The following is a 72,089-nucleotide window of genomic DNA, read 5'->3' on the forward strand; positions in this document are numbered from 1 at the left end:
CTTGGGTGGGGGGTAGTTCCTTTGAGGCTTAGGGTATAATTTTTAGGTGTTGTGCGCTTGACTTGCCCCTTTGCTTATATGGTTCACTCTTGGTCTCTTTTCTTTATCAGTGTTGATGGTTGTTGTTTCATGCTTCTCTGTTGGTCTGCGCCGTTCATGTCGGCTTCTTGTTGATGATTATCTGTTGATGCTTTATATCGTTGGTTGTTTCACTTGATTATTGCTCTATTGCTTTGTGATGATTCTATGATTCAGATTCACTCATGCTACCTGATTCCCGTGATTTCCATTCCCTATAATAGTTTCTCTTTCTTTATTTTCATTTGTTCTATTTTCTTTTTCTTCTCTTTCTTTATCTTTGAAGTTACTAACCTTCTTTTGTGCATAGTTTTCTTCTTTTGTCCCTTTTCTTCGGAGCGTGTCCCAAGGCATTTGATTTGCGAAGTTTTGATCCACTTTAGCTCGCATTTAGCTATACGACATTGCTTGTAGAGATTGTATTTGTTTGAAAGGTTATATTGGCTCTTTTGTGAGTCTTGCATCAACCTTCATCCGGTAATATCTTTTCTTGCTTTCTCTCCTAGCAATGCCTTATTGGACTTATTTTGGTTTATTTGGATTGAACTTCTCCTTCCCCTTTCCCTTGGATTCTTTGTGGTTGATTGGATGTATTGCCTAATCATGCTTGGGGGGAGGATCGCTTATGTCATGTTGATTAGTCTATTAGTTTAATTTACAATGTCTTTGGGTATATGCGTTTCCTTTCTTTTGAAAAATGCAAAAAGATTTTTGTTTACTTCAAGGCTAGTTCAGCAAAAATGTGTTTTGTTTGTTCTTATTTTGTACATTATATCTTTTGGATTTGTTTACTCTTGAATGCCTTTCTTCCGAAGTGGTTAATGTGTGCACGGTTTGAAAGTGTCATTGGTTGACTCTAGGATATTACATGCTAAGGTAGCCGAGTTAAGAACTTTTAGGGCGCCATGAAGCCTTAGTTCACGGGTATGTGGTAAGATGGTGTTGCTCTCTATAGTGGATTTGGCACCCTTGGTTGGTATTTGCTTAGTTATAATCCCTTGTGAGATAACATTGTTTTAGCCTCCATCACTTTGTTGTGTGGCAATTGGATCCTTAGCTATGCATGTCTTGATCCTTGTTTTGATTTATAGCTCCCAAGATCGTGACCAAAGTACTCTAGGGGAGGAAAAGGGCACTTCTTTCTCATTTTTTTTTATCTTCTTTTTATTTTGTTACAAATTTGATTTTCTATTTTGCATAAACCTACTTGCTAACCAATTTGAGCCTTATGTTTCCCGCTCTTGTTTAAACCGCATTACAAACCTAGTGGCCTATGTTAACCAACCTTTATAGTTAGTGAAGCATTGGCATGTGAGGTTTGAGTTTTGAGAATGTTGATCATAAACAAGAAGCACTTTGTGATTTGGTTAGAGTTGAGCTTGTGATGAATGATGCAATTCATGAAAATCAAATGAAGTTTCAAGAAAAAGCCGACCATAATTTGAAAAAGGCAAGGACAATGAATAAAGTAAAAAAAAATTGAAAAAAAAAGAAAAAAAAAAAAAACAACAAAAATATTTTAGTTGGTTTCATTTTCTTCCTTAGTTTAAACATTGAGGACAATGCTTTGTTCAAGCTTGGGGGGAATATTGTGTGTTTGTGTTGAATAAGCTTGGGGGAATGGCATTAGTGGTATTTTTGCTTGATATTTAGTGAATTCTTGAGTTATTTTTGAGTGTCGGCCGCACTTTTTGCTTCACTTAGGAATTATCACCAAATTTTAATTTTTTACCCCGCCTTAACCCTTAGCCTTACGTTATAACCAATAAAAAGACCCTTAGACTCTAGTGGGTTAGGTCAAAAGAACGGTGGAGGGAGATAGAATTCAAACCTATGAAAAGAGTATGGATAGTTGAGACGTCGGGATCACCTTCTCAAAGTTTTTCATTTCTTTATATTTTTCTGATTCCTTCGTGGAATCTTGAGAAGCTAGCTTAAGGGTTGATTTGAAGCTAGTGGAGAGAACGTGGCCCGTTTGGTTGGGGCTAGGGTGGATTGAGTCCTAAGTAGTTCTCTATGCTTAGCATGTGTTATGTTTCAATCAACCATTGAAATCTTGGAACGTGCATACATTTGTCCATTTAGAAAGGTTTGCATTCATTAGTACTTGTCCTCATCTCTTGTCCATATATGAGCTTGTGTTTTGCTTTTTCTCTTTGTGTTTCTTTTCCTTTTCCTTTTGTTGCCTTGCCTTGGTTTTTGTCGAGAGTTTTGGGGTAAGCTCTTAGGAAACACTCACGAGACCTCACTCGTCCTCATAGGCAACTTTGGGGTTTTAAGGGCTTGTTGTAGCTAAAAACAACAGTGATTCCAACGACAGTGAGTTAGTGTACATTCTTTCCCATTTTTTCTTTTTAGTCTCTTTTGCTTTCAATATTTCCATCTTGTTCTCTTTTGCCTTAGCTTTGCTCGAGGACGAGCAAAGGTTTAGCTTGGGGGAATTTGATGAGTGATATTTATGTCACTCCTAGGGAGTAGTTTAGAGTCCTTTTATGCTTTCTTTCTCGTGTTTTTCCCTTTTATTCTCTTGTTTTCTTGCTAATAAGGTTTGTAGTCCATTTTTTGTGTTTTCTTGCATTTTAGGGGTATTTTCGTCTTTTCCACTTTACTCGCTTATCCCTCTTTTATTGTAGGTGTTGTTCGAGGCTCGGAACCTTGTTTAGAAGGATTTCCAAGTGTTTTGGATGCTCGAGAAACGGCCTCGTGTCGTTTGGTTGGCTAGAGTTCAAGGCAAGGAGCAAACTTCCACTCATGGCTAGCGCTCTCGTGCATCACTGATGAGTGACATTTATGGCACTCATTTGGTCCCTTTTTGGATGAATTTTATTTCATTTTAGGATTTTTTGACTTTTACCACAAAAAAAAGTCAAAAAAATGTTTTTTACCACCAAAACTTCTAAAACTTTTATTTTACCACCAAATAAAAAATTTAAAGTTGTTTTTTACCACCTGTCGTCAAAAACCTAACGGAATTTTTTAAATTATTCGATTTTCGTGTCAAACACATGCTCTTTAGGGGTTTTGGGGAGCACTTTGGCCCTTTGGGTCCAATTTGAGGTAAGAATTGACAAAAATTGATCGGAAATGCCTCGTTTTGCGTGTTTAAAAAACCTCGATTTGCGTGAACACGCAAAACGAGGCATTTCCGATAATTTTTTGTCAATTTTGACCTCAAATTGGACCCTAAGGGCCAAAGTGCCCCCCCTAAACCCATGAAAAACATATTTTGCGCACGAAATTCGAACGAAATTTTTTAAAGCCGTTAGATTTAACGGTTTTCTTGCCGTTTGGTGGTAAAAAACAATTTTTAGAAATTTTTTTGGTGGTAAAATAAAAGTTTTAGAAGTTTTGGTGGTAAAAAACAATTTTATGATTTTTTTTTGTGGTAAAAGTCAAAATATCCTTCACTTTATTACTCTTTTCTTTAGTTTTCCTTAGTTTTATTCTAGTTTTCTTCATTTTATGCTTTTTGTAGTTAGTTTCTCTATTTTATGCATTTTCTAGTTTACTTGCTATTTTTCCCTTTTACTTGCTTTTTACCCTTTGATTGTAGGTTGTGATTGATTGTCCAAGGATTCCCGAGCTTCCTCTCCATGGTCTTTCATTGATTTTCATGCCTAAAGCTTTTGCAAGAAGTTTCAAGTCAAAGGGGGGTCCAAGGAGCATGCTTCAAGGCCTTGTATATGCCTTTTTCATGGCTTATATCCTTCAAGAAATTCAAGAAAGTTCCTGCCTACCTTGTCCTCCATCACCATCATCTAGGATGTGTGCACCGCATGAGCTAGGACGAAGAAGAAGAGAAGGAAGCTGCAGGTTTGTGCGGGCGCACTCGAGGAGTGTGCAGCCGCACATCTGTCGAGTGCGGCCGCACACCAGGTGCGTGCGGGCGCACCTTTCTGGGTGTGTTCCCGTGCGCACTTCTCTCTCTCCTCCGAGCGCCCGCACCGGCGTGGGTCTATTTTTGGACGTCAATCCTAACTTCCTCTTTGTATTGATAGTTATTTCTTTCCTTTTATGGAGAGAGAATTAGATCTTCATGAGTGAGAATTAGATTAGATTAGATTAGATTTTAGAGAGAGAAAAACACTAGTTCTTAGCATTTTTAGAGAGAGAAAATGTGGGTTTGATGATTGATGATTGAAGATTGCTACATTTGATTTGATTTCTATCAAGTTTGTAAGGATTCTTTACTCTTTAATGCAATTTAATGTTTGATTTCATTAGTATTGTTGTTGATTTTGATTGAAGTTGTTGGTTTCAATTTGATTTCAATTGATGAATTTGGGAATGATGATTAGTTTAGCTTTGATTTTGATGTTCTTCATGGATTGTGAGTAGTTTATTTGCTAGGGTAGTGGTGAAGCATGTATTAATGATGAATTGAGATTAATTTGGGGGAAATTGATTGAGTTGATAATGTGATTAAATTGGTTGATTGATTTTGTGCATGTGTGTGCTTGATTAGGCTTGATCACCATTGTTATTCACACTAGATTGCATTGTGAGTTCACATTGATACGGACCATTGATTTGTGGCTTACATTTACTCGATTGAGATATCTTGTGATGTTTCCTAGCTAGTGTTTGGTGTAGTTGACGCTAATTAGACCTCTAGGAGAATAGCTTGGTGTACTCTCTTGGTTGCAATTTCGGTTTTCCCTCACATTGCTTGACTTGATTGGTTGATTCCCCAAGTTGATTGAACTTCATTGTTGATGCATGTGGATCCATTCCCCTAGTGCCTTAGCATTTGATTAGTACAAGCTTTTTGCATTGCCTAGCTTAGCTCTAGTTTCTACCATAAACCCCTACTAGACTTCGGAATAGCTTGACTTAGGCATTGTGCATTCGACCTCCATTCCTTTGGGTTCGACCTTGACTTACCACTACACTTTATAGGGGTTAGTTGAGTTACAAATTTTATTTGATTGGGTGGGGTGGTAGCCCAACGACCTACCGTTCTTCATCCCATCAATCACCATCATCACCTGCCATAGTGTTGAGAGCGCAAGAGTGAAGGATTTTGGGCTGCCATGTTCATCACCATCGTACGAGCATGATGCATGAGAGCGCACTCGAGAGCACCAGCAGCCATACCCCTTTGGCTCGAGGGATCGCTTGTTTCATCACTAGAGGGGTGCGTGCGTGCAAACCTTCCTGTGCGTGTGTGCAAACCCCTTGGTGCGCGCGCACGGGAGCTGCTGCGCGCACGCACCAATTCCTCCGTCCCTCTTTGTTTTATTTGTTATTTAAACCCCTTTTCTTTTCCTTTTAAGGGGTGTGACGTTTTTCTTTGTACTAGACTTATTTTTCCCCAATTGTAGAGAGAGAAACACTCTTAGTTTACCTTAGGTAGAGAGAGAAAGTGTGGATTTCTCCATTGATGAGCTTGGATTTTGAAGAAGGAATTTGATCAACCTTTGTACATCTTCAACTTCAATTAATGAGCAATTTCTTACTCTTTCTCTTTACCTTTGCATTTTGTTTTGCTTGGTTATTTTGATTTCTTTTTCTTTGCTTATTAATCATGTTGATGCTTATTGATTTGATGATTGATAATGTTTTCAACATGATTCGTGAGTAGTCTTCTAGCCAAGGGTGTGGGGATGGTGTAGTTGCTATTTGTTGATGCTTATGATATTGGGATTAAGTTGTTTGTGATTAAACCTTTGTATGCTTGATATTCTTTAATCTTCTTGCAAGTGCACATTGTTGGTTGATTAAAGGTGAATCTTTGCTAACATGAAACGGAAAGTTGACTTAGTTTAGGTTCATTAATATCGATTGTTCTTGATTGCACCTCCTAGTATATGGTTCTAGTGTGGAAACATAGAGGCTATGTTAAGAGAAACCGATTAACTCCGGAAGGAGATTGGAATGGATTTAGTTTCGATATTCATGTATGCTTAGTTCACTCTCCATTCGCTTTCATGTTATTGCATACTCAAATAGCATCTTCATCTACCCATTCCCCTTGGTGTTTAGTCATATTGATCTTTAATCCTTTTCATTCTTAGTTTGATCTCTTTTAGTTATTCTTACCTCTTGTCCCGAGATAGCTTGAGTCTTAAGTAGTGAATGCGGTGTTTGTGCATGTCTCCTTGTGATTCGACCCCTCTATTTGCCCTATACTCGTATTAGGTTGGTAGAGTGTTATAAATTGTATTTGATCTAGGTGTATTCGTCTAACGACGCGATTATTCCCTTGTCAAAAAGCATTCATTCTCACTTGCAGCCTTGGGTTTTGGATTCGCCTTAGGCTTTTAAGGAGCTTTGGTAACTTGCTAGCCCTTGCTCTTGGCACTAGCCTTTTGCCCCCTCTTCTTGAACCCCTTTCCCTTTTGGATCATAAAAACTTCCTTCTTAGGTTCCTTAGAGATTTGTTTCTCAGCACTAACCAGAATTGCATGGAATTGTCATAGCATTTGCAGTGGCAGTCATGTTAAAATTCATGATAAACTGGTTGAAAATTTCCGAATTGAGTGGAGAATGATGTATGTTGCCAAATCATCACTATATGGGTACCCCAGTTTCTCTATACTTTGAATTAGGCCGATCATTTTGAAAACATGATCATGAACTATGGTACCCTTCTCTATCCTACAATCCAGAATCTCACGATGGAGCTCATACCTTTCAACTCTAGCTTGTTTCTTAAACAAAGCTTTGAGTTCTTCCATGATTGAGTAGGCATCCTGGTCCTCAAAACGCTTTTGAAGACTAGGTTCCATGGTAGCAATCATTAAGCAAGTGATAGGCATAGCTCTATCATGAGCTTCCTTGTGCTTCTTGATCTCTTCCGCAGTAGGATTTTCCGGCAGAGGTCCAGGCAATAGGGTATCAATGACATCCTTCTTACCTTCAGATTTCAGAACAAGCTTTAGCATTCTTTCCCAGTTGGAAAAGGTTTCCCTGTCAACCTATCCTTCTAAGGAATGGTCATAAATTGTAAATGTTGCTGTCATTGTTATTACGGCTACCCATCTATGTCAAAGTAAGGCAAAGTTTAATAATTATGTTTAATTAAATTAAAGTACCATATGCGAATTAATAAGGTAACTTTAAAGCACTTTATTCAATAATTAAATGATCCCAATTGAATTTTAAGTGATTCCAAGACCCTTTATTAGTGCAATAATTGACCGGACTTTGGCCCTACCATCAACCATTACATTTTCAAGGTGAGTAAACTCTTTACTGATTACAACTCTTGTAACTCTTGGTTGGAAAATTAACCATCACATGTTTAATTTTTACCCTTAGCTTCAAGGTTCTAAACTTTATCTTTAGGTAACCTTGTTGAGTATAACCAATTAAAAGTGTAAAATTTGTTCTCTCCCCACTCCCCAATGATAAATATGACACACAGCTTTGGCATGACCCATCATAAATGTCAAAGGTTTCATCGTTTTTTTAATTGGAAAAGCTGCCTCAATATTATTGGGACCTAGATTTATTATGTTGTGATTATTTAGTGAACTCTAGTGCATCATCAATCAACATAAACAAAATCTAACATGCATAATCTACTAATGCAATAAAATAAACATGACGTAGTATGGCCCCTTAGTCATAAGAAAACTAGAAATAGAAAAATGCTCCCACTTGAATCATCACGGATCTTCATCCACCTTGCTCCTTTGAGCCTTCACTTCATGGGCTTCTTTGGGCTAACACCATTTAAATAACTATTCTTATTTACATTAAATAAAAAGTTATAAAAATACTTAACGGTACGCAGACTGTATATAGATTACAAAAATACATCGCGATGCGCAGATCGTATTTAAGAATCTATGGGTCACACTAGTCTATATATAGCAACATAATATCATATATTATAAAAGTGTCATATAATAAATCACTCAACATGCTTGTCTAAACTACAACATCGAATGTTCATAATAAAGTCAACGCATTTCCTAAAATATCTTATATTTTAATCATAATCAGATAATATCATATATTATTCATGACGGTTTATAAAATATCGTATATTTAATTTGGTCATGAGATAGAATCAAATCATATTTTAATCTGGAAAGATAAATCATATTTGATCTTCCATGATTATCCTAAGTAATTTAGGAGATTCTATCCTAATTATTAGCCAATCAAATAATTTTAAAATCAATTACATCCTAATCTAATTATGGGATAATCTCATTATTTAAATCAATTATTATCCTTTTGGAATATGCTCAAAATATCCTAGTCAATCTTATCCAAAATTAACCACTTTAATTTAGTATAATCACCAAAATAACAAACTAAATATGGATAATATAAAATGTAACAACTTTTGATAGATTTGATTTTATCCTAAAACAAAAGATTTTATCCAAAATTAAAAACAATTTTATCCCAAAATAATTTGTAATTATCTTGAAATAATTTTTCAAAAAGAGATTTTTTTTTTTTTTTTTTTTTTGAAAATGTCGCAACCAACATCGCCGCCCACTGTGGTTGGCTAACCGATGCTAGCCACGGTGGCTGGCTGACATGACAGCAGCCACTGCCGCAAGGCAGCAACTTCTGCCGGGGCTGTAGGCCACCGTGCGTGGCCAGGCGAGGCTAGCCACGGTGGCTGGCTGCTTAGCAGCAACCACTGCCGCGTAAGGCAGCAGCACCCCGTAGCAGTGGCAGCCATGGCAGCATCGTGCGACGCTTGCACGGCTGCTGCCTCGGCCACCTTGGACCGCCACCCTCCCCTTCCCCTCCCTCGTGGACTAGCACCTGGTCGACAGCCGCCGTGGCTGCGCCACCCAGCCGCGGTTGCCGACCTTAAATAAATTTTTTTTTTTAATTTTTGTGTTTTAATTTTAATTAAAACAACATTTGTCCTAATCAAATTAAATACGTCCATAAGATTAAAATTAAATCATATTCAACTTTAAAATTAGGGTTTAACATAAAATTAATCCCATTTTAATTCTAACTTTTAAAATTAAATCTATGATCATAAATAAAACGTTTTTATGCATAAACTAAAAAAATTAAAATTATGAAACATAAAACAAATCAAATTAAATCAAAATCAAGCACAAAAATCATATTTTAGGGCTTGGAATTTTCGGAAATTCGACAAATAGGGTTAGGGAGTTCGAAATTTTCGAACATTCTAGGGCATAATTCGGTCCTAGCATAATTAAATAACATTTAATCTATTCCAAAAGTTTAATCACATTAAATATAATAATTGATCCATAATTAAATTAATTTCTCCCTCTTAATTGATTATAAAATTAACGTGGACATTAAATAATCGTATTATTATGATCTAGCGCGTTCATGCAAGAGGCTAACTGATACCACTATAAGAGTTTATAGGTACTACGCAGCGGAAATAATATGAATCATATTCATAAAGCACCTGAACCCAAGAATCACATGCATAACACACAAGACACATAATCATACCTTTGAAGCGTGAATTCCATAGCTATTTGACAGGTAAATTAGGGAGAGAATAGAGCCCCAAGTGTTGCTCCTCTACTTAGTCTACGAGATTCGAACGAGCCGTCCACCAATATTAGATTGGTTGAGTGATTGAGGAAAACCGCGATCACCACCTTTTCGGTCAACCGACCACCGCACGAACCACCACCACCACGAGACACCACCGGCGCCTACGAGGAGAGAGCCGTGAGAGAGAGGAATATGAGAGGGGTTGGATTTCGTGTTTGCTAATTCGGGTTTGATCAAAAGATCAGTAAATTGCATACATGCAAAACTAGGCACCTAGTCTATGTATAATCCCATTATAATTAGACTAGTGCACGAAGCCCAAAACCCTCCTTATTCCTCCATATGGCCGGCCACCTAGAGTGATGAGGCCCATGATGGGTCTCGTCCTCTAAAGCTCAATCTAGTCCCTTTGTGTGACCTTATAGGATCCGTCCAATTGGGCTTTGGCCTATTTTACTAGTCCAAAGATTGTAAGTACCTCTAGCTATGGCAAAACGACAACCCAAATGTCCGGACTTAATTATCTCCATAATTTAATCCAATTATATATCTAGTAATTTCACACGACGAAGACATAACTCCTTCAGTATCGGCGTTACAAGAATGATTTGGAATCGCAGAACGTTCTGAATCATTCTCCGTCCCTATCGCTACTTTGACTTTTGTTTTCAAAACTTAAGTTTCTCCAAACTCAGTCAAAATGGGGGCTTCTGTAGACACCCATTTTTTTCTCCCCAAAACCAAACCCAGTGATGAATAACCTTTCACGTCGAACCATAATCGAATGAGGTAAAAGTGTGGAAAGTTAAGTGTTGCGGTTTAGTTTTATTAAATTCTCTTCTCTCTGTTTTTGAAAACAACCTTATTTTATTAAAAATAGCCAATCCGGTTTATTTTGGTCCTTTATAAGAGTCCAATAATAGTGTAGTTGGATGGAGCTCGCAAAGACCTTTCCAACGATATATTATAAGCCCAATTCCGATGAATATTGAGGAAGTTATGGCCAAAATACTAAAATGGGCCCAGTTTGTTATTTACAAACGGCCCTATGATCTAGAGGAGGGCCCAAAGTTAATTATTATTCCTAAAATTATTAAAATTAATTATAATTTTCTAGAAGTCTCTAGAAGGTTCTTTTAAATTCTAATAGAGTTAGGATTAATAATTATTTCAAGATGGATTTTTATTTGAAATAAAATATTATTATTTTATTAATATATTATTATTTTAATTATACGTTTTTAGCTTCCGCACGGATTCTGTAGATCAAATTTGGTTAAAGATCGGATTCCACGTGGAAAGCACGTGAAAGCCAGGCTGTCGCCAAATGACAAGTCTGTCGCCTCGCGACAGACCCTGTCGCCTCGCGACAGACCCTGTCGCCTCGCGACAAGATGAATTTCTGGCAACAGCGTGTAGTTTTATTCCTTATCAAATTCTATGATTTTCCGAACTATTTTTCTTATAAATAGGGTCCTCGACCTCCGTTTTTATTTATCAACTCTTATCAAGGCTTAATTGATATATTCTCTCTTTTTCTAAACCAACCCTTTTAAACACAATACCGCATACACAAGACTTAGAAACATCTAGCCAAGTTCGAAGTTGCCTTCGCCCTAGACGTGCAAGGTTTATAATTTTTTGAGGGTTTGGTCCCAAATCTAGTTTAAACTTTATTTAACTTGATTATTTGATGTAATTCTTTAATTTATTATTTTCATTGAAGTTTACTAACTTGTGTATTTTGTTATTAAATGAGGTACGAGGCTTCAAAGTAAGTAGATTAACCTACTATTTATTTGCAATGTAGAAAGCATGTTTATATTGTTTTAATTCTTAGTATCATGTTAGGATGTTCTTATTGCTTTCTAGTATCATGTTTAGGGTGCCTCTTATTATTTCTAATATCATGTTAGTACCATGTTAGGTTTAAAGCTTTGATCTTTATTGTTTAGTGACATGCTAGGATTTGTTATTAATCTTGTTAGTATCATGCCTAGGATCTTGCTATTATTATTAAGCTTTATGATCATGATTATGATTATTGTTATTATATTGCTCGATATGCTATATATTTTATTTGTTGTTATTGCTTGATCACGCCTTTTATGCATGTTTAAAGGGAATTTGTACTTGAAATCACCCTTAATAAGATAATTAATAATGTGGTTTAGGCTAATGTGATTTTAATTCAAGTGATCGCCAATAATAGTTTTATTTGTGCATTAATATACAACCAACATAGATAAACAGGTTTAGGGTTAATATAATGTTTGCATGTTAGTCTTACTTTTTGATAAACCAATCGGTAGGAAAAGGAAAGTTAAGAAGATAATGGCTAGTCAAGAAGAACTTAATGAAGTTAAGGGAGAGGTAGCTAACTTGGCTGAGATATTGAAAAATTTAACCTTGCAAATGAATGACCCTGTGAAACAACAGCAAATGGACCTCATCTAGGAAAGTTTGAGTAAACTATCTAATGATTATAAGTTCCAAGGCATTAGCTCACAAGGGGTCTTGGTGGATAAGGATCTTCTTCCACAGAAGTTCAATGCCAACGACATCCCGAAATTCAAACCTATGAACAACCCTTATTTTTATTTAAGAGCTTTTCAAAACCATAATGAATATTAAGGGAATAGACAAGAAAGCCTTTCATTCTATATTTCCTTTGTCTTTAGAAGCTGTGTGTCAACAATGGTACTTTTCTTTGGACAAAGAGAAGATCTCCAATTGGGAAGAAATAAAAAATGCTTTCATTGATAGATATAAATGTAACATTCAAGTTGAAACTGACCATAGACAACTTGAGATGCTAAGACAAAAAGAAACTGAAAGTTTCACTTCCTTTTTCAACAAGTGGAGGGAAACTTCCGCTAATATGATTGAAGTCCCTACTGAGAAGGAGTCTGTGAGGTTGTTTATCAAGAATTTACAAGAGAAGTATTCGAAGCATTTGAGATATCAACAGAACTTAAACACTTTCAAGGCAGTCTACGACATAGGCATAGACATCGAAGATGACCTTGCAAAGCAAAAAGCTACTAACAATGGTAACTACAGTGGCTGGAGAGGAAAGAAGAGCGACAATCCTTCTTCTTCCGAAAACGCCCACTCTAGTAAAAATGTTGGTACCTTTGATCATAACGATGTCTTAGCCATGGATAATCAAGGATCTAACAAGAAACCCAAAAGAAAGCTTACACCCATTGGAATGACCTATGATGTTGCTTTCGATCGTCTCTATGGTCAAGGATTAATCAAACCCATTGGTCCTACTGAAGATCCAACGCCAGAAAAACGATCTTCGACGTGGAATCCCAATTCTCATTGCAAGTATCATCAAGGAAATGGTCATACTACGGATTAATGTTACAGATTTCAAAATCTCATTCAAGATCTCATAGAAGCAAACAAGATCCCATTACCTTCAGCTAACCAGAAGACTGGGTGATGATAAAGCCATCGACACAAGGCGAACTTCAACGACAAGATTCCATGACCTCTTTTTTTCTATTTCTTTTTTTTTTATTCCTTTCCCCAATAAGTCTAGCATAGGCACCTTTCATTTTCCCCTAGATATTACTTTGTAGGACTTTCATTTACATTTTTTTCTTTTAATATAATGAACATTTTATTTTCTTGCATATGATCATTGCATTGCATTGCAAAAAAAAATAAATAAAAAATAAATAAAAAATAAAAAATAAAAAAATCCATGTCGAATTAAGCACAAGGTATACCCATGATTAGAGGCACCTCTTGTAGCCATATCATATCTCTTACCCTTCAAATATATAATCCCTTTCTTGATAAACCACTTTGAGCCTCGTCTAATGATAGACCTTTCATTTTTCAACCCACATCTACTTAACCTTGGGATGGGATGGTGTGTAACTTATGCAAGTTCTAAATATGAAAGCTTGAATGATCTCAAAATAAAAAAAAAAATACAAAAAAATAAATAAAAGTGTACAAAAGGGCAAGTGTTCCACTGTCTTTGATATGAAAATATCTTTGATAAGAACATGTCTCAGATTGCGTCTCTTATCGAGTGCTCGGTACCGTGCCTGAGAAACATGAATGCCAAGTGAGTGATAGACCGCATGATCGAGATTGCCCACACTTATAAAAAAAATGCGCATATGAAAAATGCAAAAGCAAAAAAAAAAAGAAGAGCAAAAAAATAAACAAAAAAAAAAGAAAGAAAGAGAGCTCAAAAATGAGAAACCTCAAGCATAAAATATAAAGATTCAAAAGCAAGGTTGCACACCTTGGGGGCTTATTTAGGGTCTTGAACCTTTATTCCCTTCTTCTCTAACCTTTAGCCTAACCACGTTACAACCCTTAAAAAAGACCTTTTTGAGGTATACATACACTTGTGCGAGGTTCGGCTAGAGCTACGTTTGGCCTGATTCCTAAAGGATACGTAGGCAACCTCACATTGAGGTGCGGCCATAATAAAAATGCATTCATTTTCACATTCACACACTTACACCGTGATCATATCAAGGGATTTCCAATGCTCATCCCTATTCCCTTAGAGCTAGACTTGGGGGCTTGATCCTTACATCATTAGCCTACCTAGCCTAAGAGTCATTATTATTTGACTCTTATCAAATAATACTTTTCCATACACTTAGCCTTTGCAGCCTATATTTAGTGTCACTTTCACACACATCACAGATACATGACCAAATAGACTTCCAATTAGGAACCCTTTGTCATGAAGTCTTAACATGATGTTGAAGCTTGCTTTGTCATATCAACATCACTCATCACTCATAATCATCGTTGTATCATGAAGTATGAAGTACTTAGCCTCCGTGCCTAAGTTACTTAAATACTTTCATAATCGAGTCAACTAAGATAGTTTAGGATGAATTAATCCTTGCACCTTGAGGGACAATATCGAACGCATATACTTGCCTAAGCTTATTCGACATGCACCATTAAACACTTCGATTCCTTTTTCCGCGTCTTTCTTTTTCGGGAGAAAGTCGGTACCCTCCACAAAAATGATGGAAATTTTTTGTTTTTGAGTCATGTACATATCGAATCGAGTGCACACACGAGTCACACGTAGTGAGTAATCATTAAGTCAAAGTTCACACCTTGAGTCATGTCAAAATACATGTGTCAAAGGCTTTGAGTCGAGTCATGTCAAGTCAATGGGCCAAGCAACACTAAGCCTTAGGTCAACCCTAAGATAACAAACAAATACTAATAATAAGCAAAGTCCTATAGTCCAAAATATAAAGGCGGGTACATTCCAGCAAGTAAGAACTCCAGCGCCAGACAACAAGACTGTCATCTGGCGACAAAATCTGTCGCCTGGCGACAGAATGATATCGCAGCGACAAGAATTTCTGGCATGCGCCAGTGCAGCGACAGAACGTGTGGCCCCCTAAATTAAATTATGCGGAACTTATACAACAACTTTGGGTTCCTTGGTACGCCAGTTAGCCCTATAAGCAATTTGACATGATTAAGTAGTCGGCTCGATTACAATCACAATAAGTGATTGACCAGAAAAAATTTAAAATCGTCTAACTTAGCTTAAAGAGCCTAATTATTGGCTCATCACAAGCACCAAAGCATTGGTTCAAAAGCACATCACTTATACGACAAATGTTCCAAGATTGGATTGTCATCCCCAACTGACAATATTTCCAAATGTGGATTGTCGGTATGTTCTTCCACGACAATTTTTCCAAGATTGGATTGTCACCTCTGGCAAAGTTTCCAAGTATGGATTATCGTGCTCCTTCCCTGTTTGGCAATTTTTCCAAGTTCGGATTGTCATGTATTCATCAAAACCTTGGCAATTTTACCGAGATTGGATTGTCATATCGCAAAATTTCCCAAAAGATTGTCGTAGGGTTCTCTTCATCATAAATTCCGGCAAAGGTTCATCAACGTGGATTGTCATTCATTCCTGTTTGGCAAATTTTCCCGAAGCGGATTGTCGATTGTCTCTTCTTTGCAAATGTTCCAAGACGAGGATTGTCAATAGTGGCAATATTTTCCTAAGAGGATTGTCGCATAGCATTGGCAAATTTCCAAGGTGGATTGCTTTCAAGAGTTATGTTCCATGACGTGGATTATCGATCGTAGCAAGGTTCTTATGACAGATTGTTACGGAACATTGGCAACTTTTCCCAAAAATTGGATTGTGGCAAATTTCCGATATACGGATTGTCGCTTCATCGTGGCAACATTTCCAAAGGATGGATTGTTACGAAACATTGACAACTTTCCCTAAATCGGATTGTCATACAAAAGATATGTTGACAACTGTTCCTAAAGAAAAGAGGATTGTTATCACCGGAAGCATCAATAGCAATATCAAGAATCAATAAAGTAAAGTAACCCTCAAGGTAAAGAAGAGATTGTCTATAGCGGTGACGTATTGCCGTGGCGACGTACTGCCACAACCCTGAAGATGACGACGTAATGTTACCTTCGAAGATGGCGTTCTCTACCTTGTGGAAGGTCGTCAAAACAACAAAATGGTTACCTCCAGAGACGTGTGCTCGACGGTGCAAGATACGCGTTTCTTAACTCTTTTATATGTGTTTAACTAATGATTTAGTTTGCAGGTATCGGCGTTATAAGAATGATTTGGAATCGCAGAACGTCCTGAATCGTTCTCCGTCGCTATCGCTACTTTGACTTTTGTTTTCGAAACATGAGTTTCTACAAACTCAGTCAAAGTGGGGGCTTCTGTAGACACCCGTTTGTGTCTCCCCAAAACCAAACCCGGTGATGAATGCCTTCCACGTCAAACCATAATCGAATGTGGTGAAAGTGTGGAAAAGTCAAGTGTTGCGGTTTAGTTTTATTTAAAATTCTCTTCTCTCTGTTTTCGAAAATAACTCTATTTATTTAAAAATAGCCAACCAGTTTAGTTTGGTCCATAATTAAGGTCTAATAATAGTGTAGTTGGATAGGGCTCGAAGAGGAGAGACCTTTCCAACGATATATTATCAGCCCAATTCCGATGAATATTGAGGAAGTTATGGCCAAAATACTAAACTGGACCCGGTTAATTATTTACATACGGCACAATGATCTAGAGGAGGGCCCAATGTTAATTATTATTCCTAAAATTATTAGGATTAATTATAACTTTCTAGAAGTTTCTAGAAGGTTCCTTTTAATTCTAATATTATTAGATTTAATAATTATTTGTTTTAAGGTGGACTTTTATTTGGAATAAAATATTATTATTATTGTTTTAATATCATTATTATTATTATTATTATTATTATTATTATCTTTGAAAAACACGTTTTTATCTTCTGTAAAAATTCCGCAAATCAAGTTGATTAAAGATCGGATTCCGCGTGGAAAAGCGCGTCTAAGTCAGACTGTCGCCAAACGACAAGGCTGTCGCCTCGCGACAGACCTTGTCGCATCGCGACAGAGTGAATTCCTGGCGACAGCGTGTAGTTTTATTCCTTATCAAATTCCATACTTTTCCGGATTATTTCCTTATAAATAGGGTCTCAAACCTCCGTTTTTATTCATCAACTCTCCATCAACTGTCATCAAGAATTACTTAATTCTTATTCTCTTTCTCTCTTTCTAAACCAACCTTTTTACAAACAATATACCGCATTCACAAGACTTAGAATCACTTAGCCAAGTTCGAAGTTGCCTTCGCCCTAGACGTGCAAGGTTTGATATTTTCTGATGGTTTGGACCAAATCTAGTCAAAACTTTATTTAATTTGACTTCAATTTAATTATTTAATTATTCTTTATTATTTTCATTGAAGTTTACTAACGCGTGTATTTTGTTATTCGAAAGAGGAACGAGGCTTCAAAGTAAGTAGATTAGCTTACTCTCTATTTCTTTCACAATGTAGAAAGCATGTTTATTATTGATTAATTCCTAGTATCATGTTAGGATGTTATTTAATGCTTTCTATTATCATGTTTAGGGTGCCTTTTATTATTTCTAATATCATGTTAGTATGTTAGTACCATGTTAGGTTTAAAGCTTTGATCTTTATTGCTTAGTGACATGCTAGGGTTTGTTATTAATCTTGTTAGTATCATGTCTAGGATCTTGCTATTATATTTAAGCTTTATTATGCCTTATCATGATTATTATTATTATGATTATGATTATTATTATGTTGTTTGATATTATATTTATTATTGTTATTGCTTGATCACGCCTTTTATGCTTGTTAAAGGGAATTTGTACTTGAAAACACGCTTAATAAGATAATTAATAATCTTGTTTAGGCTAATATGATTTTAATACGAGTGATCGCCAATAATAGATTTATTTGTGCATTAATATTCAACCAACATAGATTAAACAGGTTTAGGATTAATATAATGTTTGCATGTTAGTCGAAAAGCGCATATGATTGCGAGTAGAACAAAGTAGAGGCCTATTTTATAGGGTGTAGGCGTCGTTTGAAGCGCGCCTACGTTAAAGCATAGTGGTGAATATGCTTGGCACTCATAGGAAGTGGGAATTGACATAACGATTTGGGACACGATTAGGGACAAGGAAAGTAGGGAGCCGCCAACAAGTTTTTAAGGAACTTGTAAACCGTTCACGGATCATAAAAAGCAACCAAGAAAAGGGACAACGAAAGGCAACAACGATTGACCCGTGAAGGTTACACCCCATTCATAATCCATGAGATTACTAACTCCATATGGTTCGGAACCACGAAAGGAGGATCGGGGATGATGGTACGAAGTGAGTCATGGAGTCACATTCGCCCGTATTGGCCTCTACTCGATTCTTATATTGAAAAGCATTCCTGCGATCTCAAAGGCATACAAACAATAATTCAATTCGCTCCAAACTATTATTTAACTAAATTGGTTTAATATTAATACACACATAATTCTAACAATTTGGTGATCACTTCAATTTATAATAAGATTAAAAGGATCCTAACCCGGTTGTCCAAATTATCTTATTAGGCGTGATTTTCGATTACATATTTCCTTTAAACATGCAATATGGTGATCAAAATAAATAATAGAATCAATATTAATATAAAAACCAATTTAATCATAATTCCAACAACATAAAAATCGTTAGAAAAATAATAATAATAATAAAAAGGGCATGATCCTTACTTTGAATCTGTTTGTTTGCAACTTCAAAATAATAAACGAGTTAGTAACTTCAAGGAAATAAAAAAGCAATAACTAAATTAAATTAAATACGATAAGGTTGATTTTGGGGCCAAACCCTCAAACGATTCTACCTTTCACGCCTTGGCTTAAGGACAAAACCTCGAGTAAAATATGGACTCCTTTGAGTGCTTGAAGAAGGAATTTTGAAGTGAAAAGGGTAGGCTAGTGTTTAGGTTAATAGCATAGAAGAGAGAAAATAATAATAATCGAATTCTGGTTGCCCCGTACATCATAAATGAGGGGGTATTTATAGGGAAAATGTGCTGAGGGGGCACACGGAACCCTAAAATGATAAAACCCCTAAAAAAGTATCCCGTGACACGGTCAGACTGTACCGTCAGATGGTACACTTTTCCGTGACGCGGTACAGTTTTGGAGTGACGCGGGAAATTTTCAGAAAACGAAATGAAAAAAGCGTTAAGGGTTTACGCGGAAAGGACACGGAACATCCCGTGTCATGACAGACCTCCCGTGTCACGGGAAGTCTCACCGTCAGACGGGAAGGGTTCCCGTGACACGGTCAAACTGTACCGTGACACGGTCACTTCCAGTCCATTTTTCCGTCTAAATTCATTTTTAACCCTAATTTCTTTCGGCTTTTTAAGTGCCAATTGATAATTTCAGGCTTTTTTCTGACTTTTATTATCCGGGCTAAAATAAGAAAATAATAAAATAAAAATAAATAAAATGTTTGGGCCAAAAATAAATAATAAAACAATAAAATAAAAAGGTTTGGGCTTAAAATTAATTAACAAGCTTGGGCTAAAATTAAAACTATGCTTTTACCAAACATCAAGACTAATCCATAGACCTTTCAAAAATATGTATTTAATAAAATACGATTTTTTAAGCACTCTCGGGATTAAATACTAAACCCGACCAATAGTGGCGGTGAAAGGTTATTTATCATCGGGTTTGGTTTTGGGGAGACATTTTTAGGTGTCTACATAGGGCGGGTCCTTTCTTTTGTAGATTGGATTCGTACCCTCATCCCCGAACCCTATTTGGTTCAAGACCTTATGGAGTTGATGATCTCCTGGATCGCTAAGGGGTGTAACCTTCACCTCGTGATTGGTTTACAAGTTCCTAAAACTTGTTGGCAACTCTTTTGCTCTCTTTTCTTTCCCTTTGAACGCCACCATACTTTAGTGTATGATCACAGTGGGGTTCAAGCTTGGGGTTATAGTGCTTAAAATATTCCCTACACCTACTAGCTCAACGGGTAGAGCATTGTACAAATGCACAAAAGATGTGGGTTCGAATCCCACGTAGGTTCAATTTTATAGTGTTTCTCTCTTGTCTTTGTCTTTTTCTTCCTTCTTGTTCTTGTCACTCTCTGTTGGGTTTCGAAAAGTCTGACTTTCCGCGGAAAAAAAACCCGACCCAAGACCCGCTCACAATTAATATAACTAATAAGCATAATTAACAAGACAAGGAGAAAGACAATATTACCCTTGGCGCGTTTTTCACTCCCTTAATTTAATGAGATCTTCCTTCAAAAGCCACAAGTCCTGCAATCTCGTGAACCTCCCTCAGAAATCCACCCGCAACAACGACCCATGCTGCCCTTACTCGGAGTTTAGCCGAGCTAGACCAAAATTTGACTACTCGAGTTTTATATAAAGTTAAAGGTTGTCTCACTTTATTGAAGATGCCTTATTGAGTTCAACTTAAGTGAATTTCTCAAATCCCAAGGTTGGTATTTATAGAGAAATTTTTATGAGCATTTCTCTCTCCCATCAATGTGGGAGAGCTGGTGAAATTTCTTTTTCCATTTTATTTTTAAATCATAAATCAAGAAAAAAGCAATAATGCAATAAGTAATTAACAAGTGTCAAGCAAAGAGGGAGTGAGTAGGTAAGAACCACAAGGGGGGACCAATCCCTTGCTCCCCAAGCATCCCCAAACCGCCTCACCTCTTCTCTCGGGTCCAACCAGCTAGTGCCAACTGGCGCGCCTGGCCTTGGGAGCCAAGGCTGCCTTGCTAGCGCCTAGCGCCCTTGGCTGAGCCTGTTAGCTGGTCACTAGCAATCCCGGGCTACTACTAGCTTTCTAGCACATTGGCGCGCGCCAGCGATGCTAGCATGTGTGTGCTAGCTTGTTGCGCCTCGCACTAGCCAGCACTGCTAGCAGCCTTGGCCTGGTGCGGCACGCATGCTAGCTGCCATGCTAGCACTTGTACCCCTAGCACTCATTTTTGTCGTGGCATTTCAATGCTAGGGGTAGTTTGGTACTTGTTGATTAATTGATTGTAACCGTCTCATTGTCTTATTAATTTGACTCGACTTGCGACACTCAATCTCGACACTCCTACCTCGATATTCGACGTCTATGCTCATAATCCTTGAGTGACTCATTATTTCTTTTCGGATTAATTCGTCATGACGGATGGTCTGTTTTCTGGTGCTTGCCCCGAAGGGTTCAGCCAAGATTAAGCTGTAATATAAGTTATACATTAATATTAATTATCGAAAGCGGCCTCCAACTAGGCATTCCGATCACTTGACCTCACTGAATAATTAGCTTTCTAATAATTTCAAACCCTCTATCGCAATAATACACTTGTTAGAAGGACACCATTCCTATCACTATCCCTCCATTGTTCATTTCTAGGTCTTTCATTACCTCGATTTCTATCCTGCCCAGAATATTGCTTAAATTGATTTAAACACCCCATTCTTATGAGGTCATCGATATTGTCTTTGAGGTGAATGTCTTTTTCTATGGTAAGACCTTTGTCTTTGTGAAATTCACACCACTTCTTTAGGTATAAGTTATTTGTTGTCATCCTTGGTGGTCTCTACCACTTGTCATCATACTTGTTTACATTGAAGATGCGAGATCGGATGTGAGTCAGCGGAGTATATTGTTCGTATCTGCCTTGAAATCTTCCTTTACCCTACCTCCTCTAGCCAAAATACCTTTCATTATCTGTTCTCTACTGGTCTACTTTATCATATCTGACAAAGTTAAATTCTGTTTTGTTTGTTGCTTCTACCCGACTGAGCTCTGCTTGTCTGCCGTTTGGTAGAGGCAGACTTCCTAGGTAACATAACTCTGTCTGTCTCATCCCCTTTAATTAATTCATGGCCTTATCCAAGGCTTCTACCAGGGTGTTGGGTTCTTTCTGGCCATGTATTCCCCGAACGCTGACCCTGGGAGCAGACTACTCTGCATTGATAGCAACGCCACTTCCTGGCTCATTTTAATTTAGGAATTGATGTTGCCTCTTTGTTGAGCCGAGTGATGAAGACTCTGTGTGACTTAGTCTCTCCCTACTCTAACGACATCAGCTTTGTTGTCATTCTGGTGCGATCCACCAATATGACGAAATGATCTATGAATAGCCTCTTCAGGCCATTTTATACGAGTAGATTGGCCCTTTCTATAATGAACGATACCATTTTGCAGCCTATTCCGCCAAGGTTGGAGGAAATACTTTACACCAAACCGAGTCGGTTCTGGTGTATAAGACCTTGTGACTCTCAATGGCAGACAAATAGTTCTTAGGAGTCGTTGTGCTATTGTATTTGCATGAAGGCATTTTGATTTCTTCCATTGGCTCCTCCAAAATCTCCTTGTAGGAGGGCGAGTCCTCAGTGATCACCATGCACTTTTGCCTTCTTAGAGGGCGCTAGGCTCAAAGACTGGCTATGGTAGGGGATCTATTGGACTAGTTCCCAGCTGGATCTTCGCCTAATTCTTCAAAACTCCACTCTTTGTTCAAGTTTTTGTCCTTTAGCTCCTTCACCTTCTTCCTCAAGGCTGCTAACTCCTTCTACTTTGGGGTCAGACTCTGTGTGAGTGATCTGATTGGGATCTGCCAAGCAGATGTTTGCTGACGAGTGGAACTCGATCCTTTTCCAAATAACTTTAGCACAGCTGTCATGGCAGCCAGCTGATCCTTACTACATTGAGATAAGTTCTGCAATACCTCTAGTATTTGCACTATCTGGAATTTTCCTGTCGATGTTTGAGTAATCACCTCGTTGTTCTGGTTTGTGAACGACATTTCGAATCAAATTGTTTGGACTGGTTCGATTAGTTATGGGCTCCATTTGTGTTTTTGGTAATGCCAAAAGAGGTTTCAGCTTGATTTGGGTTATGGGTATTGATCGTGGTTGATTTAGCGGTTGTTTTGTGGATCGGGTTTATTTTGTGGTGTTTGGGTATTATCGGTCACTGGTGTTTTAGTCACCAAATCTAACTTTTCCCTCGTCATGGCGACTTTCCCAACTTCGAACAAGTTTCACTGGTTGAGCCAAGGTGTTGGAACTCCCCTCCTCCTTCTAGCGCCAATTGTTCTAGGTGTAGCTCCGGAGCCTAGCAAGGTGTCTATCATAGACGTCGGTTGGGATTAACCTGCACAATAACGGTGGTCATGCCATCAGGGGTGGCTTCGAGGAAACCCCCGTTCGATGGTTAAGTTATATGGTATTGAGTGGATAATAATGGATAAGTGATGAAATGTATGTGTCTAACTTCTTTCTTGTGCATTTGGTTTGGTTTTCTATTTGTAGTTGTTCTATTCTTTGTTGTTGCGGGCTAAGACCTACTGAGGTTAGTGTTGGTGCTGAGCCCCTAGGAGATGGCGCCTGACTCCTAGACGAAGCCTGCTAAGGTCAACCATAAGGCTGAGCCCTTGGGAGGTTCTCCTTGACCTTGGACCAGACTAGATTGAGTGCGCATCTCCTAAGTGGTGCTGGGAGTGCGGGGTAGCTTAGCGAGAGCTATCCTATAAAACTACGATGTTGTGTAAAATATATTAAAATGATAGTTAGATAAATAAGTTTTATGCTTCATTATTTATTGTGCTTATATGTTTAGAGTGTAAGCTAAAGAAATGTATATAAGTAGCTATCAATATCTAATGTATATTAGAAAGATTTAAAAGTAGTATGGAGTATATATACATTAAAATTACAAAAACTTTTGCATGCCCCGGTTTACAATAATTTTATTGTACATCGAACATTTTGCGAAAAGTGACCCTTTTTCTTACAAAAGTGACCCTTTTTTTTCACAAAAGTAACCCTTTTTATTTACAAAAGTGACCCTTTTTTTCACAAAAGTGATTTTTTTCCATAAAAGTAGCCCTTTTTTCTTCATAAAAGTGACCCTTTTTCTCACAAACGTAATCCTTTTTCTCACAAAAGTGACCCTTTTTTTTTTTACAAAAGTGACCCCTTTTTTTTCCTTAGCCTTCTCCATTATTTTGGCTTTGTTTGGTTCATTGTTAGTAAAAGGAAAATAAGAGAAAGGAAGGGAGGGAACTCCATTGAGATCAACGAGGAGCTCAATGTTACCATCGCCATTAAGATCGACGACGAGAGGCGGAAGAAGGCGATCGGCTTCGTATTTGATGGGGTAATCATCCAACAGATGAAACCAAGCCTCCCTAAACGACAAGTCTCCCTCATGCTATTACAGAGAAGAAGAATTGAGAAAGGCTAGAATTTTTTTTTTTTTTTTTTTTTTTTTTACAACAGCAGAAAGAAAGGAAAGCAACAAATAAATAAAAACAGCCTAAAGAACATCAAAAATTGCCGAGTTTGCAAAGCTGCTTGCATTGGCCCGGCATTGATTAGCTATTTGGTGGGGAAGATTAACTTTTGTTCTGTCAACTTTAAGAATGATGCAGTGCTGAAAAGTGCTACCAATCTTCATAATTTCTTTCATGGTCCAAAGATGTTGAATCTCCGAGGGCTTCTTATTCCTTAAAGTTGTGACTAAGAGAGCAGAATCAGTTAAAATTTTAATAGATCTATACCCATTTTCACTAGCCCACCTTAACGCAAAAAGACAGGCCCGAAACTCAGCCTGTAAAGCTGAAGAAGCAATTCCAGAATAGCCACCAGCCGCCCTTTCACCCACAATACGAAGCTCTATTGACCAACCAATCCCAAAACGCTTACTTTGTTTATGCCAAGAACCATAAACTCTAATAGTGGATAGAGCTATAGTGTCATTAAAAACTAAGGTATGATGCAGCATTCCAAGAGAAGCTTGTAAAAAGCCCGGAGGAGGATGAGAGGCATTGTTAGTAATGGAGGCAAAGTGTTGGCATCTAGTATCTTCCTTGGTGAAGTCAAGTAATAACTTAGATGCCTCTGTGAGGTTTCGAAAGAGACATATCAGATAGCCATTATCATTCTGAAAAACGCGCTTGTTCCTTGTCAACCATATAGCCTATAAAGTAATCACAAAAGTTTGAATACGATGGCTATGAATTCCATCCTGACTATAGAAGAGCAGGATATGACTTCGGATCCAATTCTGAAGAGAAGTGGGTCCGGTAGGTTTTATACAGTTTAGTATGTGGCAATTATCCCAAGCATACCGAGCTATAGAACACTCAAGGAAGAGGTGAAAACCATTCTCTTCCTTTTCTCCACAATAGTCACATAAAGATTCAGTGACAATTCCCCTAGATCGAAGGTTGGCTTTGACTGGAAACCGTTAACAACAAGTTTCCATAAGAAAATACGCCACTTTGGGGGGATCTCCAGATGCCATATAATTCTGAAGAAATCAAGATCTTCCTTTCTATGGGGGGGCTCAAACCGACCAGCCATGTTAGCAAGAAAGGCATAACCTGTTTTAACCGTATAAGAGCCTGCTTTATGCCAAGGCCAATATAAGAAATCTTCTTCTTCTTCCGAAGGGAGATCGATGGTTAAGATTTCCTGCGCGCTATACCACTCAAACCTTTCTCGAATAAGTCTCCCATTCCAGGAGCGAAGAGGAGAAATAAAGTCCTTGACTTTCCATAAAGTACTTAGTCTTAGGTTTTGGTTAGAGTTGACAACAGGAACTTTATTGTTAACCCAGGGGAAACTGGAGGCTAGGACATTGTCCCCGGATCCAATTTTCCACGCAAAACCTTTTCTCATCTTCACAGAAAGAGAGTGCATAGTCTTCCTAACCCAGGAAAAAGAAGTAGGAGGAGGCTTCCGCAAATCGGCAAACGGGCATATGATGCAATCAAACTTTGCATTATAGATTCGAGCAGCCAGCAATTGAGGTTTTATATGCATTTTAAGGATATTCTTAAACAAGAGGGCATCATTATAAGTGCTCGAAGCACGGATGCCAAGGCCTCCCATGCCTTTCGGAAGCTGAATTTGATGCCTGTTCACCCAGTGAATACCTTTCTCTCCAATTTTAGCCCACCAAAACCTGGTGAAAAGAGAATCGAGTTTGTTGGAGATGGAGATTAGGAGCTTGCAAGATTTAATTACATGAGCCACCATACCCAAAAGGACAGAGTTAATAAGGATGAGTTTGGCACTATCCGAAAGCTTGCAATGAGCCCAAGAAATTATTTTCTTTTTGACTAGTTCCACAAAAAATGGTCCTTTCTTTCCAGAAATGTCAATAGGGACTCCCAGATGCATACCCATATTGTCAATGATAGGAACTCGAAGGGTGGATTTGTACAAATTAGCCATTTCTGGGGAGATTGACGGGCTAAATTTAACGAAGGATTTAGCAAAATTAATCTGTTGACCAGAAGCTTTCCCAAATCTAGCCAAGATGTCTGCTATTGTTTCGCAAGAATCTTGAGAACATTTAAAGAAAAACATAGCATCATCCGCAAGAAATAAATGAGAGATAGAGGGAGCTCGTCGAGAAATTTTAATTCCACTAAGCAGTTAATGTCTTCAACTAGCAATAACATTCGAGATAGAACATCAATACAAAATAAAAATAAGTATGGGGATAGAGGATTACCTTGTCTTAGACCACAAGTGGGGGTGAATGATTCAGAAGTCCTGCCATTGATAAGAGCTCTGAAGGTTACCGTAGAAATACATTGAGAGATTCATTGGATCCAAACTGGAGGAAACCCGTATGCTTGAAGAACCTTAACCAAAAAGAGCCAATTAACCCTATCATAAGCCTTAGACATATCAACTTTCAGATCCGCAAAATGAGAAACCCGACTCCTAGAGTTGATGAAATGTAATAGTTCCTGAGACATGAAGGTGTTATCCTCCACGTGTCTTCCCGAAATGAAGGCATGCTGAAAGTCCGTAATCAATAGAGGAAGTATTGGCTTTAAGCGAGATACAAGACATTTGGCAATACACTTATAAATGGTATTGCAAAGACTTATTGGCCTAAATTGAGAAGCCAACTCCGGAGTATCCAATTTAGGAATCATGACCAAAAGAGTTGAGTTCAACTCTTGAAGAAGAAACCCCGTAGCGAAAAAGTGTTGGACACTCTTAGTCACTGTAAAACCCACTGATTCCCAGTTTGAATGAAAGAATTCCGAAATACAACCATCAGGTCCCGGAGATTTCGAGCCTTTTAAATCAAAAATTGACGTCCTAATTTCTTCAGCCGTAAAAGGTAAGCATAAGGCTTCACATTGAGAGGAAGAGAGAGAAGGGAAGTGAAGTTGACGAAGGACCAAATCAATATGTTCAGCTTGACCGAGATTAACAAAGGGTTCAAACACATCTTTTAAGGAGCTCACAATGAGATTAGAAACTTGTGAGTGGCCCTCTACCAATAAGTTATCCTCCGTTCGAAGAGTGATGATTTCATTCCTAGCCTTTCGTAGTTTAACTTTGTTGAAAAGCCGTTTAGAAGGGATATCTCCTTCCTTTAACCAATCGCACTTTGCCCATTGTCGCCAATATTGGAAGTCCAGTTTGCATTGCGGAATGACGGAATTAACACGATCAAGATAAGTGTAGGCATCATTGATAGAGGAAACATTCTTACCAAGAGTATCTAATTCATTGGATATCTCCCTCCAATTAATGCCCCATAATTTCTTATGATTAAGGCACCATTTTTTAAGAGCATTTCGAATATTCCTCAATTTCCGAACTAAACAAAAAGGGTAGGAACCACGTACATTATTCAATTTCCATTCTGTGTCGATGATGTTTTTCACTTCCGAGAAACCCAAACACCAAAGTTCAAGTTGATACGGCCGATTTGAGAGATTGATGGTTGGATCCGAGTCATAAAGGATGGTCGCATGGTCAGAAACTAGTATAGGCTCATGGACAATACGCCCATTAGGAAATTCCTCAAACCAATCCGGAGTGACATAACCCCTATCCAACCTTTCCAAAATCAAGTCCAAGTTAAGTCTATTATTAGTCAAAGTGAATCTAGGACCCGAAAAAGGAACATCAAAAACTTCATTAGAAAATCTCCAATCAATAAAATCATCCACTCCTCTAATTGAAGGATTTCCCCCCAATTTATCTTCTAAAAATTCTAGTGGTTAATGACGTGGGGAAAACTAGGTCGTTGGGCTAATTCTCCCTAAGCCAAACAAAATTTATAAACACTCAACAAACCTAAATACAAGTATAGAGGTAAGTCAAGGGTCGAACCCAAAGGAACGGTAATGCCTAAGTGCTTCCAATTATATGCCTAAGCTAGGTCGAAGACAAGAGATAAAAGGTGACTCTAACAACTACTAAAACGAAGAAACCAAACAAATATAAGAGCTAGGGATTAGGATCCGCAAATAATAGCAATGAACATAGCAAATTGGAATGGAAAGTCGACTAAGTCAAGCAATGTGAGGGAAAATCAATCATGCAACCAAAAGAGCATGTCAAGCTATTCTCCTACAGGTCTAACTAGCGTCAACTACGATAAACTCTAGCTAGGAAACATATCAAGACACCTCAATCGTGTAAATGCAAGCCACAAATCAATGGTCCGTATCAATGTGAACTTACAATGCAATCTAGTGCAATAATCAAAGTTAGCTACTCTCTAATTAATCACACACATGCACATGATCAATCAACCAAGTTTAATCACATCATCAACTCCATCAATTATCCCCAATTTACATCAATTCATTACATCATAAGCTTCACCAAATCCCTAACCAAACAACTACTAAAACATTATCATCAATTCTACCAATACAAACATGAATATCCAAAATCAATCATCAAATCATAAAATTCCAATCAAATCAATCAATCAAAACAATGAATATTAAACAAAGCAATAAATGAGATAGAGTTTAGAAATTCTCTTTGATAATAGAGTAGATCTCCAATACAATTGTCACATTTGAATCTTCAATCTCTCAATTACCATTGAAATTCCTCACTTTCTCTCTCTAAAATCTACTCCTAAAATTAACCCCAAAAACTAGAGAGAGAAGCTCTCAACTAAGCTAGGAAAAATGATCTAATTCTACTTCTACTTCTCATTCTCCTTTTTTCTCTCTCTACCCAAAAATGGGTATTTATAAATACAAGGATTAAAGAAATAGAAAATAAAAAAGGAAAAGAAAAGGAAAAGAAAAGGAAAGAAAAGAAAATAAAATAAAATAAGAAAAGAAAATGGAAAGGAAAATTAAAGGAATTAAAAGGAAAGTAAAATTAATGAAATAAAAAGGAAAGGAAAATCGGTTTTTGCTGTTCCAATTCATCAAAGGGAATTATCCCATGCTTCTCTTCTCACGCAGCATATCACAGCCGTTCATCAAGATCAATCAACGGCCCAAGATTAAAGCTTCCAAGCCACGCACAAAACAGACCAAGCTACGTGCGGCCGCAAGGGCTGCGAGTGCGGCCGCACCTGCTGAGGTTCGAATTGAAGGCGGTGCTGCAGCGGCGATTTGTTGCTAGGGGTAATGTGCGGTGCTGCTCGGAGTTGCTTCGAGGGAGTTGCGTGAGGTGGCTGGTGGCGCAATTGCAGATTGCAGCAATTAGAGTTGTTGCGGGGTGAGGGAGGTGTTTGTTGTGCCTATGGTTAATTAAGGGAGGAAAGGTGGTTTGCGTGGTGGCAATTTTGGTGCGAATTGGAGGTGTAATTGCGGTGGGTGTTGCGCTTGTGGTTGTTGCGGTTGCTGGAGTTAATTGCGGTTGTTGGTGGTGTTTGTGTGGGGTGATGGTGGCTGGAGTTGGTGGCTGATTTGGGGGTTCGATTGGTGGCGATTGTGTGGTGGTGTTGCGGGATAACAAGGGGCTGCTGCTGGTGGAAATTGCGTGAGGGAGTTGTGGTGGCTGTGTGGAGTGTGGCTGGAAAACAGGGGAAGGCAGGGGAAGTCTGCTGCTGCGTGAAGTGCGAGAACAGGGGAAGCTAGGAAGAAGTTCCTGGCAGCTTTCAACATCATTACCATCATCACCATGATGGTGATGAAGGTTCAACTATGCAGTAGCTAGAACCAATTTGGACTTGAACCAACACCTACAAAACACACATAAAACCGAGAAATAAAACAAAGTGAAATAAAACTAAAACCGACAAATAAAAGTAAAAGAAATAAAATGAAAATGAAAATAATAAAGGAAGGAAAAATAATAAAATGAAAATAAAATAAAGTAAAGGAAATGAAATGAAAATAAAATCAAATAAACTAAAATAAAATAAAACTAAATCTATAAAATCTAAAATAGAGAGAAAACAACTAAAATAACGAAAAATAAAAGAAATGAAGGAGAAAATACTAGAAAACCATAGAAAGGTAGAAAAGAGAGAAAAAGCATAAAACCGAACATTTATTGAGCAAGAAAGCTATGAAAAGAGGATAAAAAGGACCTAAATGATCATCAAATGTGTGCCATTTATGACACACATCAAATACCCCCAAGCTTACCTTTTGCTCGTCCTCGAGCAAAACAAAACCAAGGGAGTGAAAATGACGAGCTTATTAAAACAAACTAGAGAGAAAAGGAGACAAGAATATACACTAACTCACTGTCGTAGGAATCACGGTTGCTTTTAGCTACAACAAGCCCTTTAAACCCCAAAGTCGCCTATGAGGACGAGTGAGGTCTCGTAAGGGTATCCTAAGAGTTTGACCCATAACTCTCATAGTAATACAAACAAGGCAAAGCATGAAAAAGAAAACAAAATACAAGAAAAGCAAACAAATGTTCATGAAGGGACTTTTACAAATGTACAAGCACAAGTGGATGCAAATCTTTCTAAACAAGTAAAGGAGTGCACGTTCCAAGATACCCAAGGTTGATTGAAACATAAATATGCTAAGCATAGGAACTAGCTTTCACAATTCACTTTCATCCCAAACGATCTTACCGCGTTCTTCTTAATAGCTTCAAACCGACCTCTAATGAGCATCCCATGATTCCACGAAGGAACCGGAAAAAGAAAATTTTTAGGCTACTCGACATCTTGACTTTTGCATTCCCTCTCCCTATTCCTAAAACTCACATTCCTCTCCACCGATGAATGACTCAACCACTTAGGTCAAAAGGTCTTTCCCCAAGGTTGTAACGTTAAGGCAAATGGGTGAAGGTAGGCTAAAATTTAAAATTTGGTGGTTTTCCTAATAGTGAAGCAAAGATTGCGCATTTCTTTACATCAAAACCAAGTTATTACCAAACAAAAACAACACCCCCAAGCTTATTCAAAGCTATAAACCACAAACATATACACAAAAAGCGTGAGAACGCTTCCCCCCAAGCTTAAATGGAGCATTGTCCTCAATGCTCAAAAAGGGAGAAAACTCACAACAAAATATTTTGAATTTTTTTCATTTTTCACTTTTTTTTTCTTTTTTTTTTTAATAATAATGCTTTGTCCTTGCCTCTTTTAACATTGGACGGCTTTTTCGATTTTGCACTTATTTGTCCATGCCTTTTATAATATAGGACGGCTTTTACTCATACTCATTTTCCATTATCACAAAGAAGATATAACACAATCTTGCTTTCATAAGAACCAAACATTCCAACTTCTCCACCACAAACTCTATCAAGAATGATCAATTGCTTCACAAAAACCAAGAAAAGAAAGAAAATGAAACAAAAGGCCAAAGATCTAAAGATGTGGCTTGAAAAGAAGGTATAAGGCTCAAATGGTTGCAAAAAGGTAAACGTAAACCCAAAAATAAAGAATGAAACACACTATCCTAAAAACGTAAAATACCACCCCGAAAAAGGTGCCTTTTTCCTCCCTAAATGGTTCGGTCTCGGATTCAAGATCTATGAGTCAAGTTTCAAGATTAGGTTTGCAAGAAGTCAAGGATCCATGCCGCTCATGCAAATATAGGTAGAAGGCTTGAAAAGCATAGAACTCACATGGTTGTAGCAAAAACTCACTATTGGTGTCAAATCAACTATAGGAAGCAACTGCCAAACATGCCAAAATCAAGTAGAATCTGGCTTCAAGTTCCCACTAGTTCTAACCAACTACCTTAGCATGCTTTATCCTAGAATCAACCAAGCGTACTCTCAAACCATGCACACCACTACCATTTAGGAAGAAAATCATTTAACTATACAAGTCCAAATGTTATTGTCCAAAGCAAGAACAAAACAAAACACATTGAAAATTTGCCTTGATAGAAACAAAAATCTTTTTGGAGTTTTTCAAAATATAAGAAACATGGAAAAGCATATACAAAGGTGCATAACATATGAGGATCAACATTCCACCAAACATGATAGAATACCCTCCCCCAAGCTTGAATGAGACAATACACTCAAACATAAATCATATAATCCATGGGAGGGGAAAACAAGGAGATTAATCCAACAAACCAACATATGTCCAACAAGTCATCATCCACTAGAGAAAGAGCAAGGAAAGATATTACCGGATATTAGGTGGGTGTAAATACCCGCAAATGACCCAACTTAAACCTTTCAAAGCTAATTTCTCAAGAATTGAACCTTGTTTCCATATGCTCGCAAAAAAGAGGTCAACCTTCCTTGATTCTTGATCCAAATCAAAGCACCAAAGTATATCAAATCATGTACCTAGCAAAAGGCACACAAAAATTTCCATGAGAGAAAATCTATTCTAAAAAGAAAAGGAAAATCTAATCTAAAACACGGGTTACTTCCCGAGAAAGGCTTGCTTAAGGTCCAAGCTTGACCGCTCCAGTAAAATAATATTGCAACGATCGCAAGAGTTTCTCAAATGCACTACTACACATTTCATATGAGAGCAAGTATGCACATGACAAAAATAAGGCATGCAACAAGCATAGTGCACACCTATGGAGTTGAGAAGAAGTATGCTAAGAAGAAGAAGGAGAGAAGGGAAAAACAAGAATATAAGAAAAAGGAAGAGAAATTAAAGAAAAAGAAGAAGGCATACTCTTCCCAACAAAATATTTTTGGTTGAAAATCCCACCATCATCCTCAAAAGTCATCAAATGAGGCACTTGAGGGACTAAAGGCTTTTCAAGAGGAGGGGATATGAGAAAAGAAGGTAATGACATGGGATAAGAGGGAACAAGATCAAGCGTTCTTGAAAATGAAGTGTAAGGTGAAGGAATAGGAATTGGTTGCTCACTTACACCACTATCCATTGAAACACAAGCTCTCTCATCCAATGAACTCACATCCAAAGGGCTCTCCTCCAATTCATCATCATTCAAATCAAGCTCATTCTCAATCACATCCTCCTCACAAACTTCACACCCTAAGAGAGCTCTCAAAAGCTTCAAATCATGATCAAGGTTCAAAGGAATCTCATCAAAGGGTTGAGGGTCAAACTTGGGAGGTAGCTCATGAGAAGTACAATCTCCCTCTAAAAAGGCCTCATCCATCTCAATGGTGGAAAGTGTAGAAGAGAAAGGGTCATCAAAGGTGAAAGAGGAGGGTAATAGTTGAAAATTTGAGATAGGAGTTGGAGATTCAACCTCACCAAACACTTCACTCTCATTTTCATAATCATCTAAAGTAGGTTCTACCTCCTCAACCTTATCACATGGAACCTCTTCTTCATCAAAATCATCTAAGCTCAACGCCTCACCCTCAAAGAAACCATGGTCATCATACAAAGGAGATGGGGTCGAAGAAGGTTGGTCTTCAAAATTGAGGAATGGGGGAATGAAATTGCAATCAAGGGAGGTGGGTGGGGAAATGGACTCTTCAATTGGTTTTTCAACACTCAAAACCTCTTGGTTCTCATCACCCTAAAACATCCAATCTCCCATGGAGACTACTTCATCCTTCTCATCCTCACTCTCTCTCCTCACAACTTATCCCCGCTTCAAAAATTGCAATGTCCCATCCTTCTTAACTTGAATTAATGTTTCCTCAAAATTAAGAGAAGTCAACCATTTTAGTTTCTCTTCAACTCCATGTAAAGGGTCAATGGGACAAAATTCAAATTGGGAAGGAGGTTCAAAATGCAAACTCTCTTTTGGAACATCCATCTCTACACCCTTTTCCACACTCATAGGCTCTCTAATGTCCTCCTCACACACCTTAGGCCTTTCAAAACAATCATCATCGTCATCTTCCACATCTACCAAAGTAGTAGAAACTTCATTTACATTCAAAATTGATGACAATTGATTCTCCATCTCCTCATTCTTTCTAAAAACAACCTCATTTCTCTCTTTCAACTTTTTCAACAATTCCATTTGGCTTCTTACAATCTCCAAATATCTCATCTCATTTGGTTCTAAATTAGAATTCATCTCCAATTTTCTCAAAGAACCACCAATTTGATTATAAGAAGACTCAATGTTAGGCTCCAAGGTTTTCAAAGGTGAAGAGAGTTGAGGAGCATAATGAGGAAAAGAATTATGAGCAAGCATGTGATGAGGATCAACACTAGAGATATGAGTGGCATCATTAATATGGGGGATGGGGGCACAAGAAGGCATGCAAGATTCATTATTCATGGAACATGGACCATAACAATCATCAATAGAAGCATTTGAACAACCATGACCACGATTATAACTATCTCTAGCAAACCATACATAAAAATCCCAAGCATCATCAATTGACAATGCCCGAAATCTACCATTAAACATGCTTTCAACAATGTCTCTAGTTTGCTTAGTCAAATTATGATAACAAATCTCACAAGCCTCCCAAAGATCATAACCATGGTAACTAATGAAGTCCTCTAATCTATTAAAGTACACCCAAAATGACTCATTCTCAAATTGAGGAAACGAGGTATTTTCCATTTTTATACAAAACAAGCAAAAATCAAATAAAAGAAAAGTATACACAAAGACCTAGACTCAAGCAATCAAAAACACTCAAACATAGACACTGTTCCCCGGCAACGGCGCCATTTTGACATGGGGAAAACTAGGTCGTTGGGCTAATTCTCCCTAAGCCAAACAAAATTTATAAACACTCAACAAACCTAAATACAAGTATAAAGGTAAGTCAAGGGTCGAACCCAAAGGAACGGTAATGCCTAAGTGCTTCCAATTATATGCCTAAGCTAGGTCGAAGACAAGAGATAAAAGGTGACTCTAACAACTACTAAAACGAAGAAACCAAATAAATATAAGAGCTAGGGATTAGGATCCGCAAATAATAGCAATGAACATAGCAAATTGGAATGGAAAGTCGACTAAGTCAAGCAATGTGAGGGAAAATCAATCATGCAACCAAAAGAGCATGTCAAGCTATTCTCCTACAGGTCTAACTAGCGTCAACTACGATAAACTCTAGCTAGGAAACATATCAAGACACCTCAATCGTGTAAATGCAAGCCACAAATCAATGGTCCGTATCAATGTGAACTTACAATGCAATCTAGTGCAATAATCAAAGTTAGCTACTCTCTAATTAATCACACACATGCACATGATCAATCAACCAAGTTTAATCACATCATCAACTCCATCAATTATCCCCAATTTACATCAATTCATTACATCATAAGCTTCACCAAATCCCTAACCAAACAACTACTAAAACATTATCATCAATTCTACCAATACAAACATGAATATCCAAAATCAATCACCAAATCATAAAATTCCAATCAAATCAATCAATCAAAACAATGAATATTAAACAAAGCAATAAATGAGATAGAGTTTAGAAATGCTCTTTGATAATAGAGTAGATCTCCAATACAATTGTCACATTTGAATCTTCAATCTCTCAATTACCATTGAAATTCCTCACTTTCTCTCTCTAAAATCTACTCCTAAAATTAACCCCAAAAACTAGAGAGAGAAGCTCTCAACTAAGCTAGGAAAAATGATCTAATTCTACTTCTACTTCTCATTCTCCTTTTTTCTCTCTCTACCCAAAAATGGGTATTTATAAATACAAGGATTAAAGAAATAGAAAATAAAAAAGGAAAAGAAAAGGAAAAGAAAAGGAAAGAAAATAAAATAAAATAAAATAAGAAAAGAAAATGGAAAGGAAAATTAAAGGAATTAAAAGGAAAGTAAAATTAATGAAATAAAAAGGAAAGGAAAATCGGTTTTTGCTGTTCCAATTCATCAAAGGGAATTATCCCATGCTTCTCTTCTCACGCAGCATATCACAGCCGTTCATCAAGATCAATCAACGGCCCAAGATTAAAGCTTCCAAGCCACGCACAAAACAGACCAAGCTACGTGCGGCCGCAAGGGCTGCGAGTGCGGCCGCACCTGCTGAGGTTCGAATTGAAGGCGGTGCTGCAGCGGCGATTTGTTGCTAGGGGTAATGTGCGGTGCTGCTCGGAGTTGCTTCGAGGGAGTTGCGTGAGGTGGCTGGTGGCGCAATTGCAGATTGCAGCAATTAGAGTTGTTGCGGGGTGAGGGAGGTGTTTGTTGTGCCTATGGTTAATTAAGGGAGGAAAGGTGGTTTGCGTGGTGGCAATTTTGGTGCGAATTGGAGGTGTAATTTGCGGTGGGTGTTGCGCTTGTGGTTGTTGCGGTTGCTGGAGTTAATTGCGGTTGTTGGTGGTGTTTGTGTGGGGTGATGGTGGCTGGAGTTGGTGGCTGATTTGGGGGTTCGATTGGTGGCGATTGTGTGGTGGTGTTGCGGGATAACAAGGGGCTGCTGCTGGTGGAAATTGCGTGAGGGAGTTGTGGTGGATGTGTGGAGTGTGGCTGGAAAACAGGGGAAGGTAGGGGAAGTATGCTGCTACGTGAAGTGCGGGAACAGGGGAAGCTAGGAAGAAGTTCTTGGCAGCTTTCAACACCATCACCATCATCACCATGATGGTGATGAAGGTTCAACTATGTAGTAGCTAGAACCAATTTGGACTTGAACCAACACCTACAAAACACACATAAAACCGAGAAATAAAACAAAGTGAAATAAAACTAAAACCGACAAATAAAAGTGAAAGAAATAAAATGAAAATGAAAATAATAAAGGAAGGAAAAATAATAAAATGAAAATAAAATAAAGTAAAGGAAATGAAATGAAAATAAAATCAAATAAACTAAAATAAAATAAAACTAAATCTATAAAATCTAAAATAGAGAGAAAACAACTAAAATAACGAAAATAAAAGAAATGAAGGAGAAAATACTAGAAAACCATAGAAAGGTAGAAAAGAGAGAAAAAACATAAAACCGAACATTTATTGAGCAAGAAAGCTATGAAAAGAGGATAAAAAGGACCTAAATGCTCATCAAATGTGTGCCATTTATGACACACATCAGTTAAAATCACCAATTAAAAGACATTTTGGGTAATTTTGGATAACAAAAGAAATCTCATGCCAAACTAGAATCCTATCCTCAAGAGACGGAGCACCATAAACAAAAGCTACATGCTTGATTTCATCGTTAGGATCAACAATCTTACATAGGATGACATTTTTAGAGGAGAAAATACAAGCCACCAAAGAACTAGACCAAACAAAAACCATAAGACCACCCCTAGTACCTAAAGCACCAACTCCAAAAGAGGTAGTAGGAGAAAATAAATCAAGTATAGGTCTAGCTACATCTACATCCACTTTAGTTTCCGATAGAAATAAAAACATGGGTTTTTTAGTAGTAACAAGCCACACGAGATAAGGACGAGTAGGGGCGTGTGGATCGTTGAGTCCCCTACAATTCCAAGAAATACACTTCATAAAGACATCGAGTGCTGAACCGATGCAGGAACCTCATCATTCGGAACTAACTCAGGGCAAACTAACTATTAATTGGGTTCCCAATCCATTCCCACAGCAGCATTCATCTTATTAGCAGTAAAGGGGCAATTCTCAATTTCTTCATAGAACTTGATCCAGTTGAGTCCAAAGAAGAGGAAGGGGATGGTGATTTGCGCTTCCTTGCTCGTTCCATGATGTCGGCATCCACCTGCAAACCCCATTGACGAGCCATATCTTCATCAGAGATTGCTTTTGATTTGAAGACACGCTGCCCAGAAACATTCTTGCGCCATAAAGCAAAAGCCCCTTTATCCGACCACCTGTTTAGGGTTTTCAGGCGATTCTTTTCACCCCACCTGAGGTCCGAGAAGCTTCCCCTGATATTAATGCCTCCCTCAGATTGAATATTGCAGCCAATTGCAATTGATTTCTCAGAATCAGAGCTGATAACATGAATTTCTTGCTGGTTTTATCGCAGAGAATTAAAGAGATCGTCGACCCTAATAGCAGCCACCGGTGACACCGGCGTATTTGGAGGGTCAAATTCAGTCAGAGGTAAGTTTGAAAGCCCACCACCAAAAGTTGAAGGAGAATAAGGAAGAAAGGGAGGTTGCGAAGCTCGTTGCCATGGATGAACACGAGAACCCGAAAGCCGCAAAGAACGAGCTAATTGTTTCCCTGCTTGAATAAAACAGTTAGCAACATTTGTAATTTCATTACCAGAAGGTGAATTAAGAGTGACAGTAGGTTCCGGCATCAAATTTAAAAGTTGTAAAGAAGGTTGAGGCAAGCTCGACGGCGGTGGCGCCGCAATGGTGAGGCTAGGCAGAGAAGCCTTGCCCTCAGCCCCTCTTCGTCGGTAAAAGAGAGTTGGCCTTGATGATGATTCTCCAACTTCGAATTTCAAAGTTTTAGGAGACATAATAGATGCCCTGTTCACCAGATTAGCAGAAGAAAGGCTAGAATTGTAGTTCAATTTAATTGAAAAAAGTAATTAGAATTGAAATTATAGTTCGAATTCAAATTGAAAAGAGTAATTAGAATTGAGAAAGGCTAGCGTTTCCTCATCTCTGTGCTGCTGTGCACATCTTCCTCGAGTGAACAGTGCCTCCTTAGCCTTCTCCAATATTTTGGCTTTGTTTGGTTCATTGATTTACAATAACTTTATGTACATCGGATGTTTTTGAATATTTGTGTTAAAATTAATGTCAAAGTCTAGTTTTTTTTTTTTTTTTTTAAACCCACTTAATCCTAAAATCTAGCAAGTAAAAGGAAAGGGCCAAAAAAATATAAATAAAATTAAAAATTACATTTAAGAAATTTGGAGGGAAATTTTTTAATGAGATTAATGACATCATCACATTATGTTTTAGTAATAGTTAATACATAAAGATTTCATGATAGAATTTGATTTTTAAACGCTTATAAAAATTGATGATCAACATTAGTACTACCTCCATTACATATTATTTGCAACGATTAGACATTTTTCCTCTCTACTTTATGTCAAATTGTTGCAAATAATATGTAACGGAGGTAGTATATGAATATTGTAAAAAAGTAAAAATAACAAAAAATTAACAAATAAGAATATGACTTTCTAGACAGAAAGGCTCTGCCTTCTGTCTAAATTTTCTATGCCCGTTTCCACCGCTCTTCTTTTTCCTCTTTCTTCTTGATTTTTTTTCTTCTCATGGAAATAAATCTACTATATTTCTTGTCTCCTCCGCCATGGTAGCTGATGATACAATTGTCAGCATGGAAGCTAAGCTGGAAGGAAGCAGTACAAGAGAGGATGAAGTGGCAGCTGAGAATGGAAGAATGACAGTTGGAGAAGGAAGCTTCACAGAAAGAGAGGGGAAGAATAATACAGAGAATATTAGCTGAGGAAGAAAAGCTGTAATTTGTTTTTAGCTAGTTGTTATTTTGTAATCGTTATGCTATTTTGTCTCTAGTAAGATAGCTAGTCAGCAGCTATTTTCAAGGCTATTTAAGCCAATCCTTGTAATGAACTAAGTATGCTTTTATGAATGAAAATCCCCTATTCTCTGCATTCTATCTCTATCATTCTCTCTATTGTTGTTCATACAAATAATTCCAACGAGTTGCCCTGCTTTCCTTCTGGCTAGCTTCCTGGGTTAATTGATTCAGTCCTCCATTTTGCTTAGCAAAATCAGGTCTGAGCTTGAGTTACTATCATTGGTATTAGAGCAGTTGTTCCTTGACCTTACCCTCACCATGCCTATCACTCGATCCTCATCAGATTCCTCTCAGCTTGGGAATACTGAGATGAAGAAACTGGAGCACACCATGAAAACCTTACTGCTGGAGCAGGGCAAGAAGCTTAATAATGCTTGCAAAACCAACAGTTTGAACATTGACAAAAACTGTAAGTCGATTTCTGAGCTCAATGACCTCTTATTAGGGTTGCCTATGCAAATAACTAAGATGGTATCTGATTCTTCTAATAAATCTACTGAGGCATTAGTTATCCAGGATCAAGAAAGTGAACCCCTTCCCTCCCCCTAAACATACTCACTACTCCATTAGGTTAACCAAGGTGGAATTTCCTAAGTTTAATGGTACTGATTTGAAGTCTTGGGTTTTTAAATGCAATCAATTTCTGAACTTAATAATGTTAGAGACCCTGATAGACTTAAGCTAGCTGTTATTCACCTGGAAGATAAGGCTTTGCTTTGGCACCAAACCTATATGCAAAGAAGAAATCAAGTCATGCCTAAGTGGGATGATTATATTAAGGATATCACTGCCAGATTTGGGGATTTACATGATGATCCTATGGCAGATCTTAAGGCACTTGAGCAGACTGGAAGTGTACAAGAGTACCATGACTCTTTTGATGCTCTAGCTAGTAGACTAGAGCTTTCTGAGGCGCATTTACTGAGTTGCTACTTAGCAAGTCTGGAAGAAGACATTCAGCTGAGTGTGAGGATGTTTGACCCTAAATCCTTACAACAAGCTCTATGTCTTGCTAAGTTGCAAGAGGCAGCAGCTAAGGCAAGAAAACCTAAACCCCTACCCAAACAGCCACCCTTACTACCCACACCACCAAATTTCAAACCTCTACCTCACATCCCACCATACAGATCAAACAGACCACCCCAAAACACAGCCCAAAACACTAACCAGATCAACTATATACCAAACAGCAACAGAAGAACTCTTACTCCTGCTGAGTTCAATGAAAAGAGATCCAAAAACCAGTGGTTTTGGTGTGATGAGAGATATGAGCCGGGGCACAAATGCAAGGGTAAGAAACCCCAACTGCACCACATAAAGGTGGAAGAAATTGATGATGAAGAAGAAGAGACAGAGGTGGAGCAGGAAGAACCTGAGTGTGCTCACATTTCCATGCAAGCTATGGATGGTATGGTCTCATTCCAAACCGTGAGAGTAGAAGGGAATCATGGGAAGAAGAAATTGCAATTGCTTCTTGATAGTGAAAGCACTCATAACTTCATTGATGCTGCAAAAGCTCTAAAACTATACTGCAAGGTGGAGACTATCATACCCTTGTGGGTCAAGTTAGCTGATGGTAATCAAATTAAGTGTGAGCATATTATTAAGGGATTCAAATGGAAGATGCAGGGTTCAGAGTTCACTGCAGATGTATCTTTGTTGCCTTTACATTGAAGTGATCTAGTCTTGGGAATACAATGGTTTAGCCAACTAGGTCCTATTCTATGGGATTTTAGTTCCTTGACTATGGAATTCAAGCAGAGAGGCAAAAAAATCAAGCTCAGAGGGTCACACCCTAGGAAGTGGAAGCAGGTTCAAGCTGATAAATTACAGAAGCTTATGTCACAAGAAGGGACACTTTCAATGATGCAGATCTTGCCTGCAGACCATACTTACTCACCAGCAAGTAATTCCAACACTAATTAGCATCTTACCTTGCTGACCTTATTGGAGCAATTTCACATGGTGTTTGCACCTATCCAAGGCTTACCCCCAGCTAGAGAGAATTTTGATCATGTCATATCCTTGAAGGAAGGCTTAGATGCTGTCAATTTGAGAGCTTACAAGTATCCTGTTCTACAGAAAAATATCATTGAAGAAATGGTACAAGAGCTCCTTGATCAAGGGGTAATTAGGCACAGTAATAGTCCCTTTGCTGCACCAATTGTACTAGTCAAGAAAAAAGATGGGGGTGGAGAATGTGTGTGGACTACAGGTGCCTAAACAGTGCAACTGTCAAAGATAGATTTCTGATTCCTCTCATTGAAGAATTACTTGATGAGCTGCAGGGCACTAAGTTCTTTTCTAAAATTGATCTCAAGTCTGGATATCACCAGATTAGGATGCACTCAGATGATATACACAAGACAGCATTTAAAACTCACTCAGGACATTTTGAATACCTAGTCATGCCCTTTGGCTTGACTAATGTTCCTTCTACATTCCAAGCTCTAATGAACTCTCTCTTTAAGCCATTTCTAAGGAAATGTGTCTTAGTTTTTTTTTTATGATATTCTAGTCTACAGCCCTACTTGGGAGGAACACCTTAAGGATCTGACTGCTGTTTTGGAGATAATGAGAGATAATCATTTGCATGCCAATCTTAAAAAATGCTCCTTTGGCTTGACAGAAATTCATTATCTAGGGCATATAATATCTCATAATGGGGTGGCTACAGATCCTAATAAGGTTCAAGCAATGGTCTCATGGCCAAGACCTAAAACTCTAAAGCAGCTGAGAGGGTTCCTTGGTCTTACTGGGTACTACAAGATGTTCATAAAGGATTATGGAAAAATCTGCAAACCACTCACTGAGCTTTTGAAAAAAGACAATTTTGGGTGGAATGAAGAAGCTGAAGAATCATTTATACAGTTGAAAAAAGTCATCACAACCCCACCAGTTCTAGCTATGTCTGACTTCTCTAAACCCTTCATTATTGAAACTGATGCATCAGGGAAGGGCATAGGTGCTGTTCTGTTACAGCAGGGACATCCAATATGTTTCTTAAGCAAGGCCTTGAGTGACATGAATATGCAGCTCTCTGCCTATGAGAGAGAGTTATTAGCTATTGTTATGGAAGTAAGAAAGTGGCAACACTACTTAGTGTCATAGCCATTCATCATAAGAACTGACCAGCAAAGTCTCAAGTATCTACTTGAGCACAAGCTAGCAACACCATTCCAATAGAAATGGTTGTCCAAGCTAGCAGGTTTCACATATTCTGTGGAATACAAGTCCGGGGTAGAAAATAAAGCAGCTAATGCTTTATCTAGGCTGCCAGGATACCAACTGAACACTATGGTTGCTTTTAGCATTCAATCTGATTTGTTAGAACAAATTCAGCAAGCTTGGGAAGGTGATGCCAATTTACAGAAAATAATAGCAGACCTGCAGCAGAATGCAAACTCACACAATCACTTCACTTGGGATAATCAGTATCCTAGGAAGAAGAAAAGTTAGTGATTGGAAACTCATCAGCTTTGAGAGAAAAATTATTCAAGTGGTTACATGACTCATCCCAAGGAGGACACTTAGGAATTGAAGCCACATATCAGAGAATGAAGAGTTTATTCTACTGGAAGGGAATGAAAAAGGATATCAAGGCTTATGTGAGGCAATGTGAAATATGTCAAAAATGCAAATATGATCCTCAGGCATACCTAGGGTTGTTGCAGCCTCTACCTATTCCAGAATCTATTTGGGAGGAAGTCACTATGGACTTTATTGAGGGCTTACCCAACTCATTTGGGAAGGAAGTCATAACGGTGGTCATAGACAGGCTCAGGAAATATGCACACTTCATTGCCCTATCACATCCTTTTTCTGCAATGACAGTAGCACCAGCTTATCTGGACAATGTTTTCAAGCTCCATGGCTTCCCTAAGACTATTGTATCTGACAGAGATAAAGTCTTTATCAGCCAATTCTGGACTGAATTTTTGAAGTTGCAAGGTGTCCAGCATAAGCTATCAACTGCCTACCATCCCCAGACAAATGGGCAATCTGAGGTCTTAAACAGGTGCCTAGAGACCTATTTGAGATGCATGAGTTTTGAGAGACCACAAGACTGGTCAAAATGATTGGCTCTAGCTGAATTTTGGTATAATACCAACTATCACACAGCAAGAAAAAGGACCCCTTTTGAGATTATGTACAATACCCCACCCCCAATTCATAGACCCTACCTAGCTGGGTCTTGTGTGATTGACACTGTTGACCGAAGCTTACAGCAAAGAGATGCTGCAATTCAGATGCTCAAGGACAATTTATATAGAGCTCATAATAGAATGAAACATATGGCTGATAGGCATAGGACAGAAAGATCCTTTGAAGTTGGAGATTGGGTATATCTGAAATTGCAACCTTACAGGCAAACTTCAGTTCAGGCTAGAGGAAATGAGAAGCTCTCACCTAGGTATTATGGTCCTCACATGATACTCAGAAAAATAGGGAAGGTTGCTTACACCCTAAAGTTACCAGCTACCTCAAAAATACACCCTACCTTTCATGTATCCTTACTCAAAAAACACCAAGGCCCTGTTCCAAGTGACTCTGACTCTAACCTAATCCCTCCCTACCCACTAGAGCAACCTGAAACTAGAACCCCTATAGTTGTCCTTAACAAGAGAAGTGTGAAGAAAAGAAACCATGCTGTAGTGCAATGGCTTGTGCAATGGGATCAACTACCTGCAGAGGAAGCAACAAGGGAAGATGCTGAGAAAATGGAAGAGCTCTATCCAAATTTTGATCCTTGGGGTCAAGGATCTCTTAATGGGGGAGGTATTGATACAATTGCCAGCATGGAAGCTGAGCTGGAAGGAAGTAGTACAAGAGAGGATGAAGTGACAGCTGAGAATGGAAGAATGACAGCTGGAGGAGGAAGCTTCACAGAAAGAGAGGGGAAGAATAATACAGAGAATATTAGCTAAGGATGAAAAGTTGTAATTTGTCTTTTAGCTAGTTGTTATTTTGTAACCGGTTATGCTATTTTGTCTCTAGTAAGCTGAGCTAGTCAGCAGCTATTTTCAAGGCTATTTAAGCCAATCCTTGTAATGAACTAAGTATGCTTTTATGAATGAAAATCCCCTATTCTCTGCATTCTATCTCTATCATTCTCTCTATTGTTGTTCATATAATTAATTCCAACGAGTTGCCCTGCTTTCCTTCTGGCTAGCTTCCTGGGTTAATTGATTCAGTCCTCCATTTTGCTTAGCAAAATCAGGTCTAAGCTTGAGTTGCTATCAGCTGATGGTCTCTTCCCTACCTCGCCTCTCCTTGTTCTTTCTCCTTTTCCCTTAAAAGGGTTTAGCCAAAAGTTTTCTTTAGATCTTTTGCATTAAATTTATGAAATTTAATAATCGTGCTGCTTTTCTCATCATCACCACGGTGTTTCCGTCATGCCGACACATCTTGATGTTCGCCGCCCTCGATTTGTCCAATTTTAAGTCAGGCCCAACACTTGCCACTTATTACATGCATCTACTTCTAGTACCTTGAAGCTTGGTTCTCACCTTGCCGCCGAACTTGGTTGTGGTTGCCTCGATCGGCAGCGGTCAATTTTGGTGGTTTAGATAAAGAGGTGAGCTTCTTCAGGAAGCCTTGTATTTAGCTTACTTGAGAAGCCTTTTTTAAAAAAATAAAAAATATCACTATAGTTTGTGCTTTTCCTTTTTCTTCTAATTTATTAGTCTTTCTTGTGAAAGAGAGACTTCTAGATCTTAATAATTCTTCCTATGATAAGAGGATTATTGTTTACCATACTCTATCCAATAAAAAAAATATAAAAAAAAATAAAAAAATAAAAAAGTGTTATGAAATATCGTGTGGATGACCATTATCCTCCTTTGTATCATTCCGGAACAATCTAGATAGGGTTTATATTCTTATCCAATCAAGCCCTAACTATGTTGTATGTATATATATACCTTATCATATGGAATGAAATGCACAGATTTATTTTCTCTCAATCTCTCTCATATTTCTTATTATTTTATAACACGTTATCAGCACCATTCTCTAACCAATCGCAAAAATTTACAAGATCAATCTTTGGAGACGTGATTAATTGCTACTGCTTGATAAAGTGAAGAAATAAGATAATCGATTGTCATCGGGGTTAAATATCAATCCTCACCGAGAATTAATATAGGGGTATAACCATGTAAGTCTTTAATTTTGTTGATAACTTGATATGCCAATTTGCTACCGACAAACCATGACTGATGCATAATCTTTTGTTTTATTGAATTGATTAAATAGCTTGTTGTACATATAATTTCATGATTATTATGCTTGAATATTTCTACTGTATTAATTGATCCTTATTCTCAACATATTGAGATTAATTAATTATATGTGACTAGAGTAGTTAATTCTCATATATTTTGATTTAACCTCTATTAATTAAGGAATTTAGTATACGATTGTTAATGATTAATGGTTATCATTGATACTCTTTTATAATAAATCATTATATAAGCTTTATTAGATTATGGTTGATATTACTGTACAAAAATTTAATGATTCTGTTTTTTTTTTTATACTTCAAAAACGTAATTTGATAACTTTATACATAATAATAAAGTTAGCCTCTTGTTTACTAGAGATAAGAACAAATAAAGTCAACTATATATTTAATTTGTTATGCAACAATATTATAGAATTATATTGTTAAGATTAAGTAAAAGGCTTCTTTTTGTGTGAGGCAATCAGGCAATACTCCTACATGTTAGTTCAACCCCAAGCCCAAATATAATGACTAGGAAATCAATTCTAATTTGCATCCTTAATATTGACCAATTGTTTATTTTTACGATGACAAACATAAAGTTAATTTCTTAACCAGTCAAAGTGGTTAGACTTTCTATTTTCTTGGTTTGTTGGATAGTAGTTAGGAATAGATAAATATAGCTTGTATTTACCTCTAATATGTAGCACTGACTTTGTATATTATCTTTACAATTCGTTATTTTCCTTATACGCAACGAAAAAGATAATTATATTAAAAGGCTAATGCCATAAAAGCAATTACATCAAGAATAATTAATTTATACAAAGAAAATTGATTTGAGAAGGCATAATTACAATCGAAATATTGCATACTATCACCCCATTAATTATTTGCATCAACCAAGTACTGCACATTCTTAGAACTAAGATCCCAAAAGTATAATACATTCATAACACTCTTGTAAGCCTATTTAAGGCCACATACTTAGTCTTAGAATAATTCGAGTCTTCTCTACTCTTATACTATATATGTTCATCTACAACTTATATTACTAATAATCGATCTTTATTGGTTTGATTGAGGGATGAAATTGGCATGATACCTAATAGTCTAATGCTAGTAATATGCGTATCTTTATGATGTATGACTATAAATCCATGATATTTACACATCAATGGATAAGGATAGAACAAACTCTATGAGAATAATTGATATTAACTTACAACAATCTTGATTACATTCCATTATGTTGTATGGGTGTGAAGTTATATAGCAGCTTTGACTAATCTTAACCTTTCCTCGTATCAATCGGCCTTAGCATAATTTGCATTGGGTTATCATGTTAATAATGAAATGTACAACAAAATAATGTTAGTTTATATATGAAATTTCGTGTAGAAAAGTAATTGAGTGCCAAGTTTGGTGTATATATTCTGAATCACCCATTTAGGATCAACCCATATTTTTAGTTAATCCCACATTATTCTCAATTATTTAGGATCAATGTTGAGATGTTGATTAATGTGCGATAGAATTCGATTATATATATGATACTCTATGCCTACATTAAGTTGAATTATATGAATGATGATGTGTAGATTGAACATGAAATACTCATATATATGAATTTGAAATTCCCATCCTTAAATCTATGAAGGGTCATAATGATAATAATTGAAGAAATATGAAGGTACTTATTTGACTTAGAACTTTCTAATAGTTTCTAAAGTATAAGAATGAATTTATGTACAAAAGATTTTGAATAGTAATCTAGATACCAAACTTTGGGTGAGAATAAGTGATACTAGATTAACTCACTCCCAGAAGTGAAAAATAATTTAATTTGCATGATATTTTATTGATCATATATAATGGAAAAGTTCATAAGAAATGTAAACATGCATGAGTACATAATATTCAGTTGAGTAAGAAATAATTTTATGAATTTTATGAAATTGAGCATGACACACTTTTGAGAATTTTCAATATAACGATTCTTATAATTGGTTGCTTTGTTTGATACATGCATTGTTAAAAAAAATTTATGGCTTAAAAGGAGAATGAATTTAAAGATTGTTGGACTATTTTTATACCCCCATATGCAAGGATTAGGGGGAGATAGCGTTTATTACATTGTTTTTATGTAATCCTTGCACATGAATAATGAAATATGTTGATGGTCAGTTTTGTACATACATTAATAGAGGTGACCACATGATGATAATCATATATTTTGAAATGATATCATCTTGAAGATGGATATAAATGTCATTGATCATATACTAATTATAAATGCTCTAATAAAAAAAAATTATTGTCCTAGAAGGATAACATCGGTTACCAATGAACCTAAAGCACGTCTGAAGCGTTGTAGTCCAATAGAGTTAAAATATAACAACCATCGGAAAAGGAATGGAGCAACTTTTGATAATGACAAATTTGAGGAAATGATAAATCCCATTACATTTCTAAAAGAAATCACTTTTAGTAAAATTTATATGTTTCATGATTATATAAAAGACTCTAGAAGAGTATGAAATATTCAACAAGATTAAATGTATCAAGATAATAGTCAAAACTCCGATCCAGCAGAGTATGAGTAAATTATTGGATAAAATATTTGTTGATTGTCTTGCCAATTGTATAAAGAAACACATGTTGATGTTCAAATATCACATCAAATTCATGGCCATGCATAACGTAAGATTAATAATAAAGTGATCACTAGTGTTGGAAAACTTACCATAGTTTAATTTAGAGAAGTGATTGGATGTGATAATTAAATTAGGCCATCAAGTTGAATAATTACCCGTTATGGAAACCTGAAGTTTCATTTGATAATGTGCTGACGCTCTCTCAATGTTAAATACATGAAATAAATTAAATAGCAAGACATAACATTGAGATTGAGCTATATTTGAATTGTGATTTTTTAACAATTTGTGTTAAAAGAAAAGTTCAAGAGATAATACATTAGTTTTTCTAAGTAATTGGTGGCCAGAAGTTCACTAGAATTATTTATATGTTGACAAATATTAGGTGACCAGAAGCTCACCACGTACAAGTTATATGTGATAATTTTAAGTAACTAGTATCATACTATCAATGTTTCTAGTGATCCCGAAGATCATCACCTAGTGAAATTACAAGAAAGTTTATATCTGTATAACAATTCTCTTGATTGGGGCTATTGTATGCATGTCAGCACATAAGAAATAGAAAAGAAGGAAATTCAACTGCACAACATATGTCTCCCATTGATATTGAATTATTGATCTCCTGAAGAGAACAAATTGTGAAAGATTTAATAATAAATACATATGTATTATGCAATGTATAGTTAATGAAGAAATAATTTTAAATTGCTCTCTAGAAGATATAAAAGCTTGTTTTAATATAATTATTCTGAGAGATAAATTTCGTTGATTATGATCCTCCAATGAAATGAATTTTATTGTAAATTTGTATACTAAGTTGGTGAAGAACTGTGATGCCCCTATATATGAGATATTTTACCAACTTAGGGGGAGAATTGGAGTAAGTTGGCAAAAATTAATTAAACTGATGATCCCTATATAAATAATGGTAATTTGAAATGTTTTCTAGCCAACTTTCGTCCATATGTTATCAAGATATGTTGCACATTTATGATTTGATTTGTATTCAATTATAACTCATGTTGCATAGCGTTGAAGATACATTTTGGTCATATTATGTGTATACATTGAGATAAAATCTTGCCAATTGTACTTGAATCACTACACCTGAAGTGTAGGTTGTATATGATCAGTTCCAAAATAAAGATATGTTTGATAGATATGATATTTGGCAAGATAGTGCAGTTAACACTAATAGTGTAATAGTATATAAATACCATAGTGAATGAAATACCCTAAAAGTGGTATAGATATCTGAATTATTATAATAAATGGCCTATGATGTAAGAAAAATTATGATGGTACCAATGAAAAATGTATTCAGATATCATTGTCAAAATAGCATGCAAATTAAAATTGTGCCTTGAGGAATAATATGATGATACCGGTATATGATGGAACCGATAAATAATGCATGTGCATGATATAATGGACTAGTGAATAAGGAATCTAGAATATATGTCCATTTTAATGTCGACATAATGATAATAATAAAAGTTTATCATGGACCAGAAGTCCAAAGAAATATGGATTTTTAAAATCCACACTGTACAGTGTCTTGCATTATTTCGAGTCTTATTCATATTCATATGCATGTGTGAGTCTTAGGTTATTGGATTATTCATTACATATGTTCGAAGTTGTAAATGCATTACTCATTGTATAATTTGTTAATTATGTTATCATATTTTTATATCTCATATTGCATGCTTTAATTAATTTCTATATAATAATTGTGGTGTATGTCAATGTTCATTCAAAGTATAGTAAGACATATTTACAACTCTGATGGAATATTAGAAAGAAATACTTATGTTCCAATGGGCTTATACTTGTGATGAAAATATTGATGGCGTCGATTGAATAGCATGTTATGAATCATGTAAGAAGAGTTCCTGAAGAACTTATGTACGACGTATTTAAATATTCAGCCCTGCAAAGTTTATATCTTGAATATTGCAATTCAATTATTATCAAACTCTTGATAAGTCAATGTGACTTCTGACATCTCAACCTGAAGATTGAGCATATGAAAGTTAGTGAGAATTACTAATTGTATTTGCAAAAGAACTATCATGTCAATTACGAATATTCTAAAGAATATCAACGAGATACTTATGTGTGAAACTATTTTATTATGGTCTAGAAGAACCATGATAAATGTATATAATTACGTGTGTTATATTAATTCATATGAAATTGAAGAATGGCATTAATGATATCAAGTTTTGTCATCAAATTATTATTAATGAAGTTTGATCAAATAATGATCATCTATTTCTATCATTAACGACTTCCAGAAGAAGTCATAATCGTGTTAGTTTAATTTTTAAATCAAATACTAAACAGATCGAGATTTGAAATAATGATATTAGAGATAAACACATGTATGGTGAAATGAAGACACTTCACATGTTCACGAGAAGACTTGAAGAATTGAAGATGCAACTTCAGCTTAAGAGAATTGAAGATCAACTAATGATATTTTACTTACTACATATGAGAAGATATGCAAACATATTGGATACATTATTGCGGCACTAGAAGATCTCAAGTTATGTATTCATCAGGGGGAGAAAATACGCGCTGCACTCTTTTTCCCTTGACCATGGTTTTGTCCCACATTGGGTTTTCCTAGTAAGGTTTTTAATGAGGCAGTATATCGAGTGTATTACGAAGAATGTTGTACTCTTTTTCCTTCATTAGGTTTTTATCCCACAGGGTTTTTCCTAATAAGGTTTTAACGAGGCACAGTCTTCGATAATGGACATCCAAGGGGGAGTGTTATGAAATATCGTGTGGATGACTATTATCCTCCTTTGTATCAATCCGGAACAACCTAGATAGGGTTTATATTCTTATCCAATCAAGCCCTAACTATATTGTATGTATATATATACCTTATCATATGGAATGAAATACACAGATTTATTTTCTCTCAATCTCTCTCGTATTTCTTCTTATATTATAACAAAAAGAAGTAAAAATTGTCAATTATTTAGAAATGGAACCTGAATAACTAACAATAATCCGAAGTTTTTTTTTTTTGGGTCATTACATGAAAATAGTTACTTCGTACCAATAATAAATCCTCTAAGCTAACATCCAAATCAATATATAAAGGAATGCCTTTAGACACAACAAGGTAGGCCCATAATATACAACAAAAAGGCTATCAAATCACAAATAAAATATCCGAATGTAAGGTCTTCATTTCAAGACCATCAAACAGTGAAACAACCCTTATAAACATCATACTGCACACCGTGAATGGTAATTATCTACGTCATCTGTAGCTTACTTGTGGTGATTTTACGAAGAAGTTAAGCAGCAACTGGACAGGTCTCATCAGATGTACCTTCTTTTTACGCCAGAACCAGATTGCTGCATTATATTGCTCATTGCGTATCGTTTTAGTGGCAGCCCTCCAATCATACTTTTCCATTTCTTCACGAGCAGCTTTCCCAATGGTCTCTCGCAGTTCTCGATCATGCAATAGAGGCTTCAGTTTACTAAGGCAATCATCAAGGTCCCCAGGACTAAAGAGAAAACCAGTTTTACCCTCTTGATCTTCAGGTATTATGTCAGGGATCCCTCCTGCACGAGCACCCACGACAGGAATTCCAGATGACATGGCCTCCAATACAACAAGACCAAGAGTCTCGGATTCTGAGGGCATCACAAAAACATCACCACTGGCGTATGCTTGAGAGAGTTCTTCACCCTGCAACATTCCAGTGAATACAGCAGGCATACCAGCAAACATCTTTTCCAGCTCCTCCCTGAAAGAAAATTATTAACATCATTACAGTTGATAAAACAGACATTTCTTTTTTTTTTTTTTTTTTGAACAGCGATAAAACAGACATATCAGCTAACTACAAAAGTGCCTTTTACTGTCTGTTAAGGAAATGACTAAACCAGAAAGCATGGCTCACCACAGTGGCATTGCAGTTCAAATTACATCAGATATGGATATGCTTCAACATAATGAAGCATAAAGTATCAATTATATAATCACACAAGTCATTTATTGTTGGTTGCGTGGTCATCCTAAAGCATCTGGCTTGAGCACATGGACCCGCTGGGGGGGGGGGGGTGATAGGAAAGGGTGCACCTGGAGATCTTTCTACATATATCCTTCCAAAACCTAGCAGCTTTTGCTATATTGAACTAATGCATGACCTTATCTACTAAAAGGCACAAAGAAGATCTCGATGAGACTTACCTATAAGGACCATCGCCAATAAAAGCAATCCTTGCTTCTGGAAGTTCATCCATTACCCTGCTCAATTACACAAGTCAGATATTTAGGTCTAACAAATTAAGAATACAAGATATATATGGTGCAATAGGAAACAGAAATATTAGAATCAAATCTCCTCTAAGACAAAACTTTTACAGTTCACAACTCCAAATTTGCAATTTCAGCTCTTCTCAAGTATTGAGACGTTAAAATCTCAGAGAAAGACAAATTAAATTACTACAGCAAACCTCATGATTACAATAGAATGTTCTCCCATGACTAGTGCCAAAAAAAGTGAATAGTTAACCCCTATGTTCAGTTATTCAGAAATAGCCAGTGAGTTCTACACTACTACTGGGAACAAAGCAATACTCAGAGTAAAATTGTGGAAGACTCAGAGTCTCCAACTAAAGTAGTAAAATATCCAGAGACCAGAATATAACAGCAAACAAACTCCAACATCAAATACTTCAAAATTTTTCTTTTTTGGGGTTGGCCTAAATAATTCCCAACTTTCAATAGAAAATACCGACCATATATTATTCGTCAAACTGAAAGTGATCAGTTGAAAGCAAAAGGTGGTGGGATTCAACATAACACATGATGTGACCTAAGGTTTTGAATTTTCTTCAATGATATCAAGCACAAAAGGTTGCAAAAAATATATACACTACTTGAAAATTAATACAAATTAGTTTAATGATCAGCTTGTCTTGTGTGCAGCTAGCCGCACCGTGTGACCGCTTGTAAGAAAACAAAGTAACCCCCCTATAACACTAACCGAGTAACCCCTGTAATACTAACCGAGTAACCCCTGTAACACTAATGGAGTAACCCCGATTAAAACTCACGAAGTAACCCCTATAACAGTGAACAAGTAACCCCTATAACACTAACGAAATAACCCCTTCCGTGTGGCCAGCCACATTTAAGAATTTGTGTTTAACGATTATTTGCTTTACTTTTAAGGGGCGAAATTGGTTCTCAGTTGTCATTGTAGATTTCGTTCTCACTGGAACTGGATCTGCAACTTAACGTTGAAAATATGCAGATTACGCTCAAAAGATGCACATGTCTCAAGATGCACAAAATTTTGCTTCCTTTTAACAGAAATTTTCAAAGCCTCCACTTAGTTACCCATGCTCAAAGAGGTGTAAGACATGCAAACAGACACTCGAATAAGTTACACATTATCCACGACAAAAGTAAGTGAATTAACATGGCTAGTCAAAACAACCTAGCTAAGATACTATTCCAAATAATAAAAATTTGCTAAGAGAAAAGCAGCACTTCATTATACAGAAGGGAAAATTTTATAAAGTCTATGAATCCTAATATCTACTCACAAATTTTCTGTCATTATATAACCACTTTCCTGTAGCAAGAAATACCTTTTAAGAAAATCCAAACTCTTTTCAACGCCTAAGCGACCAACGTGCACTATGAGTGGTTTGTCAGGCTCTCCATTACTGATACAGCAGTAAGAATATCAAATATAATAGTTAGGAAAAATCTTACATGTAACATAGTACCCTATGATGAATTATGAAATATCTTCACTTTACCTAAGTCTCCATCTCATCTCGGATGAACGGAAGCGAGGGTGGAAGCTTTCAGAATCTACTCCTTTATTCCATAGACGAATCCTATTTTCTGTTGTGTTAACACATTAACAAAAAAAAAAAAAAAAAAAAAAAAAAAAAATTAGAAATATTAATTATGTGGAAACATAAGAAACTTGGCCTATATTCTCACCAGAATAAAAGGCAATTCTAAGGATAATAACTTAGTAGATTAAGTTCAGAACGTTGAAGACTAATTACCTGCTGTTACCTTTGCTGCCAATAGATCCTTTGCAATGGCTGCTGAAGGTACCAGAGTGAGGTCAGCTGCTCGGTGCAGAAACTCTGGAAAAAAGAGGTTATTAGAGCTTATTTTAGATACACAAAATTGATAATTCATAGCAATCAATTTCAGATATCTAAGAAACACTTACTAATGACGAGCCACATGGGTTTCACTAGCCAACTGAAAGTGTACCTTGGAATATATCTGTAGATATGCAAGAGTTAAAATTTTGGTTCTATAAGAACTCCCAACATTAAGGTACTTCCATGCTGAGAAAAAAAAAAAAGAAGAAGAAGAAGAAGATGAATATAGTAACTCACACAGGGACGTGAGTATGGTATGACATCACAATTGGCACACACAACATTTTTGCAATGGCTAGTGCACCAAATACCTACAAATATGTAGATTAACTTAATAAGCATGCTTATACATTAAATCACAGAGATTAAATTGATACACAAACTTAACAGCATTTGTTTTCATCCCAACACACCATGATACCAGGAGATGATGCATGTATGATATCAGGCTTAAATGCTGCAACCTCTGAAATTATTCTGGGACTAAGAGCCAAAGAGAGAGGAACTTTCTGATACCATCGGCAAGGAAAACTGCAAAAATCACAGAAGCAGCATTAAACTTAAGTGGGACGTAGATAGCCGAGAGCCTTTTGGGAATAATATTATGAGATACAGACATCAAACACCAGTCAAGCGGACATAGAACAACAAAAAGACAAGATGACAGCAGGTGAAACCGCACATTCTCATGCACCAAAAAATAAATTTATTATGACACATTCACAAGGATTGCTTTAAATTTATTTCAACCCCTGCTATGGTATTTGCTCCATTCAAAATTATGTAACAAATCAATGAAGAAACTAAACTGAGAAAGTTTTTACTAATTGCATCAAATAGATGTCGTAAAGCATAGATTAACAGACACTGCATGCCCTTTATTCAGTTACATATGAAGACATAGATTCCACAGAAAACAAAGGCCAAGTTCCTACATCATAACCCGTGGATTTTCACAAATGAAATTATTATTGTTGGATCCATAAAGTTGAAATAAAAAGGTTGAAGACCAATGTATAATAAAGGCTCAAGGTGCACAAAGGTAAGGTGGATTTTTCTGCGTCTTATGCATCATTGAAGTGAAACACACTTAATAACAAGTAACAATTTTGGTCGAAAACAAAGCAGTTGTGCGGCTTTGGGTCCAGTGCGCCTAAAGCAAGTCTTATCAAAATTGTCCCACCTAAGAAAAAAAATGGGAACAAACCATGTCTCCTTGTGCCTCAGCACCTATTTATAAGCCACTACAGAAACAGATAATTGCCTGTACCAACAGCATAGTAGGCATGCCAGGATTATAAAAAGCAGTACAGTCCACATTATTTAAGAAGATATAATGAAGTGATGATTCAATCATTATGTTTAATCTCAAAGCAACAATAGTTACAATACCAACCTTCGTGAGCCAATTAACTTTGCTCCATAAAACTCATCTGGTACTCCTTCATGTGTTGTTACAACCATCACCTGGAAAGATAAACAGTTACCATTGTGTATGCCATGTGTGTGTGATACATTTGGGATCTAGATCGATCAGTCAAACATATAGCCACTAGTATTCTAACTTCTAAGACTTTGTTCTCCAAGTAAATATCTTCTACTGATGTTCCTGACCAAAATGCATATGTGCAGAGTAGGCAGATTTTAGAAAAATGAATAGCACAAAATTTGATGAGCTGGTCAACAATTTTCAATCAAGCAGATCACTCTATCGGTACTATTAAGCACAACACAGGGAAGGTAAATGATAGGGCTAGTTGGAGTCTCTTGCATTCAATGACGGGGTAAAATGGTTTTGGTATTAAATGGAGGAAGTGGATTAAGATTGTCTTTAACCTCAGATTTCTCATTGTCCTATGTGATACTGTGATAGCTGTTGATATTTGAATTTCCAGAATTTTCAGACAATGTAACCTTATTTCTCCTTTCTTGTTCAATCTGATGCTTGATGTATTTACTAACATATTATACAAGGGAGGTGTTTGGGTTTAAATGTTTAATAGACAGTAAACATGATGAAAAAGAGGCAACAACATATAATTTGCAGTTTTTGTAGACAACAACATATAATTATATTCTCGTCTTATTGAATTATCTTGAGAATCTTTAAAACAGAATCTGACACTTATTCAGGTTTTTGTGTTACGAGCATTATGATCCATTTGTCCAAGTCTAATATTGAATCCAAACAGTCTATAATAGGTTCTCATCCTTCTCATTCATGGTCACAACTTGTTTACTTAAAGCTTTTTTGAAGTGATAATCCTCTAAGGAGTGGTTTCTACAACCTGAGAAGATGTCAAGAAAGATAGATGGAAGAAAAAGGGTCTGTTTCTCTACGCCAATACGCCCAGTACATGTGACACACATTCAAAATTGCCTTTGTAATTTTCTCTTTGACCTTTTTGTCTCATTCCAAGCATCTAAGAGCATAGAAAGGAGATCAAAGAAAAATTAAATAAAATAATCAAGGTATGGAACTTGGAAAAAAAAAAATGGACATGCCATATTTCATCATACAAATAAATGCAAGAGATAAAAACCTCAAATTGAAATTGTCGTAATTGGAATGAATTAATATAAGCATAATTTGAAAAGAAAAGTATCATCTCTGTATATAAGCATAATTAGAAAAGAAAAGTATCATCTCATGTTCATAGTAGTGTAATGTTGTCCCCAAACTTGTATTTTCTTCATAAATGTTCATTACCACCCAATACCACCCCCTAAGTGATAATGGATACAGTAGTAGAGAAAATTTTTGAATAAAAAGGGACAATACAGAGTGAACTAAAAGTGCCATAGGAATGGATATTGATAACAAAATTTTATGTACAATCCATTCCGATTAACGGCCGTCGTTAATTACCAGTTTATCATTAACCTAAATGGAGATAAATAGAAAACAATTAATGTAAGAATATATAAGTATGAAGGCTGTACCTCATCACCCATTTCACGTAGATATTTAATGAAATTCTGAAACCTGTTTTTATATCCAGACACATAACTACAAAAAAAAAAAATTGAAAACATAATCAGCAACTGGATTGTAATTTCTCTGTTTTATCAACACAATAACCATTAGTATAATTTGAATACTTGTCTATAGAAATAAACACCCTACAAGACATGTCCAACAACAACATTTGTTTGTTGGAGAAGCATCTCCACCAAACCAAAAACATAGTTGCTTGATTCTCATAATTTAATTATGGCTATAAAAGACCTTAGAAACCAGGTTTGATTTACCATCCTACTTCGTATTTGATATTTTGATAGGCAATAATACATAGAAGGAATGATATTGAATTTATATGTAATTTTCAAGAAATGTCCCATGTCAACGTCCAAGTGTTTCCAAACCCAAATATCTCTTTTTTTTTTCCCTCACCATATACTTCTATTACCATCCGTCACCACCATAGATATGGTCGTTATAGATGGTATAGATTAGTGATGTATTTATTAAGAAAAGCGTATACTTAGGGATAACCAATTCAACAGAGATGCATTACCATGGATTAGCTACACTAATCAAATTTCAAATAAAGTCATAACCATTACCACGTATCATAGATCAAAAGAATTTGGGAAAATAATGAATACAAACTCAACAACAAGTATTGGTCTAAAGGATCAATACAAAACTTAATCATCAATCAAATTTGGCATAATTCAGCAGGAATAATAAACCTGCCAAATGTTTGAAACATCTTAAGAAAGTAAAATTGTCAAAATTATACAGCAGTTAAAGACTTGTAATATTAATTAGCAACAAGCAAACCAATGGAGCTCTACATTACCCATATCCCCAAATCACAACATATAATTAGTCAACAATTAAGACCAAGGGAGAACAATTTAGATTCAGAACATATAATTAGCCACCATCTCAAATTTTAGATGAAAGAGTAACAATGTTGATACATAAGTCAAGAAAAAAAAATTCCATTTTACACTAAAATCAACAAATTAAATGGGGGTTCATCATTATCCAACTGAAATTCAAAACCCCAAAAAATAAGCAAAAAAGATAGGTACTAACGCAAAAGGAGAAGGCTCAACAAAAAGAGCAATCCGACGAGGTTTAGAAGTCTCAGCTTCTTCAAGCAAAGGAGCCTCTTGTTCTTCACCATTAATGGCCATTTTACAAGCTTTAACACCAAATCTATTAACTACCCTTTCTGATTTCGGCACTTTAGAACTTAAAGATCTAATCTTGGTAACTTTCTTGGAAATGGGTATTTGTATTTGAGAAGGAAAATGTAAATAATTGAGAGAAGATGAAGAGGAAGAAGAGCAGGTGGGACAATTGGAGAGAGAAAGAGAAGACCTAATTGAAAGAGAAGAAGTCATCATTGAGAGTTTGAGACTGTTAAATATATGTAGGAGGAGGAGGAGGAGATAGATTATTTAAGAGCTGACTGATGATGTGTGGTTTTATTTGATTGTGATAAAATATTTTGGCAATGTGATTGGGGTGTTTTTTGGGGGGAATCCAAAGGCACCTTACTCGTGGGATATTCCAAACTTTAAGAGTATAATTGCATATAATTTTGGCATATGCTTCCTCATACGTTTTGTGGGGAAGCCATGTTAATATCTTGCACGACAGCTTTATTGTGACCACAATAAATAAAATCTTAAATCATTCTTCATCCGTTTCTTATTTTTGCACGATATTACGAATGTCCTTTAAATCTGAAAATCAATCATCACAAGAGGAGGTTTTTAAAGTATATCGTCATCATCAACCTTCGTTATCCTTTAAAAAAAAAAACAATTAGATGATATTTAATATACAAAAAAAATGTATAGTTTTAATAAACGATATTGAAGATTAAGGTCGTCAAATTCAAAAAATATAAGAGATCAATCCAAATAACGTATACATTATTGTAGGGAATATTTCAAGCATTATCCCAAACTTGAACCCCACCGTGATCATACACTTAAGTATGGTGGTGTCCAAAGGGAAGGAAGCTAGAGCAAAAGAGTCGCTAACAAGTTTTAGCTTCTTGTAAACCGTTCACAGGGTGAAGGTTACACCCCTTAATGATCCATGAGATCGTTAACTCCAAAAGGTCTGGAACCATGACTGGTGTTCGGGGATGAGGGTACAAATCCAATCTAAAAGAGAAAGAACCCGCCCTATAAAATAGGCATGTACTTTATTTTACTCGTATTCATGTGCGCTTTCTGACTAACATGCAATCATTAGGTTAAACATAAACATGTTTAATCTATGTTGGTTGAATATTAATGCACAAATAAAACTATTATTGGCGATCACTTGAATTAAAATCATATTAGCCTAAACCAAATTATTAATTATCTTATTAAGCGTGATTTCAAGTATAAATTCCCTTTAAACATGCATAAAAAGCGTGATCAAGCAATAACAATAATATACATCAAGCAACACGTTATTAACAAATTATAATAATATTAATATAAACCATGTTAATAATAAAGCATAATAACGATAGCAAGATCCTAGACATGATACTAACAAGATTAATAACAAACCCTAGCATGTCACTAAACAATAAAGATCAAAGCTTTAGACCTAACATGATACTAACATGATTTTAGAAAAGAGTAAAAGACAACCCTAAACATGATACTAGAAAGCAATAAAAACATCCTAATATGATACTAGGAATTAATCAAATCTAAGCATGATTTCTACATTGCAATAATAAATAAATAGGGAGTAAGCTAATTACTTACTTTGAAGCCTCGTACCTCTTTCTAATAACAAAATACACGCGTTAGTAAACTTCAAGAGAATAATAAATCAAAGGATTAAATTAAATAATTGAAAAAAAGAGTTAAAAAGTTTAGACTGGATTTGGGACCAAACCCTTAGAAATTATCAACCTTTCACGTCTAGGGCGAAAGCAACTTCGAACTAGGCTAGGTGTGTCTAGATCTTGTGAATGCGAAATTTGTGTTTTTGTGAAAAGGCTAGTTTAGAAAAGCTAAAAGAAGAAAGAATAAGCTATATTGCTTAAAGAGAGAAGAGAGAGAATTATGATGGTTGTGGATGATTATTGATTGAAAACGGAGGTCCAAGGACCCTATTTATAAGAAAATAGTCCGGAATTGATAGAAAAGAGTTAGAGTTCGAAAAGGAATAAAACTTCATCTTGTCGCCAACAACAGGCTTCGTCGCCAGGCGCTGCACTGCAGCGCCAGGCGTCAGGCGGTACAAGACAGTTTTTTGCGGATTTTGTTTTTATCATATCTTTTGATCTAGAAGTTGAAATAAGGCATATAATATGTCGTTGGAAATCTCTTGAAATCTGCTTTCCATCCCAATTAGAAACAAATTAAAATCTTTTGTAAACATAAAAAGATATGGCCGAAATAGTGAAAGGGTGTCAGTTTTAGATAAAATTTCGTATCTCTTTCATATCTTTTTCGTTATAGCTCGGAATTATTATTATAATATATCATTGGAAAGTAATTTAAAGATCTATCCAACCATATAAAATTTGGATAAATATTATGAGGCACAAAAATAATATCTGACTGTCTTTGAATATCTTTAAATTTGAATAGAATTAGGACTCTCAAAAAGAGGAATTTTATTCAATTTCAAACTCTTTGAAACATAATTATCAATCCTAACTCCATTAGGATTTAAGAGAACCTTCTAGAGTATTCTACAAGACTATAATCAATCCTAATAGCTTTAGGAATGATAATTAATAATAGGCCCTCCTCTAGATCATTGGGTCGTAGGTAATATCCGGTTTGCGCCCAGTTTAGTATTTTGACCATAGCTTCCTCATTATTCATCGGAATTGGGCTTATAATATATCGTTGGAAAAGTCTTTTCAAGTCCATCCAACTACATCATTATAAGACCCTTATCATGGACCCAAATAAACATGACTAGCTATTTCATAAAATAGAGCAGGTTTTCGAAAACAGAAAGAAAGATTTTTAAATAAAAAACTACCGCAGCACTAGACTTTTCAAACTTTCACTTCGTTCGATTATGGTTCGACGCAAAAGGTATTCATCACTGGGTTTGGTTTTGGAGAGACACATTTGGTTGTCTACAATTATTAAAACACATACAAGCTTAACAATAAGAACAAGAAATTTGAAGAACACAAAGGATTAAAGAAAATAGTACAATGATGAAACAAATATATAACCAACAGAACATAAAGGAATAAACGAACATGAGCATAGAAGAACAAATTATTATTCAAGTAAAAGAACATAATTTGTATTATTGAAACTCAAAGGAAATATTTAATATACATACGTAAATGAACGAACATAGCTTAAAATGTAAAGAACATATAGTTCATATCCAAAGAACATATTATGCTTGTGTTCTTTGTAAATGTATGTAATCTTCTTTATTTGCCTGTGTACTTTAAGCATATGTGTAATGTTCTTTCCAGATGGTGCACCCTGGAGTACCACATAATTTTCACTTGATTTATAATTTGTTTCTACAAAACCTTTTTTTAGACCTGTTCAACACGTAAATGTTGGAGTAATAATACTTGTAATGCAAATCGGAGTGGTTCTAAGTGAGTGTTGTTACCCTTTAGCAACATTGATTACAAGGAGCTGGCGAGAGAGACATAGCTCTCAAGGCAAATGAGTTGTGGCAACACCGAGCTATAACTCGGATGGTAGCTTGGCTTACAGCAGATGTGAGCTATAGCTCGTGTACGAGCACGAGCGATAGCTCGCTGCTGGATTGCTCACGGCAAGGGTGAGCAAGAGCTCACTAGTGCTTGGGGTAGGTGCTGAAGGAATTATGTTATCGATAAGTGCAATTACTAGATATATCAAGGATCATCATTATGGAGATAATAAGTTCGTTCTTTTGGGTCGTCATTATCCGTTGCTAGATATGATAAATGATCTTTGGATTAATCAAATAGTCCAAAGCCCAATAGAATAGATCATACAAAGTCACACAACAAGGGTATTGGGCTAAACAAGTACGAAGCCCATTAATGGACCTCATGAGGATATGACAAGCCATGTAAGGAGTAGGGCTAGTGTAGTTAGAAGTGGGCTAGAAGTTTGGGCTTCACATGGACTCTAATTATATATGTGATGTATAAATGGAGGCCATGCCTAGGGTTGAATGATAAGTCACAATTAACCTAAGCAATAAATTGTGAAGCAAGCAACCAAACACTTAACCCCTCTCTCTCTCACACGTCTCTCTTATCCTCCCCCTTTGTCTGTACGATACGGACACCAGCGCACGGTGTACGCACGGTGGTGGTGATGGTGGTTTGTGGCTCGTTTGTCTCCTCTCCTCTCCGTAGAAGGTTGATAGAAAGGTTCAATCACTACCAAGCATTAGAGGAGGTTTAACTTGTGCCCGTGGACCAAGTAGAGGAATCACGCTTGGGGCTCTTTATCTCCCATTGTTTTTGCTCGGCCCACGTTGAATCACGCTTTAAAAATATGATTACTTTGTTTTTTATGTGTTATGTAACGATCTTGGTTATTAGATGTTGTAGACATCTACTCTTGGTCTCCTGCCCAGACCGGAAGTCCTATGACGATAAATAAAACCATCTTTGTGTTTGATCAATGTGAAAGATACTTATGGATTGCTGATTAAGACTTAAACACATAAAAGACTAGCTCAACCCAATACGAAATGAACTAAGGCCAATTAAAACTAAGCTCGATCAATAATTAGGCCTAATCCCAAGATTAAACCTAATTTTGACGGATTTAGAGATGCTTAGGTCAAAATCTAAAGCTGCCGCAAAAAAAGCCGCGCGCGTCTTAAAGCGTCGTGGAAGATTCTGAATTTCGTGAAAATACAAAACCGAATATTACGAGGAAAATTAAAGTCGATGAAGCTCGAGAGGACGAGTAAAAAAGTCAAACTGACATTCAAAGTGCTCCAGAAGCAACTGTTGACTTTGGTCAGAATCAAATTGACAATGTGCAAAGTCAAAATGACAATGCAAATGCTCAATCCATTACCCTACGTAGGTTGCAACGGCCAATATCTAAACTAGATAGATATCTCGGTGTTGTATTAACCGAGGATCAAGACATCCTAGTGGTGGATGGAGATGGGCCAGCGACATACAAGCAAGCTATGACATACCCCGATTCTGCAAAATGGCAAGAGGCCATGAAATCTAAGATGGACTCCATGTTTGAGAATCAAGTATGAGACTTGGTTGATTTATCCGAAGGTTACACACCTATCTGTTGTAAATGGACTTTCAAAATGAAAACCGACAAAGATGGAAATGTATTTGTGTACAAAGCTAGAATGGTCGCAAAAGGTTACAAGTAAATTCAAGACGTTGATTATGATGAAACCTTTTCCCTAGTTGCAATGGTTAAGTCCGTCTGGATTATCCTAGCAATTGCTGCATATTACGATTACGAAATATGGCAGATGGACGTCAAAACCGCCTTTCTAAATGGAATTTTGGAAGAAACTGTGCACATGACACAGCTTGAAGATTATGTTGATTCAAGCAATGTTGGGAAAGTATGCAAGCTTAAGAAGTCCATTTATGGGTTAAAGTAAGAAATCAGATGTTGGAATCTGCAATTCAACGAAGCCATCAGTAAGTTTGGTTTTGTCAAGAATCCAGATAAGTCTTGTGTATACAAGAAAGCCAATGGGAGTGACATCACATATTCCTTGTCCTATATGTCGATGACATATTGCTCATTGGACACAGCGTTCTAATGTTAGTTAGAGTCTTTAAAGACTTGGCTTAGGGAATTTTTCTCAATGAAGGACTTGGGAGAGGCACAGTACATATTGGGCATAAAGATCCATAGGGATATATTTAAATGGATGATTGAATTAAGCCAAAGTACTTACATCGATAAGTATTAGCACGATTCAATATCTAAGTTGGCAAGAGAGGCCACCTACTCATGTCACATGGCATAACCTAAAAGAATGGTGTCCTTCAAACAAGTGTATTATTCAGATAGAGGGTTTGGAATTATTAGAAAGTTCCTTATTCAGTGAGGTCAAGTGATTGGAATGCCTAGTTGGAGGCCACTTCTAATCAATAAAATTAATGTATAATTAATGTTACAGCTTAATCTTGACTGAACCCTTCGGGTCACACCCAAGCAACTAACGATCCGACACAACGAATTAATCCGGAAGGAATTAATGAGTCGCTCGAATATTTTGAACATATACATCGGAAATCGAGCTAGGAGCGTTGAGACCGAGCGTCGAAAGTCGAGTCGAATTAATAAAAGACGAGACGACAGAAATCAATTAATCAAAAAATTACCAAAATAACCCTAGCATCGGAATTCCCCGAGCTAACCGAGTGCTAGGGGCATATGGGCTAGCATGGTAGCTAGCATGCACGCCACACCGATGCTAGGTTGCTACCAGCGCTAGCTGGTGCATGGCGCAGCGTGCTAGCACACCAATGCTAGCGAGCGCGCACAGGCATCATGCTGGCCTGACAAGCTAGTAGTGTGCTAGCAAGTCAAGCATAGGCGCACAAGAGCCTCGGCCAGCAGCTCGAAAGCATGCGTGGCTTGCTGGGCCAAGGCAGCACGCATGCCTCGCACATACGCCGCTAGCTGGGCGCGCTTTGGTGCTCAAAGTTAGGCGCCACGTGGCGCCGTGTAAGTGAGGAAGTTGGGGATCCTTGGGGGGCAACGCTTTGGTCCCCCCTTGTGGCCCTCTGATCACGAGCAAGTAGGTCGTTGGTGTACTACCCTAATTAAATTAATCATTTATATCCTAAACTACCCTAAAACAAGTATAGGGGTATGTATAGGGTCGAACAACTAAGGAAGCTCACTCGTCTAACATTAATATCACTAATGCTAGAGAAAAATGTGGAATTTTTTTGTTGGTTTTTAGATTAAAGGCACTAAAGCTACAAACAAAGAAAGATAAAGTGGATTAAATTAAGAGAGAACGACGCTAGGGATACGAGGGTGTCAAACACGATTAAACAAAGGGGAACAACGATGATTATCATGATAAACATGCCATAGAACACTAGATTCTACCTAAACAACTCATTCTCATGCAATTGCATGTGTAAGAAAATCAATGAAATACATCTTCTCTAATTAGGATCATTCTCATGCATCCAATTAGTTACAAATCATGGCAAGAGATTAAAGGTGCACAATCGATATAACTCTACTTTAATAGTCCATTCTCATGCAATCATTAAAATAGAGAGGATCTTAATCTAATTCAAATCACTTTCAATTCATGCATTTAAACTAGAGAACATCAAATAAAGTGCCACAATAATCTCAAGCTATCCAAAAATCATATCTTTCATCAATTTATGGCATGAGTTCAATCTAACCATCATCAATCATCCAATATCAACACATGTTTTCCACCCCCTTCCCCTAGCTAAAAACTTAGCCTAGGGAAGGGAGATTAAGGATAATACACAATCCTAAACATGAATTCAAGAGGCGCAAAACTAAGCATGATTAAGAACAATGAAAATAATACCAACTAACTCAACTAAAGAGGGGAATGAAAATAAGCAACAATAAAACAAATAAATCTAACTAAAAGAGAGGATTAGAGATTACTAAAGATGAACTTGATTAAAGATGAAAACTTGGAACTATTGCTTGATTGGAATGAACTTGACCAAAGTTGAATATAATGAAGAAACTTGAGCAATAATCTACTTTCTCTCTTTAAAATTCTCTTATCTATACCTATACTAAAACAAAGGGCGCCTAGATGCAAAACTAGCACGTGAGACTCTGTCATTCAATATTTTCCCGCTCATTTACAAACCCCTTATAAAGAAATTTTTTATTGTATCTTTTAATTATATGTTGCAAAATATATTTGACACCATTTATTCGATTTTATTATTGTTTTTTTTATCTTAAAATACTATATTTCACATAATTTGACTTATTTCGGTAAGTATGATTAATCTAATATATTTGGATAAAAAAATACTTTGGTATATGATATTATGATAGCAATATTCTTACAAAATGCAATATTTTGATCTATAACAGTACAAAGTAGTATAGGATTTTTTGTTCAAAGAATATCTACAATTTACTATTAATGCTAACATCTACTGATCTACATCCCTGACAAAAAGTCAAGATGTGAAAGATAATATTTTACCATAGGATGTTTGACTAAAAGTACTCCTTATAGCACAAGCATAAATTTTTGACCATTAAATTATGAGTTTCTAACTCATCTTGTAGGGAATATTTCAAGCATTATGATCCCAAACTTGAACCCCACTGTGATCATACACTAAAGTATGGTGGCGTTCCAAAGGGAAAGAAAAGAGAGCAAAAGAGTCGCCAACAAGTTTTAGGAACTTGTAAACCCAAAAGACAATCCAAAAGGACCATCAACTCCATAAGGTCTTGAACCAAACAGGGTTCGGGGATGAGGGTACGAATCCAATCTACAAAAGAAAGGACCCGCCCTATAAAATAGGCATCTACTTTGTTCTGCTCGTATTCATGTGCGCTTTTCGAATAACATACAAACATTATATTAAACCTACCCTGTTTATCTATGTTGGTTGAATATTAATGCACAAATAATACTATTATCGGCGATCACTTGAATTAAAATCACATTAGCCTAAACCAAATTATTAACTATCTTATTAAGCGTGATTTCAAGTACAAATTCCCTTTAACAAGCATAAAAGGCGTGATCAAGCAATAACAATAAAATATATCAAGCAACATAATAATAATAATAATAAATAATAATGATCAATATCATAATAATAATAGTCAAAACCACGATAAGGCATAATAAAGCTTAAAAATAGCAAGATCCTAGGCATGATACTAACAAGATTAATAACAAATCCTAGCATGTCACTAAGCATTAAAGATCAAAGCTTTAAACCTAACATGATACTAACATGATATTAAAAAGAGCAAAGGCACCCTAAGCATGATACTAGAAAGCATAAAAACATCCTAACATGATACTAGGAATTAAATACATCCCACTACTACATTTTTGACCTATTGCAACGCCCAAATCCGTAGCATTAGGCACCAAAATCCGTGGCATTAGGCCTAATGCAACGACCATGTACCGTGGCATCTGCTGGCGTTGCAGTAGGTCTAATGCCACGGCATATGATACCTAATGCCACGACATCAATGATTCGTTGCGTTAGATCAATACCTGATGCAACGACAACATTATTACCGTGGCATTAGCTATAATACCTAATGCCACGGTTTCCTATACCTAATGCCACGGTGCATATAGCCTAATGCCACGGTTCCTTAAACCCAATGCCACACAGTGTATTTACGTAATGCCAATAATAATAATAATTTAATAATAATAATAATAATAATAATAATAATAATAATAATAATAAGACAAATAAATTGAAATTTCATTACTGAAAATAAAGGGCTATACATTGTTTTTGTTGGGAAAATTACAAAATAAATTATCACTATTTAAATTAACATCAAAATTCATAGCTAAATAACTGAGGAAGATTATTACAAAAATTTAATACACCGAAATGAAAGCTATGCATTTTTTGTTCCCAAATTATATAATGTAGAAACACGAAAGCTTGAAAAGGTAGGGAGCCAAAAAATAACCGAGGAAGACCAAACGTTGATGATTGATGAGCCATTACTTCATGTTCTGCCACCCACGTACTGTAGGCACCAACCAAAAACAAGAGGAAAAAAAGAATAAGATAAACACCATCAAGATTCATTCATGAGATTTGATTAGATTAGTATAGTAATAGCAAGGGCAGTGGTGTCAAACTGTCAATGAACTATGGCAAAACTGTAGAGATAGGCTTGAATATGATAGACTCGAAGTAGGATCTTACTTGTTACTATACTAGAGACTCGGAGTAGTATTAGCAATGCAAATTTGCTTTTTCAAGGATATAACAAAAAACTTTGTTATTCAGATTCACTTCAAGTCCAACCCTCTTTCCTTTATAAATCATCAAGTCACCTGCATAACTAAAAGGCCAAGGAAAAGGCACTTAAAAAATAAGATATAATATAATCCATTAATACCCTATACATTAGCTCCACATCAAAATAGAATCATCAAAGAAAAACATTAATTCACTCACAATAGAATAATCAGAGAATCATTATACAAACAGTCAGCAAGAAAAGAAGAGAATAATTAATTTACTTCTATCTCTAGCTCTAAGTTTGACAAATTAAAGCTTTATGATAATACTTCACAATTTGTTTCCCGGCCCTTCCTTTTCTCCACCAAATTAAACCATTGTATTAGCCTACTACATTCAAAATGTTCCTTTTCAATCATTAATTACTCACAAAATGTTCCTTATGTAATAATGAGTGGTAATAAGTATTATAATAGAATTAATCAAGGAAATGTTCCTTTTCAGAATTAATTACTTACAAATTTTATGTTTTTTGCCTCAACCTAATTTCCACATAGCTTAGTCAAGAGCAGAAAAACTTAGTTCATTCACACATTGGCTTTTAGCTACACCATTTTTATCCCCATTAGCCAATTTCATTTCCATCAATGCATCTTCCTGTGTACTCCTACAATAATATAATAAAAATTACTTTTATCCCTGGAAAACTACACTGAAAGTACCAATCACGATGGAAGGGCCCGAGACCGTGAGCAACTAGTCTTTTTGCATCAAACTCGATTAAAGATAATAGTAACAACATGGAACACATAGAGGACATAATAAAGTGCATAGTTGAGGCTGAAAGAGTTGTAACTATGCAGGACTACCAAAACAATAATCAGAAGATGCATGAAATTACTAGCCTATTCTCTACCGCAAAGAATCATATAATAAAAGTGACACCTTGCTTCTCCGAGATAAGCAACAAATTGAGCTAACAAATTGAAAAAGTATACACAGATATTGCTCAGTGTTTTCAAATTTTAACCTAACCCATGTCTCCTTAAAAACCTCACAAGTCTCTTCGAAAATGTCTGATGTCTTGTTAATGCTATGATAATATACAGTATTGAACAAAAATAATCATTGTCCCTCACTTTTTTTCGTAAAAGATCATGGAGAAACAGTAATTGCCTAGTATTCAAGCAGGGAGGAGCATCATGTGATCTATATGCAGTGTCAAATAGAAGAAAAAAATCCACTGTTTAAGCTTTTTTTTCCAGGCATATCAATATGCAACATTATTTACCCAGTATTCCAGTATCTCAATGACGTAAAGAAAAGGGGAGGAGACAGAAACAAGAATCACAAAGGTCTAGCGACACTCAATGGAATCTTTAAAGGTCATATCTCATATGTTGTGAGCTAAGTGTATGAGACTATAACCCAAAGGAAACTTCCAAAGCCTTGACCCCATAAAAGTTTTTTAGATGCCAAACTCGTGAAATCTAAATCTCAAGCCTTAGGTTTTGCAAACAAACTCGAACTCTAATTGGTCTTCACTCAGCTACAACATAACCACAAGTTCACAAGCGGTTTAACAAGTAGACACCCACCAGTCCCTTGTATCCAACTCTTTTTAAGATAAGAATAAAAATTTATAACCACAATATAAAATTAATAGACCTCTTTACAGAGCAAAGAAAGCATACAATCATGCAGTTCATCAATATGCAGGGGAAAAAATCAGATAGCACAAACAGAGGAACAATGATTCCAAAACACTTCCACTCTGCTTTTCTTATTACATAGGGTCTTATCCTCCCTATCTTTTCTTGATCAACATATTCAGTCAAGACCCTCCACATAATTGAGTACAAATTTACAAGGGGCTGTATATTTCTAAATGTTGTGTTAAATATGGATCCCAATACATCAGCATATTTCTAAACTTACTTTCTTAAACCTTCTCTTCAGATCAAATAGATCCCATGCATATGAAGTTATCAACTATGCATAGCAGCATATCACACTCCGTAAATCCTTAGATTAATGATTTTAATTTTTTTTTTTATATCTTATTTAAATGATGATTTTTTATAGTTTCAAGAGATGAATAATTTAACTTACACTAACAACATGCAGATTTTGTATGATATTATAATAGGATTGCTACATTGACCCAAGTCCAACTCTTGGCATATACTTAGAATTGACTATAATGCAGGTACTGAAGATCCACAAGTATATAAGCACCAACAAGTACTAACTAAACAGAACAATTTTCGTTCGACTTAATTTATTCATCTTTAATTAATCAAGAAGTTAAGCCAATCCACACAATATAATGCACTAATCTATTCATTATTTTTGATTCAAATAATATGCAATCAAAATGTGAATTAAAGTAGATCATATTTATCAAAACCCAAAATTACGAGTAAACCTAACAACATTGCATATTAAATCCTTAACAAAAAAATAATAATTCAAAGATTAGAGAGATAGATAGTAAACCTATATACTTAGATGTCTCTGTATCTTTCTCATCACCATCACCATTCCGAGTTGATGCTTGAGCGAAGAAAGATGAGCATGAAGCTGAGATCGAAGAGAGTCGAAGGGTACGAACTTATAAGGTTTGGAGGTTAGAGATGTAGGGTTTGGAGTCGAAATCAGGAGGGAGAAAGAGGTTTATCTTGAACCATTGAGGGGTTAAATCGAAGATTGGGTCGCCAAAGAGGTCGGTGTATGACCGCGGTGGTGGTGCATGCGGTGGTTGCGCCATTGCTAGATTAGCCGACACCATTGTTGGTGGTTTTGAGGTCTGGGTTTTAAAGCAGATGCAACAACTACGACAAAAATGTACTCCTTCTCATCCACCTTTACCATAAGCATCTCCCACACATTCTCAAGTGAACTAACAACCTCCTTCTCAAAGTAGAATCGCCGAAAAAATCCGTCTCTTTGGCGACGAAATCAATGGCTGATTGAAGAAACCCTAGCAGACTAAAAGGTTCGAGAGTTGAAGAATACGGTTTTACAGTCGATTTCTTCTAAGGTGGTTGTTGAGGATAGAGTTCTTCGTAATTGTACAGAATTGCCATTCTTCTAAGATTTTGAGGAGAGAGAGAGAGAGGCAGAGAGCAATTCTGGTTTTTTTTTTTGGGAAGAAACTGAAAAGAAAAAAAGGAATAGTACTAAAAGAGGTATAAGGGCTAGATCAGGGTATAATAAGGCATTCAAAATTTTGGGAAAAAAATTAGAGGGAATTTCCAGCGCCTTAATTTTTTTTTGGGTGTGTCGTTGCAGTAGCCATTTACCCGTCGCATTAACTGATCTAATGCCACGGTTCTCAACAGCCGTTGTATTAGCTCTACATAGTGAAGTTACATAGAAGGATCCGTCGCATTAGCCTAATCTATTGCAACGGCAATAAAAATGCCGTTGCATTAGCTTGTCATTGGCCGTTGCATTTGGTAAAAAATGTAGTAGTGCTCCTAACATGATACTAGGAATTAAACATTAATAAAAATGATTTTCTACATTGTGAAAGAAATAGAGAGTAAGCTAATCTACTTACTTTGATGCCTTGTACCTCTTTCTAATAACAAAATACACAAGTTAGCAGACTTCAATGAAAATAATAAAGAATTATTAAAGA

The 72,089-nt window shown here is 36.4% G+C and overlaps 2 protein-coding genes across 2 annotated transcripts; both read right to left on the reverse strand.

Annotated features, from left to right (window-relative positions):
* Positions 1-24,248: 24,248 nt before the first annotated feature.
* Positions 24,249-38,424, reverse strand: LOC145596904 (uncharacterized). The gene is made up of 6 exons (XM_081653097.1): positions 38,017-38,424; positions 37,632-37,965; positions 26,573-27,884; positions 26,457-26,515; positions 25,097-26,283; positions 24,249-24,911 (listed from the first exon to the last, which is right to left on the reverse strand). The coding sequence occupies exons 1-6, from the start codon at positions 38,422-38,424 to the stop codon at positions 24,249-24,251; spliced, it is 3,963 nt and encodes a 1,320-aa protein (XP_081509223.1).
* A 12,925-nt stretch (positions 38,425-51,349) lies between these two features.
* Positions 51,350-59,051, reverse strand: LOC145597331 (sulfoquinovosyl transferase SQD2-like). Its single transcript, XM_081653465.1, has 11 exons — positions 58,594-59,051; positions 57,489-57,555; positions 55,942-56,012; positions 54,959-55,076; positions 54,783-54,856; positions 54,611-54,666; positions 54,438-54,521; positions 54,180-54,267; positions 54,006-54,083; positions 52,597-52,653; positions 51,350-52,150 (listed from the first exon to the last, which is right to left on the reverse strand). Exons 1-11 carry the CDS (start codon positions 58,905-58,907, stop codon positions 51,655-51,657), a joined length of 1,503 nt encoding a protein of 500 aa, XP_081509591.1. The 5' UTR covers positions 58,908-59,051; the 3' UTR covers positions 51,350-51,654.
* Positions 59,052-72,089: the final 13,038 nt, after the last annotated feature.

This window comes from Chenopodium album, chromosome 20 (genome assembly GCF_948465745.1).
Source record: "Chenopodium album chromosome 20, dcCheAlbu1.1, whole genome shotgun sequence".
Classification (NCBI taxonomy): Eukaryota; Viridiplantae; Streptophyta; class Magnoliopsida; order Caryophyllales; family Amaranthaceae; genus Chenopodium; species Chenopodium album.

Excerpts from the sequence above, each read along its gene's own strand:
- LOC145596904 (XM_081653097.1), bottom strand. The coding sequence starts at position 38,424 with ATGTCTCCTAAAACTTTGAAATTCGAAGTTGGAGAATCATCATCAAGG. Across the intron at positions 27,885-37,631 it reads TTTGGACTCAACTGGATCAA|TTTTTGATGTTCCTTTTTCG; the intron begins GTTCTATGAAGA and ends TTTCTAATGAAG. Across the intron at positions 26,516-26,572 it reads AAGGTTCTTCAAGCATACGG|AGCTCTTATCAATGGCAGGA; the intron begins GTTTCCTCCAGT and ends GGTAACCTTCAG.
- LOC145597331 (XM_081653465.1), bottom strand. The coding sequence starts at position 58,907 with ATGATGACTTCTTCTCTTTCAATTAGGTCTTCTCTTTCTCTCTCCAAT. Across the intron at positions 56,013-57,488 it reads TACGTGAAATGGGTGATGAG|GTGATGGTTGTAACAACACA; the intron begins GTACAGCCTTCA and ends TTATCTTTCCAG. Across the intron at positions 54,268-54,437 it reads GGCAGCAAAGGTAACAGCAG|AAAATAGGATTCGTCTATGG; the intron begins GTAATTAGTCTT and ends TTAACACAACAG.